Below are 72,089 nucleotides of genomic sequence, written 5' to 3'. Positions count from 1 at the left end.
TCTACATTTAACCAGTATATTTGCCCCATTTAATGTCTTTACTAATAATGGCAAAATATTATGACGAGTAACACAGTAACAATACTTACTGCCGCAGTTTTCCATAAGATTAGCTCTTTCCCTGAAAATCAATTTGAAGAAAAGATTTAATGTTCCGTAGAATAACAATATTTAGATTCTCAACATACGTACTTCAAAAGGACGATTATGACATTTACATATAATTGCATTTTGTGTTAAACCATTATCCATTTCTCGAAATAAATCAAACATTACTGACGGATCTGTCTTATACCAGGTACATATTTTATTATACCCTCTATGTTTTTTTTATTGTTTCAATTCACATTTAAACTCATAACCAAATGCTATTTATCGTTGATCGTAATGTAACTTCATGCTTGACTTTTAAAAAAAAATGTATTATAAAATGGGTATTGCATCTATTACAATTGCGCATCTCACCGTTGATTCCGCATGTCCTTTGCGGCGAATTCGTCCATGGCTTTTGAATTGCATTTAAACTTGTCTATAGCTTGTTTCTGTTCTTGACAATTTTTCTCACTCGTACTTAACATTGTTTTAAAAAATTGCAGTTCCTTTTCTTGCTCGGACAATTTGCTCCTCGTATCTGTCAAACTAACAAGAACAAATGATGTATAAACAACTAATGTTTTGAATAAAATACTGCATATATACGGTGCTGTCTCACAATTGCAGAATATTCTACAATCATTAAAAGAAAAACACACAAACGATAATGAAATAAGATAAACCTAGGATTTTTGTCTTTAGGATTTAGCGTATCTAATAGTTCGGTCGTATAAGTGCATACGGTCGCCTCGAACCAATGGAGTGACACGACTGTCTCCACAAGGGTTGAAAAATAACTGGTATATAACGTACCTACTCATTTATTATCCAAATGGTTTGAGTCAATAATACAAAATAGTTCTTATTTAAATACCGACTTAAGACAATGGTACAGGGAAATAGTTCCAACATATTTTAAATATGACCTTAAGTCAACCGCATTGCGTTTCAGACAGAACGAGTATATATAGTTGACTATTATTCATTATTTAATCAACATATTTATATAATAAATATAACCCGAGCAAGAACTAAACTTGAATCATGAATTATAATTTAGACTAACTTCGTAGACAAACTTGTAGGAGAACGTTTTAAGAGTTTCTAAGTGGATATCTGATCTGAGACTGGTTGGGAATCAATGACGATAGATATTCGGGTGTCATGCCTTTGCTTGTCTTATAAAAACGCCTATGTTTTTTCTTCTAAGTGCAAGGTTGTCCTATTTCAAATCATCCATAAGACCCTGCATGTTACACAGTTTTGTGGCACCGGTAACCTTCCTTGCTGTCTCGGTCTGAATTGCCTCGAGTTCACTCAAAGACCTTCCTTTTGTACCAATCATTCATAATTTACTTTTCGGTGAACAAAACAAGGAGATATTTCTGTGTGTGCATAGGTTTATATTCAGTTTAAGGAGGTTCGATGCTTGATCAGGTCTGTTTGGATAATCACGCATCTTTTTTAAGCATCTTGATCGGATAGGAATTTTATAAGTTTATTGAACAAAATAACTATTAGGAAAGGAATTTACATAAGTTTTTAGTAACTTATTTTCAATCTTTATTATTTGTGGTGTTGTAAAATAACTTATACATGTAAATTTAAAATAAATACTGTGTAAACTAAACAATTAAATTATTTGACGCGATACCATGATTGGATTGGTCAGTCTAAATCGTGTAACAGTTTGGAAATTCGGGTACAACAGGTATTGTAAAAGAACTCAATGGAATGGTGAATTTATTTTTAAAATGTACCTACATTTATTGTATGTGTTATAAAATAATAAAACTCGGTAAACCGTTCTTATGTTATTAGTATGACACAAATAGCCATGAATTCAAGCAACAAAATGCATTTAAACAAACTGTTACATAGCGTTAAACCTCACCATGCATGCACATATTACACTCTATTATTTAATACATACTTTTTTTCTTTGATGATCATTTCCTCCTTGAGTTTTTCGAGTACCTTCTGTAATCCGTCAACATTTTCTGAAAATCTTAAAAAAATAAAAAGGTGCTGCTGAATGCTGCATGTCCGCAAACTCGTTAATGAAATTAACAAAATTGAAATTTCAAATTGTTATTAATATCCTTACCCTTGAACTAAAAAATTCTTTGAAAACCATTATAGAATAAGACAATATCCTTACAAACAATTAAAATTGGATGAAATATTGTAAATAAATCTTAAATGACATAGGGCTCCTCCGTACATTTTAATGTGTATGTACTTAAAACAAGGGTCTTTATGAATGTTTTGTATATTGTTATAAAGTATTTAAAAGTCATCTGAACACAATATAAACGTCGTTGTCAAATACTGGTAATATTTAAATTTAAATATTGTGAACTTTGAACAGCAATTTTAGAACTTTTAAATAAAGTCGAATACGAAACGACTTTGATTTTTCAAAAAGACTTGCAGATGGAAATGATACCTATACATTTAAAAGGTTCTTTGCACATCATTATATGTGATATACGATATACCTTATTTCTGTTTCCTTTAATTTTGAAAATACAGCATTGACCTCTTTTTCCTTCTGTTGGCAGGTCTTTGCAAAGTCCACACAAACATCCTTCAGCGATTTTATTTCCCTTTTAACCTCATTTTGGTACAGCCTGCAAGTTATATTGTCCTTCTGTTAGATATAGAGGATAATTGTTTGTTTCAGAGTAAGGTCTTGATATATTTCACCGAGTGAGCATCAAAGGATTTATTAGACGAGTGGCGTAGTATTTGGTGCTCCCGAGGTGAACTATATTGCGATCTTGCAGAGAAAAACCCCACTTTTTTATTTTTATTGTATGCCAATAAATGATGTAAAATGACATTTAATGGTTGTTTTCAGAAAGGTGCGCCAAATTGAATGCGAATTTCTCCTCATCGGACATGTTGTCCTTGAAATAATGTTCCAATCTTGTGCAAGCTTTCGTTTGATTTGGAATTGACAGCGGAATTCAAATTTAAAACAGCGAACACTATCGAAATGAAATGTTATTTCCCGTTTGAAGAAGCATAAAATAAAATGTGGTGCAAGTTATAACGTGTATATAAACATATTTTTCTTGAAAATCTATGCAAATGATTCAACATGCTCTTTTGTTTAGGTGATTCCGATATATATATTTCTTGTTAAACATTCTATAGTATATAATGTTTTAGTCGATACTTTGGATTGTTACATTGGGTCAAATAACTTGTTAAGATATTGGTTATATTTGATTCTACCGTAAGCAAAAGTCTGTAGTTTGCATTTGCTTCTAATTTACACTGCCATTTATTTTACATCTATGATTTTCTGAATCAGCATGAATATGTTGTTGTTGTTTTTTTGCACAATAAATAACTGAGATTCAGATAGAAAACTTAACCCAAATCTCAAATATTGCTTGTTGTAAAATAACATAAATATAAGAATTGCATTTGTTCAGTCTGTGTTTATTTTCGTTTTGTTTTTTTTGTTCATTTGAAACACTTAACTTCAGCTATTATCAATTATTAAAATCCTCTTTTCAGCATATACTCTAGGCCATCATTTTTCCCTATTATAGGAGCTGTGACGGAATAAAATTCCGTTGCATTTGATAACTTATTTAGTGGATTCCAACTGTTCCATTCAGCAACCATAAGTGGCGGATGGCTATTGATATAAAAATGTTCAGTGAAAATAATATCAAATATCAATCATAAACATATGTACGCAAGTCTACATCCGACAACCAATGACAAATTCAAATACAACTTCATACTATTACGAATTTAATGTTTTTGTTTAAGATATTTCACATCCGGTTTAATAAGCCGATCGCGTTGTGTTGGTTTGTAGCACAACTTTAAAGTAATTGTATTTAAGTTGGAATTCTAAAATTAAATAAACTTACTCAAAATTATTTGTAAATTGTTTGTCCTCTTCATCAGCCATTGCGATTTCAGTTATCTAAAAATGAAAAACAATAAACTAGGAAGTAATTAACGCGGTCTTTAATTCGCTAAACAGCTGCTACTTTCGATTTCATTTAAGTGACTTAAGGTCAATAAGAAGGTTATAAGTAAAATATGTATGTCGGTATGCGCCCGTTATCATACAAAACAAACTTTTGTTTCTGCATGTGTAAAATGTACAATAATCTTTCAAACTTCAAAATCTATACGAAAATGAACGATAAGTCCAATCGTTTACCTTAATATGAATCCATTAACTTCAGGAGTCCTATTTTTCGTTCAAGTAGGTGTTTGGTTTATCAGTAAAGATAACCACTTGATTCAGTACACCGCCAATCTGTATCTTCATCAGGCAGGTGATAATACGAAATGATTTTATACGAAAACAACAATCGATATCATATCATATAACCATTGACTTCGTTTGAAGACGTTGAATTAACATTCCTTGTTGGAGTGTGTAAAATGTACAATAATCTTTCAAACTTCAAAATCTATACGAAAATGAACGATAAGTCCAATCGTTTACCTTAATATGAATCCATTAACTTCAGGAGTCCTATTTTTCGTTCAAGTAGGTGTTTGGTTTATCAGTAAAGATAACCACTTGATTCAGTACACCGCCAATCTGTATCTTCATCAGGCAGGTGATAATACGAAATGATTTTATACGAAAACAACAATCGATATCATATCATATAACCATTGACTTCGTTTGAAGACGTTGAATTAACATTCCTTGTTGGAGTGCGCTGATTTAACCTGTATCGAATCTAATTCCGTTATTGGAAGACACTATTGATAAGTAATGTTTTTTTTTTTTTATAAACGTTATTTATCACATGCTTGCCCTTGTTTTCCGTGTAATATACCCATTACGAATATATTTATCTTACACATGTGTACGATAACATATCAGATATTTCTATTGGCTAGACTAATCACAAAGGGACCTAGATATCCTTCCGCATTGTTTATAAACAAAATGGTTTAAACGCCAACAAATACTTACCTCAATGATGAAGCTGTAGACGTTGCGTACGATGTTGGCGTACATCGGGAATTTGTTATTTTTTTTGCAACTCAATGCGTCATGAAAATTGTTATAGAAATACGATTGTTGATATTCTTATATGACAAGAAAGGCAAAACTGTCGCCCAAATAGTAAATGGGATTGCATGTAGGTTGATTAATTAGTATAAATTTAATTCGACATATAACAATAGTAAGATGTAACATAATTTACCAATGCGCATTGTTTAGCGGCTTGGTAAATTAATAAAATTATTTTTTTCGGCCAAAAAAGAAGACTCGGTGACGTGACGTCAACTATATATGACGTAGTTTTAATCATATGCAGTTCAAGATTTCCGGTAAAAAACGGCAAGCGAAAGACATATCAAGTTGAAAAAGTAAGATTTTATGTTTTCCCGCGACCAGATTTGTTAAAACTTCTGTATTTTGTTTATCTATTGTATGTTTTCTATAATATTTATGTCGACAAAAAGTACATTAATTCTACCTTTTAATTAGTAAGTGTTTGTCCTATTTTGACTCTGATTTTAGAGTTTATTATATATATACTTTAATCTAGCCGCGAAGTCACACGTGTCAAAAAATGCCAAAAAATAAATTAACGAAGTTGTAACTTTCCGAAATATTTAAAGAAATATGCATTTGTTTATAAAGCTGCCACTGCAGTCTAAAAGTACATAAAATTGACTACAAATTGGTGTGCATTTGTCTTAAGTTAAATATAAACTGAATTTAACACTTGAAAATTGCAAAATCTAGCCGCGATGTCACAGCCTTTGATATTAATGTGATGTCGACGTTACGTTTGAAAACTCAATAATGTTTACGTATACGATTATATACGAACATTGCAATATAATTCACTCATAACTTATTTGTTTAGAATTAAATTAAAATGAATAATGTATAAATACTTTCATCTCCACTATTGAGATGAAGTTCTAAACTGGAGCAGAAAAAATAGCATACTATCGAAAAACACCTCAAGTAATCTATGCAACGTTAAAGCGGTTAAAAATGACGATAACGTCGTAGGACTTTCGGGAGACAAATGGCTAAAGAATCATAGTGCCAGAAAGCATCTTGTTCAAAATCTTTCTTAAAACAATGTTCCGCCAACCAGATAATGCAGATCACTAATCACAGAAATATCCAGTCAGTCAACAAATACAGCCACATTAGTGACAGACAACACGAGAACATTTACAACATCTCCATCTTGACAAACACCGGCAATATGCAATCAATGTCATTTGCTTGCGAGTTTAATCAGCTGTCGGTTACCAAAAAAACCCAAACACAAATACGAATCCTGCAGCACAGACTTCTCCTTACACATCCAATGACGGCTAAAACATCATGGTCTCTGGAAACATTCTTGGTGGAACTTTTTCAACATCAAAATCCATGCAGTACAGAGTAAGGCTTCTCTGTAATCATCTGCATGTTGTGAAACTCCATATACATTAAAAAAAACGCTGCAAAATCATTGAAGAAAGCGACAGCAAATAACATTAAATCCGTGCACACAGTAAAACTTGACAGACCGATGTAGGTCGCATAAACCGCGTAAATGCTTATACTCTTAGTGTGACGTCATCAAATTGTGTACTTATTGGGTTTTTTGGTTAAAATTGTTCGTTATTCATGTTGTTGGATATTGTACTACACATTTTATATTTGTGACTTGTTAAGCGATTTATCAGATTTAAAACTTGATAACTTTTAGCTATTTTTTGTCATTTTTATTTGGAACTATCTATATGGCGCATCGTTGACATTCCCCTCTGAGTAATTTGGCTGTCAAACAATGGGTTCAGAAAGTGGAACTAAATTGGTAAAAAAAACACCGTTTTAAGCATGTGATAAAAAAAGTTCACTCGTTGTCATTTCATACAAGATTTTATTAAACTCGTCCATGAAAGTTGTTAGTAAGCTCGCCAGAGGCTCGCTTACTAACACATTTTATCAACTCTTTTAATCAAATGACAACTCGTGTCAGATCCTATATGTATACTCGAAGACATTGTTCCAGTTAACCTCAATTATATTAAAACATAGATTAAAATAAAAAAAAGAATGAACAGGGCTATAATCAAATTTTCATGCTTTCAGAGTTTTACTTTTCGTTAATATTTTGTTAACAGCATTTGATACTCTATTTCTAGATAAAATATTTACTCTGTATTTATAAATAATTTTCTGCTTGATCGATATTGTACATAAAGATACACAATTATTTAAGAATCAGGCCCCAATTTATCGAAACTTCTTAAGCTTAACAGGCTTGGTTTATTATAATTATCAATATGTTTGTTTCTATCTAAAGCATAACAACTCTTAATAAGGTTAATATTACGCAAGTTATTGAAAGACATAAATAGTGCGCCTAGCTTAATCCTGTTATAATGGACTTAAGAAGTTTTTAGAAATTGGGGCCAGAAGACTAATTAGAAATGATTAATATGCCATATACATCTGAAATCTGACCTTTTATTCCGACTACATTGGCCTTATTAAAGTTATGTTTTATACTTGATGACATAAAAAAATAACAATCGATATATGCTTTTTTATTACAACACAACTACTGCGTCCTTGAAACAGCAAAATTATTTCACCACTCTCCCTCCTATCCTTTATAGAACGTCCTATTATTTTACAAGAAATGTGTATGGGAGTAAGTTACGGCCATTTAGTCACTGTGTTGCGAAACAATGTTCGAGTGTGATGACAATAAATCGGCAAACTGATTAGTTGAACCAGTTGCCTGACAACGTAAAGGAAAGCGGTAGAATGGAGACGCAGTCAACGTAGGAGAACGGCACGAAGTTCATTGCAAATGCTGACGTCATGGTAATCCTATTTTAATGGCGTAGATACTTGAAGCAAAGTTTTTTTTTCCGATTTAATCTCTTTTATAAAATGACTGCAAACGATACAAATGCTCACACAATAACGATTTAATGTTACGGACGAAGCTTACATTCTAGTGTGATTTCGCTTATTTGAACCAAGAACCTCAATTGTAAGGTAATCCTTACATAAGTACCTCAAACTTAAGAAGTTGTCGCTTGATATATGCCTGAAACAGTATTGTTCAGGTCACACCAAACAAATGTTTTGTTTCAGATTTACCGTTCGGATTTGTTTTTAAAATTGCCAAAATTACACCTTTTTAAGCGACAGCTAACAAAAATTCAAACAATTTATTCATGCGAAGATTTGTGCATCAAATAATGCCAAAAGGTCATAACTTGTTTAAATGTGTTAAATGAAACCGACTAGTTTTCATTTTTTCCCTCTAGTTACATTGGTTCTCGGCTAAAATACATCGATCACTAATTCAGAGTTTTGCGGTCCGCAGTCAGGGCGCTCCCAAAGCTATTGAAAATAACGTTCTTTTTCTTCAAAATCTTGTTAATATTCGAGCTTATTCTACCCTTTGATTTGTATGTGGTAAGAGATATTTTGTCTGTTAGTTGTTTCGTGGTACATGATGAAGGTGCTGATAACGTTTAGCCTCAACATTTGGGACAAAACATGGAGTAGATTTGTATTTAAGTGGACGATTACCATATTTATCACCTGGTTAGCACAAAATTATTTATTTCGTGAGTGACTTTCTTGTTATATGCCTATATTTAATGTAGTAATGCAGAAAAGCGCCATATTCTGACATCATTTCAGCAATTACTATGTTGAAATTGTGTACAAACAGTGTGCTTGCTAAAGTTCTGAATAGGACGTAGAAGTTGGCTGAAATTCCAAAACTGATGAACTATTTTAAGAGAGGTTTACTTTAGACGTACCAATCGCTTCGCACTCACCCGATATGGTTTTCAACTTTCGAGCGTGTCTTAAGGTCCGCATGCTGCAACTCATCTGATACACATTCCCTTAAGTCAGATATGCCCCGACAATGTGTAAGCTAATGAGGTAGTATTCTTTGACGGTAAGATGACCTTAAGGCATATTTAAATGATTGGGAAGGGTTACTCCATCCGTTCTAAATTATTAAAATTTAACTTTAACTTCGTGTCATTAAACATTGCATAAATAACCATTAATTTCGTTCGGAGATTTTTCAATAATCCCCATAGTTAAAGGAGTACAAAATAGGTTGATGTACAAAAAGATAATCTATGGTCATGTTCAACTGATTTGATTTTAATGATCAAAACAAAAAAGCATACGATTTAGGTACAAAGATAAACAAGCGAAATTTTGGCGCCTTTTTACCGGTTTATTTATGGCCACTAAACTATTTATTAATACAAGACATTTATGAAGGTTAACACTTTGTTTATTTATTTTTTTGCAACACATGTGAGACATATGAGCATGTTTTCATTGATTGTTTAGCAGTCAACTTTGTTTGGCAGATCATTTCAAAGGCTTTTTCAAAATACTGGGTAAACAAGAATATAAGAAAGATTGAATATATTGTACTTGGATATTATATTACTAATCCTTATTTTGTTTATTTAAACCTAATATTTGCCACTCTAGGTTATAGTATATATAAAGCATATTTCATCAGCGATAGTAGACGAGAACATGTCGATATTATGCATATCTTTAAAAATGAATTTTTCATTCTATTCTCATACTATAAAAAACATAAAGTCACAGACAGATGTTTGAATATTTTTGCAGAATATTTTGACATCATATAATGATTTAGTGCATTTCATGTATTATAACATTGTTGTTTTAGTGAATGTGTTGAATTAAATTTGAAAAAGAAAAAAAACAAAACACAAACACTTTGTTTATCAGTATGCCTATGTTATATGTTTCTTTTGTTTTAATGTTTTAAGATCAATTGATTTAAACATGAAAATGCATTGTAATTAAACAAATATTTTCAAAGTATATTATAATGTTATTAATTAGAGATTTCATAATCGCCTAGTTATTTGTCCGAGGTTAGCTATATTTGCCTGAGCCCGAAAGAGCAAAGGCAAATACAGCTGACCGAGGACAAATAACTGGGCCAATATGAAATCAACTAATTAATAAGTATTTTATTAATAAACTATTACCGTTTTGGTTAAAAACATTCTTATAACTAACTTTTGGTTTACTTTGAAGCCGTATTTTTTCCTTATTCATTTATTGTGTCTGCTGTTCTAGACTTGACTTTGCTGATTTTGACATGCATCCTTATAGTGACATTGCGAATACTTATGAATAAAACACTGTACATTGTAAGGAAGCATGTCTTTTCGTCTTAATTTTGTAAATCGTTTGCCAAAGTGTCAATTGTTTCACCTTCGTCGTCCATTTTGTCGGTGTAAAAAATCATAATAGTCGTAAAATCCTCCCACGGGTTAAATACAACTGTTATATCAAACCGTACAAAGTGGTGCAATCATTCAATAGGTTCAAGTATTCCAAATAAAGTTATAAGAAGCACAAAAATTTCAAAACAGTCGGAAAACGGAAAACAAAATGGCTACCTTTAAAACTAATTTCCAGCATATTTTTCATATTAGGCGAGTTTCAACAGCCAATGGAAATGGCCCATTTCTCAAATCCTATATTAGGCGAGTTTTGTAGCCAATCAAAACGGAGGAAACACATATTAGGCGTGTTTTGTTGATATTGGCCGAGTTTGATAGATATTGAGCGATTTCTGGCATATATACATTGTCTTCAATTGTCTGGTATTGATACCGCAATTGTCTCTGTATCTCGTCAAATACGTAATAGTTGATTAATAATATAATGTTATTAATTAGGTGATTTCATATTGGCCTAGTTATTTGTCCGAGGTTAGCTGTATTTGCCTGAGCTGCGCATACTTTTGAATAAAGCACTGTACATTGTAAGGAAGCTTGTCTTTTCGTCTTAATTTTATAAATCGTTTGCCAAAACGTCAAATGTTTCACCTTCGTCGTCCATTTTGTCGGTGTACAAAATCATAATAGTCGTAAAAGCCACCAACGGGTTAAATACAACTGTTATATCAAACCGTACAAAGTGGTTCAATCATTTAATAGGTTCAAGTATTCCAAAGAGGTTTATACGAAGCACAGAAATTTCAAAACAGACGGAAACGGAAAACAAAATGGCTACCTTTAAAACTAATTTCCAGCGTATTTCTCATAATAGGCGAGTTTCGACAGCCAATGAAAATGGCTCATTTCTCAAATCCTATATTAGGCGAGTTTTATAGCCAATCAAAGCGGAGGAAACTCATATTAGCCGAGTTTTGTTGATATTTGCCGAGTTTGGTTGATATAGAGCGAGTTCTGGCATATATTGTCTTCAATTGTATGGTATTGGTACCGCAATTGTCTCTGTATCTCGTCAAATACGTAATAGTTGATTAATAAAAACCGATAGTGTGCGCCTTTAAAGCGCGCCGATCTCTCATGTATTCGCATTGAATCTACTTCGATTACTGTACAAGTGTTTTGTTGTAAGTATAATTTATTCGATTAATAATGCTTTCGTCAATGCGTTTGAAAACCTCATATATTTTAAACCTTTAAGAAAAAGGGGATATACTCAAACTGGTAATTCTGTAACCTTTCCACATTGTTTTAGACATTTTCATTTTCAAGAACAATGTAAAGCTTTGAATAAGTAAATGCATTCGGAAAATTCACGTCGACTGACTACTGACCAATGTGAAAATAGTACGTGCATTTTGTGCTGTTTTTGCTAGTTCGACATACATAAGCATACACACAGCAATTTAAAACCAGAAAACTTACTAGGTTATAACCTAAATTTACAGGCAATGAGATCGCACAGTATACCGCTTACAAAAATTACAGTTTAACAGATACGATTTGCTTCCCCGCTTCCTGAAAGCATGTTCCATCGCAGTTATTTCGAAAATGCAAAGTAATTCCTTAAATTTAAAAAAGGCTCGCACTTTTACAGAAAAGCATATATTTTTCTCATAATCTATCCTCTCCTCCAATCCTTCTCAGAACGTTTTGACTAAACATCGTATCCACTTGATTTTAAAAATAAACTACGAAGGCTTGGTTTGAAATTAGGCTCTTTATTAACTACCTTCTAAAACAATTCTTGAATGTGATGACAAACTAACTGCAGATTTATCTGATGCACAAACTATAGGCTATCGATTTGATAATAAAAGCTGCCTGCCAAGATAAAGGACAAGGGTATAAAGATTAATAAGAAAATTGACACGATGCTTAAGACCTCAAGCTATAAATCGGTAGTTTAATGTTGTGAAGATTTTAGGCTTAGTTCGATTTATTCGGTAATTTTCTTTGACGATTTGTTTTCAAATGATTCGAATGTCACGGTATACGGTTGCATATGATTGCATCAGGGCCTTGATTTTAATATGGTGTGATGACGCTCATTTGAACCCTGACATACATCTATAACGTATTCCTCTTACTGCATCGCAAGCTTGAAGATTTTTTCGTAGGATAATTGACATATAAAGATTCGTTTAGTCCACATTAAACTTAAGCAACTAAAACCATTTTAGCAAACGTTTTTGTCTCGTTCCTATAATGCCTGCAATTGTTTTCAGCTACAAAATGCTTTTATCAGTTCAATTTGACAGGGAGTTTTCTTGGAAGCACACACTATATCCAATGTATGAAAACAAGCTTTTTCGGTTAGCTTGAAACTGCTTATTACGTTAAATCATGAACTGTTTAATACTGGCTGTCAGGGCCCATAGCATCGGCTAGGTATATGAGTAATACACATGTTACAATAAATAGTAACATTTTACTATATAAATTCGTTCCCGCAATAATGATTATCGTCTCCGCCCGTGAGATTATCACGGCACGTCAGGGCGATAATGGCATAATTGCCCGACGAAGACGAGAACGTGAAGACTGACGTCTGAATAAAAAAGGCCGCCGTATGGCAGGCAATAATTTAAATCTTTAAAGAGATTAAAATGGAACTATCAGTGCAAGAAGAAGTGAAAATTGTATAACCAATTAATGACACCTTCCTTGTTTCAGTAACGAGTACTACCCGAAACCGTACCGGATGTTAACATTCGATAAAGGTCATAAAGCAGTGAGAAAAGAAAATGTTTTGTTGAAACGTTTTGTTTTACTTTAAGAAATTAATTTTGAGAAATTATTCCAGCAGAATGGCTAGGGTCATTTAAGTCGAGATGCTTATGAAACTGCTCATAGGATCGACCCTAGCTGTGCCCACCTATTGATGAACAACAAAATCAGCCGATATTGAAGGCTTATTGAAAACACATACGAAAATGTTTGCTAATGTGATTTTCAGTCACTCGATATTTTTCACTGCTAATGCCATTCAAAACCATTTTGTTATTTTTCATTTTTAAACTACATGCCAATCATAAGACAAATATCCTTTATTACCTCACAAAATAATCTTTAAATTATTTGAAATCATTGACAAATAACAAAACATATGTATTATACAGGATAAGACATGGTTGACCATGGCTTTTGGTTGATAATTGCCCCAGTGGAAGGAATAATTGCCCGCCCAAAACCATGGTCAACCATGTATTATTCTATAATTAATCCATAGATGTCAATATTATATAGAGTCACCACTATCCAATTTTAACATCATTGTTAGTGTAGCTATCAGGTAACTTATTAATTAAAATTAATAATGATTTAAACAGGCATCGCTTGTACTTACAACTTATATTTAGTAAAATAGTCTAAGTGTTATAATCGGATCCTCACTCGCTTACATTTTTCACAAAGTGTTGTTAACAAATCACTTCAACAACACGAAATGAGGAATACTTGCCGTTTCGCAGGATCATGTTGATGTTCTCAGAAAATTTATATAACAACAACAGATACAGTTTAAGTCTAAGTATTGAAGAGATATTGCATAGGAATGAATTAATGTTTTTTTATATAAATTTACATAATTATGTTGATAAATTAGTCATGTCTGGAAAATGGTCGTAGATTGTTAAAAAATGTTTTTAACAATACTCAGTATGATATTTACGAAAGAGGTGTACGTAGTAAGTATGCTTCAAAGTCAATGCGAATAATACAGGTATATGAATGTATTTTTTTATCATATTTATACACATATTCTTGAATGTTATTTTATTTCGATAGAAAGAGCATAAAATACAATTTAACTTCTGGTTATATTTCATTATAAGGTCTCTTTTCAAACATATAATATAATGTGCAAAATGGTTTCTGACTAATATATAAAGACGAAAAGTCTCTGAATGTCCATTCAATTTCTCTTCCCTTGTGCAACACCTTTGCAAAGCATAGGTCCACCTTTAAATAAATATATAGGAGGCCAGACGATGTAATCTACGATGGGTCCCGTCTTTGTGTACGGCTTGTATACGTTCATGTCAAAACGCATGTTTTCCGTAACCTCCATGAAATCAACGTAAACGGGTGGGTTGTGCCAACGGGCAGTCCAGCAAAACAGAGAACATTTCGAGATGTAAGTACGTATTTCGTCGGTCTGGTTTGGACCCATCTCCTCGATTACAGCGTTACATATCGCCTATAGAGTTGAAATAATAAAAACAATCTTTATCATCATGAACATGTATTTGTTGATTTTACCTGTTTTTAAATGGTCATAGTGAATGAATAAAAATATATAATTATAACGCCGATCTATTGGTAGCGACAATCAATGTTGAGCAAAATGTAACAAGAGTTTTAATGTCATTAGAGCAAAATTTCCCCCTAGATTTACTATAAATATTGTGATGAATTCCATCAGTCATCGTAACCATCAACACACCTCAATAAGTATTATCCATGTTCGGATAAAATACGTTATTTAATAAATGTACATAAATCAATATTTATGCAAAAAGCTACAGAAATAGGCTCAAACCGACTATGTTGTTGAATAGCAAAAAGGCATAACTCTAGTAATACTAAGATTTATCTAACGATCAAATTTGTCCTAGATGCTATGATTACATACAATGTCACAAAGTTTAACTACATTTTGATGAATGATAATCATGTTCTTATCGTCACAAACAACTGTGAAATCAGTTTTAAGGTTTTATTGACGTCCGTTCAATTATTTTCCTGTTTGTTGATAAAGCGATTGTCAAGCTTTTTCTACATTCACTGGAACCAAAGATCCTGTTAATATGTTTAATCATGAATAAATGCAAAACTCTTAATTTACTGTCTAAATCAGTCAAGACTTTGTCGCCGAAGATCAGACGTCTTAACCTACTTAGGCGACATAAAAAATTGAGTACAATATCAACTCGGTATTGGGGTCGCATATAGGTATAAAGTCATAAGAATAGTTGATTCGAATGACAATAAATCATAGCAGTTTTCTCTGTTAAATTCATAATAGAAGGTATAAGCTTGAGGCCTCCCTCTTTGAAATATATAAGTACGTGAAACAAATACTTATGCGTTTAATATATAAAAAAGAATAGTAACTGTTGTTATCTCTAGTAAATGTTCTTGGTAGTACGACTCTTGCTTGGCAATAGTATATATTCAAAACACATTTCAAATATTAACCTCGATCACTTTTTCCGTCATGTCGTATTTTATTCTGTGTCTGATGTCCTCGATAATTAGCTTTTGCTCTGTAGGTAGCTCATCAAAATCAAATTGTATGACTTCACTTTTCTCCTCATACTCTATCTACAATACAATATTTTTATAGTAACAAAGATTATACCAATCAATATTTCCATTATCTAGACATAAACATTTGATAAGATTTTGTCCTTGTATATGTGTTGAGTTTATTTCTTTCTTACCTATGAAAAAACCTATAAACTCTTGTATATTATTAATACAATCCAATAATCCAAAAAAACTAATTTACAACATAAATTCACATGCATGAAAGTTAGAAATGAAATAAATAAGAATAAGTAGAAATGTATAATGACAAATGTAAAATAGATATAGTTAAGCTCGGCAGCAGTGGGAAGAATTTGTAATTTAACACTATAAACCCAACCGCATGATTATATCAATATCAATATTGTAGTGTAATTATTTATATTCTACAAGTTAAGTGAACGAGAAATTTGTTTTGTCGACAATTTTTCTTTATCGGGCCCACTGATAATGAGAAACGTTTATGGGGCTTATTGCACCAATCATTGGTTCCTTAATTGGTGATAATAACCAAATGTATACTAGTCAAAACCGAGAGCGTGCCTTTAAATACAAGCGCTGATCTTAAGACTGCGCTTAATAGCGTGTGTTTAAAACCGATAAACTGAAATAAGAACATATAATATAAAGTGTCAATATCGATAATTAGAAAATGGTTTCACTGTTTGGCTCATTGACTTTTTTCAGCTTCAGATGTCGGCTTAGAGAAACAAGCATTACACAAACAAACCACCAAAACAAACCAAACAATGTGCACGATGGTTTGTTAAACGTATTCAATTCGTTGGGGCGTTAAAGGAAATACTCTTTTTATAGTGAAAATGTGTTTCTAACGAAGGTTATTTTAGTTTTGAATGTACCCAATCTGTTTGACTTTTAGTTATTCAAACCTTCTGTTTGACAAAAGAAAGTATTCTATACTGAAGGACTTGAACATTTTTTATCAATGCTTTTTGTTTTTGTTTATATATAAATTATAAAGAGTCGGTAAAGGAACTGCAGCTTATAGTAAATTATATTGCAAGTTGTGTATGGTAACCTTTGCAGCCGACAAACTTTAATATAAAATAAATCTCCTGTGAGAGCTTTATCTTTGAAACGCCTCAAGAAACTATTGCATTACCAATAACGCTGTGTTTTGTCATTTATAATTTATGTCTCATATTAAACGGAAACACCGTATGTCTGTTATATCAGTTTATGACACCACCGGACTATCGCCAGAGGCTACAGCCATAGTGTCAGCTATAACCACAATAAATTGTAGGCCAGGCATGATGCGAGACAAAACCTGCTTTATCTTAAATTTGCGTCGGTGTTTACAACAAACGCACGCAAAATGTTTAAGAGTCCGAACACTTGACAATAAATAGTAGCGAGTACATAAGTACCATCGTAAGGGAAAGTCGTAGGCCAACATCGTCACATGGCGTATGCGCCTCACATGGTGAGAAATGTTTTATATGTATCAGGCATCAACTCACAGTCATGTATATTTGCTGCTGAAAAATATTGAAGCTTTACCTTCTCCATATAGCCTGTGTTTTTTTGTTCTGGGTTGACAGTTGATGTTTTTTTATCAACTTTTTCGTCTTTGCCTTCACCAAATTCGGAGTCGACTTCAGCCTGTAAATGGTTTTATTACAAAACGTTTCATCATGTCCTCACTCAATAAACAGTGTGAAAAAATAGCAGCTAATTATAAACGTAATTACCTTTTTATACATACGTCCAGTTGTTATTTATTAGTTCACCTTCGAGTAGTATACTTCTGTTAAACAGAGAGAATTGATAACTATGTGCTTGTACTATATATTATTTGGTTAAAAAATAAAAGTTTTGAAAAATAAAAGTTATATGTCATTTAATGGTTTTGCATCGAAATGGTCAATGCCTGAAACATCAGTATGTACTATAAAACTTACATGTGTTTCTAAAACACAAGTTGAAGATTCACGTTTATAACTTCATTGTGTTTCTTCTTCAAACATGACTAAATGCATATATGCATATGGAAACTACAGGAAGAAGCGCTGTAGCTAAATATTTATCAAATACCCTAAATATACACTGAACGAAAGAGGCACGGCATACATACAGCACGGACATACCATACATGCAAATAACTAAAATGTATTCACAAAAAATGTTTGTCTTTTATAAATAATTGAAAAACAAAACGATAATTATAGACAAATCAGAGCAATTATGAACTTACGGATATGTATAACATTTTGTATAAACAGAATAAATATCTTTCAGAGCTTAACGACCAGATACAGACAAAAAACAAGTCAGAGCAAAAGGTACCTACCTTAAATATAACCCTACCACGCATAAGTAAGTTTAAGGTTTGAAACTATTTGTTTAGTCATGTCTTTACTGGATGAATCTCCTACAATTACATGTTAGCTCTTTTTCGGTGCATACCTGTTCATGCTGTTCATTGTCTTTAATGACTGTGTTGTCATTAAACACGTCTGCTCCATCCCTTGTATCCTGTAGGATAATTTGAGCACATTTTGAAACACTGAGTGTACACACAAACACCAATGAATAATGGATTTGTTAAGTTGAAATCTTTACTGCAACATATGTAGACAATAATGTAAAATATAATATTAGGGTTAAAATTAAGAAAAAAATTCAATTCAACTATTAATGGTATGTGTAGGCAATTTAGCGATTAGACTGCTATACTAACGGTGCGCCGAAACGTACCAATGATATGTTCTCGCTTTGGGTCGCACTGATGTTTGCATTGTCTGTGGAAGCTTTTCCTTCCGTAGCTGTTTCATCGATCTGTTTATTACCGATTTTGGTTGGCTCTAAATGGTTGTTCCTATTCCCAATTTTGCTTGGACTTGGGTTTGTACCTTTATTTTCCTTAGAAAGATTTCCATTCGTAACTAGTGCATCGCCCTGTTCACCATCGTTTCTCTTCGATGTTGAGGGCTCATTCTTTCGAAACTTACCAGTTGCTAGAACATCTGCCGTGCATGCAGTGCTTTCTAGGTGTGTATCCACAAGTTTTAACCCACGTTCATCATATTTACGTTTTGGATCAGTTGGACATTTTCTTACTTTAACCCTGACAACCATTTGCGGTAGACCATCAGTAATTGCATCGGCATGTCGTTTGCTTACGTCTTCACAAATTGTATCAACATCCTGCAAGTCAAGATTAGTTTTGCAATGAAATAAACGGTACATTCGGTCGATATTGAATAAACAACGGAGCTATACAATGTAAAAAAAAAAAACTTACGTTCATATGATTTAGTCTTAAAACACGAAGTTAAAAGAAAGTATATATATTCGAAGAATATCGTTTTAAATATACCTCATAATGAAACATATGTATAGCTGTTTAAGTTTCTGGTCAGTATCTTTAGTAACGACAGTTTACTAAGTGGTAAATATAAAGTATTTACCTTCAATAAATTAAGCATGAAATTAATTTTATTTTTTTCTTCGTCATCCAAAACAGTCTCATATGCGTCGTTCCACTCGTCATCATATATCTCACTGAATACTTCTGCTTGTTTTGTTGGACGGTTTGGATCTCCCAAGTCAGCAATATTTGGGTTTCGATAAGTAGGATTTGTGTCAGCAATTCTGCTCAATCTGTAGGTGCAAATGAGGAACAAGAAAGAGGTTTATTTAAGTTATATTCGATTGCGTTATCTTTTTTTTAAAATCATTTCTAAGATTTTCTCCTCTCTTCAAGAAATATTAAAGATATATACTGGGTTTTTAAACTGCAAATTTTGTAAGCAGTTGTATTCATTATTTAGTCTCTGAAAATAAATTAAAAAGGCAATTTGTGTTGAAATGCGCACTCAGATCTTTCTTGTGCTGGTCTTTTCAAATTGAATTAATACAATAAACAAGAAGCCGCAGAGATAACGCCAACGCTCATCTGTGTTTCTTCGGTCTAACAGTGTGCATATTTGAATTAATTATAACGACAGTGTTGTGGGCCTTGCAGTATATGTGAGATTGTCTCTGGCAACACGTCTATCAAATTCAATGGGTTTTTCACTTGTGGACATGTTGAAATATTTCACATAATGATGACGGCACCAAAGAAACCAAGGCTATTACAATAACAATACTTTTCTTAACATATTGGTATATTACATCAACGTATTGATGTATGTGCTCAAACCTTAAAAAAAGATATTTTTTCTCTTTTTCAAGCTGATTCCGAGCTTCTTGAGAACCCTGGAGTTGTTTTGCAGAATTTTCATACTCCAAACTGTACCTCTGCGATTCAGCGTAATAGTGTTTTGCTTCTGCATCCTTTTGCTGGCAGGCAGACTTCATCAACTTATTTGCATTGTTAAGTTGTTGCTTGTCTGTCTGCAATTTGTTATTTTCTTTTTGTTGCCTTAAATGTAAAATAAAAACAAAAGTATGTATGTCATTAATTTACTTGATAATCCAACTAATATAATTATATAATATAAGTTAAGTCAATTAGTTTTCCGCACAATAATGTACAGTATTTATAAATGATTCCAAAAAGTTATGAATAATAAGACAGTAACATTATTCATTGCTGCAGTTTATCTTCAGTTATCATGAAGATAAGCTATTTTGCTAAAACTTAGTTTCAAGAAAAAGTACGTATAAAACAATATTAAGTATTTTTCAAGTTGTTGCTTGTCTGTCTGCATATTTTCTGTTTCCTTAAATATACAATAAAGACAAATAATTGTCTATCATAAATTTATTTGATAACTTAACCAATAAAATAATGTTAAATATCTTAATATTTTTCCCACATATAATGCCTTTATAAATTATCACAAAAAGTTATGAAGATTAACCCAGTAACAATACTTACTGCTGCAGCTTGTCCTGAAGATAAGCTATTGTGCTGAAAATTTGTTTCAAGAAAAAGTACTTATAATAACACTATCTTTTCAACAGACGTAAAGTAAAATAAGATGATTGACACATATTTTCATTTTCTTTTGTTTAAACACTTATCCATCTCACCAAATAAGTCAGACATTACTAGAATATCTATCATATACCAGGGTACGTAATTCGTGATGTTTTTCACTATATATATGGTTCAATCTAAATTTTAGCTCATAACCATGTGCTGATCGTCATGGTACGTCATGCTCAATACAAACGCACAACTCACCTTTGACTTTGTATGTCCTTTTCGGCCAATTCGTTCATGCCTTTCAACTCTTCTCTCATCTGGTTTATTAGGTATTTGTGTTCTTTACACTGTTTCTCACTGGTATTTAACATTGTTTTAAAAGCTTGCAGGTTCTTTTCAGCAACTGTCAATCTTACAAGAACAAATCAGATATAATACAGTTAATACTTTGAATAAAATAAGAGATATATACGGTGCTGTCTTATAATCAGTAAAATGATAATAAAATAAGTTAACCTAGGACATTTGTCTGCAGGATTTAGAGTATGAATAGTAACGGTCGTAAATGTGCATACGGTCGCCACGAACCAATGATTGTGACCCGACTTTTACCATAATAGTTGGCAAATAACTGGTATGCCATAGATACAAGTTCCAAAGAACACGATACTCTGGTAAGTATTTGAAATGCTGCTATCATTCAAAGTGTTTCATGTTCAAATGTCCATTCTTGTCACAGTCACCGCATACTGGTACAGTTTTTATCTTTTTCATTAAATCGTAAAAGTTTACTGACAAAAATGACCAAAGAAACAAGCTTGAAATAAAATAAAGTATTAATTTACTAACACGAAACATGTAGCAATAATTTAAAAAGGATACATAAAAATAAATAACGAATTAAAATTGTTCCATATTTAGGTACTCCGAGGACGAAAATGGTAGTCTTTGAATGTGCAGTTAATAAAGTACTTTTCACACAGATGAATAATATCTTAAAAAATACCCGTTATATAAACCAATTAGTCTTGAATCCTAGTATGCTGATGGAAAGTTTTGTAGTTGTGGTGCAAGTCTAACTAAAAAGATTTCAAAAATAGTGCCGAAAGTGTTCCGATTTAGATATTCACAAAGTATCCAAATGGTTTCAGGCAATAATATTTTTACACATTTCTTAAAGGCCGGCCACAATGCAAAAGTGGTTGGGGAAGATTAAAAACTAAAACGTTTAAAACATTCATGTTTTATTAGGTTTTGAGGAACGATCGATGTTGGGGGTGAAACATATATTGACATGTTTTCGGGAAGTAAGGAGTTAAACAAAAAGCCCCAAGGCATTGTTAATTGGGCAGTTCCGATAAATTAACTCATAAACTATTGTGTTGTATTAAAATATACTTATGTAAAAATTGCTCAACTCCTAATTACAGCTTTTCATGTTGCAAAATAACATGCATCATGTTTGTTAAATATTGAACTTTTAACATTATTTTTAAATTTTGGTCTTTCAATCGACTTTTACATCGATGCTTAATCAATAACCAACTCAACACAATAGAACAATGGGAATAGCCCTAATATCCTTAAAATATGACATTAAGCCAACCGTATCGCGTCTTGCTTTTGGGACAATACTTCTGTGAAAAACTACAGAAACAAGCTCAGGAGTAAAACTTTTAAACATAGACCCGGTTTAATGGCACTGTGTAAACGCCAAAGACATAAAACACAAAAACAAAAAATCACAAACAAGAAACATGAAACATGGTAGAACAGAACAAAACTCGACAATCAGCTCAGTGCATACATACTATATAAAAAACTAGGTATGTTTATCAAGAATTGTTAGGTACCGCCTTGGAACGGTCAGTAAAATGTCAATTTACTGGGGGTTTAAACCAGTTTACGAAAACAAACCTCACTCTTATCCCAACAATCCTAAATAAAGGAAAAAAAAAAACGTAAAGGGTAAATATAATCAAAGAATGCATAAACTTGAGCAAACTTAATAATAAATCGAATTATAATTTACTTATAGGTAAACCCAAAGTAGTTCAATGATTAGGGGTCCTAACTCCATCTGCACCTTCTGCAAAAAACACTTTTTAAAGATACGATGCAGTCATTGTTTGAAACTATGAGCATAGCACACAGTCTGCCTTAAGAATTTTAAAACTGTGTGACCATACAATTTCATAATAAAAAGCATCATTGTACTAAAACTGGGAACAAATAAAGAAAATATTATTAAAAATAAAAGCGACATATATTAGTTAATCTTTTCTTCAAAACAATTATTTATATATGTTTTATTATACACCTTTTAAAAATGAACCCATGTTAAATGATAAATACATCCCGAACAATAACTAAGCTCGACGTACATTTAATGTTTTGACTAACTTCGAAGAGAATATCTGACGAAACAACTTTAGAGTAAGTTATTTTCAGCTAAAACCTTTTCGGCCGTGTTTTCACTAGCGTTAGAAATTTAACGAACTTTATTGTGCATTATCTAAAAGCAGACTTTAAGTCTGTGCAATGCAGAAAAATGGAGGGATTTGTTCATTCCTCACTGACAGCGCTGCACTACACACATGATAAAACCAGAAAGATATCTTTCCATGGATCGTTTTCTAATTTCCGTTGCTCTAGTCATATATTACAAATTTAAATAGGCAGACACGATTACATTGATAGAGACTATAGGTTTTGACCTTATTGTTTTAAACAAAATGCCTATGTTGTAAGGGATGAATACCAGATATTATTACTCTGCCCATTATATGATGATGTTAGACAAACATACTTGTATGGCCAACTTGAACACTTTATTTAAATTGCAAATTATATAAAACTTCAATAGGCAAAGTGTGATATCTTTTGCAAATTTTGAATTTTTCATTTATGATTTTTATATATGCAGTTTTGTCAACGCGTTTGTGTAATTTTTTAATTAATGTATTTTTGGCCGGAAGCCTTGTACAATAATAAATATCATGTTGTGTTTTGCTACGTTGCGAAACTTGAGAGTAAAGAAGGGGCACGAATAGACGGAGAGTCGTATAAAGCGTTTGTTTACACGCATGCCAGAAAACCGAGGTATAAACTATAAGTTGCGAGTTACAAAAAATAGAACATATTGTTTGTCTAATGTGTTTTGTCCGCTACAAGCCTTCTTATTTCTTTCTGTAGTAGTTTAGTTTCGGCAGTCATTTTGAGAATATTTTATCTTAAAGGTTATTTATCCTAATACAAACCTGAGTGATAGACGGCCTACATGTCGTATGTAATATTGGAACAATCGTTTGCAAGTAAAATATGTTTTTATCTTGAAAACATATAGATATTGGCCTTGGGGCCATATTAGTAGCATGAATATAAAGGACAATGTTCTGTAGCGTTTAATACGCCAAAACGTGTATCATACGATGTTTGTGCTTCGCTCACAACTGGTTCATGGCAAAAACTTTTTCGATGGCAGATGCCATTGCCAATGGTTCCGGCCCATGAAATTTACTTCGAACTGCCAGTAAATCCAGCTTCGATACCTACAACCTTAATATTTCAAGTCATCGCATTAGCCAAACTATATCTGTAAACCATAAATTGTAAAAGACTATAATATCTGATTTCTTAATCTAATTACTTAAGTTATAACTTCATAACATGCTAAATTTTTGCTATTAATGAGGAACACTACTTTAAAATTAAATATCTTTTGTATTACTCCATCAGTTTACACGAAATTTTGATTTTTTGCCGACAAAGGCTTGAACGATATATTTAGTAGAGCTTCCGAATAAAAAGGCGAAGTAACACATGTTACATCATTGATAACATAACTTTACCGTCGTACGTGAGGTATGATGTCAGTTTTCAGTTAATTGTTTAATCTTGCACGGATACCATGATTAGATTCGTCAGTCTTAATCGTCGAACAGTTTGATAATTTGGGTACAGGATGCGCAGGTCTTGCGAAATAATACAACGGAATAGTCAATTTATTTTTTAAAATGTACATACTTACATTCTAATAAAATAATAAAACTCGGCAAAACGGTTCTAATATTATAAGTATGGCACAATTAGCCATGCATTCAAGCAACAGAATGCACTTAAACTAAATGTTGCATAGCGCATACTACAGTGTAAACCTCACCATGCATGTACATATAACACTCTATCATTTAATACATACTTATTTTCTTTGACGATCATTTCCGCCTTGAGTTTTTCAAGTTCCTTCTGTAATCCGTCAACATTTTCTGAAAAGCTTAAAAAAAGGTGCTGCTGAATGCTGCATGTCCTCATACTCGTTAATTAAATTTTGCAATTAGTTCGTAATATCCTTACCCTTCATTTATAAAATCATTTGAAAACAATTATAGAATAAGACATTATCCTTACAAGCAATTAAAACTGGATGAAATATTATAAAGAAATCATTAATGATATAGGGCTCCATACATTTGTATATGTTTGTACTTAAAACAAGGGTCTTCATAAATGTTTTGTATATTGTTATTAAGTATTTAAAAAGTCATCTGAACACAATAAAAACATCGTTGTCAAATTTTGGTTATATTTAAATTTAAATATTGTGAACTTTGAACACCAATTCTAGAATTTTTAAATCAAATCGAATACGAAACGACTTTGATTTCTCTAAAAGACTTTGAAATGATACCTATACATTTGAAAGGTCCTTTGCACATAATTATGTGTGATATAAGGATATACCTTATTTCCGTTTCCTTTAATTTTGAAAATACAGCAGTGACCTCTTTTTCCTTCTGTTGGCAACTCTTTGCAAAGTCCACACACACATCCTTCAGCGATTTTATTTCCCTTTTAACCTTCTCTTGGTACAAACTGCAATTTAATTTTACTCATGTTATATATAGAGAATAATTGTTTGTTTCAGAGTAAGGTCGTAATACATTTCACCGAGAAAACATTAAATGCTTTATTTTACGAGTGGCGTAGCATTTGGTGCTACCGATGTGAACACTATTGCGATCTTGCAGAGAAAACCCCCCACTTTTTTTCTTTTTATTGTATGCCCATAAATGATGTAAAATGACATCTAATGGTTGTTTTCAGAAAGGTGCGCCAAATTGAATGCGAATTTCTCGTCATTTCGGACATGTTGTCCTTAAAATAAAAATGCTTGTGCAAGCTGACGTTTGATTTGGAATTGACAGCAAAATTAAATTTTAAAACAGCGAAAACTATCAAATTTAATGTTATTTCAGTGTTAAAAGTGAAAAAGCCTAAACTGAATATTGTGCAGGGTAATACGTGTATATAAGCATTATTGTTCTTGAAAATCCATGCAAATGATTCAACATGCTCTTTTGTTTAGGTGATTCCGATATGACTTTTTTACGGGTTTTTCCGTGATTTCGCTGCCTGACCATCAGATGTTTTAACATTCTTTGTGAAAACATTTGATTCGAGTGTTTTATCTTGCCTTGACCGCTCATATTCGGTCAAAAGTGTCAAAACTGATGTTTGTTCAAGTCCTGGTCCAACAGGCAAGACATTTTCGCAAAACCTTATTCTGAATGTTCATGTAACAATGACACGTCCGACTTGCTACTAATCTTATAATCCGTCCTTTGCTCCTGTTGTGGCCCGTCAATTACGTTGGAAACAGAGGATTCCGATGTCTGTTCTTGTGGTGACCCATAAAACACGTTTAAAACGGACAATTCCGATATTTGGCGCCGTGGTGATTCACTAGACACATTAATAACGGGCGAATCCTGTGGTTTATTGACTTGAGCAACAGTGTGTGGTCCGTTATCTATCCATAAGACACGTTGGTAACAGCATTTTTCGACTCCTTTTGTTCTATATTTTCGTTTAACACGTTGGTAACAGAATATTTCGACTCCTGTTGTTCTATATTTTCGTTTAAACTCGACGAACTGTTTGTGAATCATATTGTGCGGTTACTCATTGCTCATCGTCATGTGTCAACTTATTAAGGTCTCATGTAATTTCCTGCATATTGCCGAGTATGGACATGGATTGGAAGTAACGTTACAAGTCGTCTCATTTGACTGTATTACACCATTCCTGCTGGGAATGCAATTCCTTGATAAGCATGTGTTGTTTACTAGTCCAACGCTTGATAATAGCAATAGTGTTCCGAAGTAACTAATACCTTCATATGGGAACGTAGGGCACTGTCAAATATGCGAAGATAGTATTTTAACAATTTGCACAAACAGGGACGTTTAAAAAGGGGGAGCTAAATGCGCTTGAGGCATTGAGGAAACGGTAATTTAAAAGAAGGCGATAACCGTTGATGTTAATCTCGTAGTCACGCACCATTATTTTCCGGACGTCTACAGCGTAAACGAAAACACTGTTCCAAAACCTAATACAACTCCATGAATTGAAAACAAAATTATTACGATTTCGTATATACATGTTGTCTAATATTCGAAAGTATCTGTTGTAATAGTCAATTCTTTGGTTTGTTATATTGGGTCAAGTTACTTGTTAAGATATTGGTTATATTTGGTTCTATGGTATGCAAAAATGTGTAGTTTGCATTTGCTACTTATTTACACTGTCATTTATTTTACATCTATTTCCGTTTTGTTTTTTTGTCCTTTGAATTACTAAACTTCAACTATTTTCATTTTAACATTATGTTTTCAAAATATACCGTAGGCCCGCAAATTTATTTTGTTTATATCATACGAGCTGTGACGGAAGTAAATTCCGATGCACTTGATAACTGATTTTGTGGACCTCAACAGTTCCATTCAGCAACGATAAGTGCCAGGTGGACATTGGTACCAATATTGTTCAGTGATAACAATAAGAAATATTTATCATAATTATGTATGGAAGTCTACATCCGACAACAAACGACAAATACAAATACAACCTCATAATTTTACCAATTTAATGTTTTTGTTTCAAGTAGTTTACCTCAGGTTTAATAAACAGAGCACGGTTTGCTGGTTTGAAGCACAGCTTTGTTGACGTTGTATTTAAGTTGGAATTGTAAAATATAATTAACTTACTCAAAATTATTTGTAACTTGTTTATCCTCTTCATCAGCCATTGCGAGTTCAGTTATCTGAAACTAAAAAACACTAAACTAGGAAGTAATATACGTGGTCTATATTTCGCTAAACTGCTGCTACTTTCGATTTCATTGTAGATATTAAAACAAATAAGAAGGTTTTTAGTGCAATGTGTTTATCCGTATACGCCCGTTATCATTTGAAACAATCTATTGATTTTGCATGTGCAAAATATACAATTATGTTTCAAAACTATATGAACTTCTATATGAAATTTAAGTGAATTTCCAATCGCTTACCTGATTAGTAATCCATTAACGTCAGTCCTATATTTTTGTACAAGTAAGTGATTGGCTTATCACTAAAGATTACCACTTGGTCCAGTACACCAAATTCAACGCTAATTTCAGATAGGTGACCATATTCTACAAAACCATTTACTCCGTTTGAGGACGTTCAATTAAACTTCCTGGTTAGAGCGCGCTCATTAACCTGTATTGGAATCGAATCTACTTTCGTTATTGGAAGACAAGATTGATCGGTAATGTTTTTGATAAAGCGTTATGTATAATGCACCAGTCAAGTGTGACCACGTCCCTAAGTCCGGGGAGTAGCGGGGACTTTGACTTCCTAGGTAAGGCCCATTCCCCGCTAATTTCGGCGCGAAATAAAACTACCGCATTCCATAGGCATTATGGGGCAACATGGAAGGTAAAAACACGGCCCATTTCCCCTGCTATATCCGGTATACCCTCGGACCTTTTACAATTGACTGGTGCATAATCGGTGACCTTTTTGTTCAAGACCTCATGCATTTTAAGAAATATATTTTAAGGCAACAAGGAAAAGGGATACATGTAATTAAATATTGATGTTTTCCATTTCTCTTTTTTTGTATATATTTTATTAACGTAATTTGATATTCTTTTTTATCAGCGAGATTATAAGTATCTTCCGTGGCCACCCGTGTAAGATAGGTTCATCCCGACCCGAGCGTAGGGTGTTTTTCGGAAACAAGGTTTACCGAGTTTCCTCAAAACACTCTGCGCGAGGGTCTCGATGGACCTATCTTACACGAGCGGCTATGGTAGATGCTTTTTCTCCCACCTCAGTTAATCAAAGTTAAGTAATAATGTATTTATTGCTGGAACTCTTTTGTGCGTAGTGAAAATTAATGCGTATGGATATGTGATAATTCGTGGTTGTCATGGACATGCGAGGAGTGATTCAGATTATGTTTTTAGTCAAATCGGTCTTTAAATAGTTCTGAGGAGAGTGAAGCATTATTTCTTGGAAGGTGCGTGAAAACTGTTTTTATGGTGAAGCAAGAAATGATTAATAAGCATTCTTAATATTGCTACGAAACAAGGTTTCTATGATGCTACAGACGACAGTTTTCAACAAGGAGGTAATTACAATGTGATGACCATTTAATAGGAGTTCCATACAGGCGTTTTATCTTTGCCCGTGGGTAAGATAGGAATTTCTAGCATGGTTAAATTGTTGGATCTACTTATCTGAGGTGGGAGAAAATCATGTCCTCTGTAATTCTTAAATATGTTTGCTTGATCGATAACAAAACATACATAATCATTTAAGTATTAGAACATTAGTTAAAACTGATTAATATTTTACATACAGGCGGCGAAATTTTTAAGTGTGACACTATTAAATCTTCATTATTTCGATTATTTCTTAATTTAAATCAACCCAATTTTGAACACAGATTAGGTATATCTTTTTCAATATATTACGCTATTTAGTATTGATTTATTTGGACAATTTATCTCATCAGATTGTTGAATAGCGAAACCCATTAAATGCACGAGGCAACAGGTCAGCGCACTGGCTATATACAGTACACCCATATGTTTATACGAAAAATAAAAATGGCGCGGATGTCAATGAAAGAGGGTAGCAATTAGATTCATTTTCGGGGGTACTTCATATACTGAGGATACGGAGGTGTGTTTATATTGTTTGAATTCACAAGTTAATGATTTGCTTTGAAATATCAAAATAATTGCTAAACAATTGCGTTATAACTGTATAACTACATGGCATAGATTTTAAGCATAATATACCACTGTGTACCGTTAACATAAGTGTGTCTCAGAGACAGCAAAATTATTTCGCTCATCTCCTTCCGTCCTTTACGGAATGTCCTATTATTGACAAAAAATAAGTCATGGAGCAAGTTTAGGCCATTAGGTTACTGTGTAGGGAAACAATGTTGGAGGGTAATGACAATCAATCTGCAAACTGACCGGTTGAACCAGTTGCCTGACAACGCAAGGGAACGCGGTAGAATGGAGACGCAATCAAGGTATAACACGATAACGAGGTTATATTTATCCTATTTTGAATTTTGAATAACCTTGATATTTTGAGCTTAGATCGACTTTCCGTTTGCTCTCTTTGATAAAATGTCTTTAAACAAAAATGTTCAGACACTAACTGTTTACGGTGAAGGACGAAGCTTACTGTAGGAAATTGATTAACTAGTGTGATAAGCTGATGTGAATCATGGCACTCAATGGTTAGGGGTTCCTTTAGTCAGAATCTTAAACTTAAGGAGTTTTTTTGCCCTCTCGTTTTAGTGGTTCTCGTCTAAAATACATCGAACACCAATTTTGAGTTTGGTTTTGCGGTCCGCAGACAGGGCGCTCCCACATATGTTATCGAGGATAACGCACTTTTATCTTTAAAACCTTGTTCATAGTTATCTAATTCTACCCATTGATGTGTATGTGGTAAATGGTGTTTTGCCAGTTAGTTGTTAAATGGTACATGGTGGATGAGCTGATAACGTATAGCCTCAGCCTATGTGAAAACATGTTGATAGTTTCAAAACTTGAAACATTTTCCATTTCGATTTTTGAAATAATTTTAATTTCACTAAAACATATATATATATATATATATATATATATATATATATATATATATATATATATATATATATATATATATATATGTTTTAGTGAAATTAAGATTATTTAAAAAATCGAAATGGAAAATGTTTCAAATCTACTACAGATATTAAGGTGACCATATATATATTAATCTAGGCATTATGGGGACCGCTGGATTAAGGCGACAAAAATTGGTCTCCTTAATATTTTCACTGAAAAATTTCAGTCCAGATTTGATGTATCAAATGTCAATAAAAATGTCCATTGACAGTAAGTTGATAAGCTTGAATGTTTATTTACGAGGTCATTTCATTGTTTTAAATCTTATTATCTTTTAATATTAAAAAAAATATTCTTAAACCTTTGTGTGTGTATATTTGTGTATCCATAAAAATAGCTATTAAGGCGACCAGGGAAAAAATCATAATTTTGGTCAAAAATAGCTATATACTAAGCATTTTTTATTTGTTTTACTTTATTTAAAGCCTATTGTATATTATCCCGAAGTCTCATTCCATAAAAAAACAGAAATAAGGAAATTCGATATTTCGTGTACCATCAGCATCCAAATTTTCAAGTATACAGAAATTTAACTTTCCGGAATATAACGGAAATTTTCGGGTATGTCCGTGGTACCATCTCCGTGCAATTATGCAGTATGGCGTTCATCTCTTACGGAAAGAGAATGGTAACTTGGTAAGTGTTTAAAATACATATTCAACGTTTTTTTCGTTTATTTTTATGACTTTTGTACAGTAGTATAAATCGTCCACCCTTTGGATGAAAAGCAAATGATTTATCCGGATTTTGTTCATCCGAAACTAAATCACTAGTATCAACATCCGGTGTAATTTTTGCTTGTATTTTGGAGAAACTCGATTGATTTCTAGCAAACTTGGTTTACCACTACATCGTCGCTTATTATTATTTGGTATGTTCCTATCTAAAAAGGGATTTGCTCCCTTAACATCTCAGATTTTAATAAATAAAAGACGAAATGATACAAATGCCTTACATTTTGTTTGTCAATGTCATGTCATTAGTCATAAAGTAAACCTGGGAGGAAAAGTGCGCCCGGTGTGGGGCTCGAACCCACGACCGCCGGAACACTAGCACGGCGCTCTAACCAACTGAGCTAACCGGGCGGCTGGTTCTTACCCACACACACTACACTCCTCCCCCCATTAACCTTTTAGGCCGACGGAGGCACTACTGCCGTTTACCGCTGCCACCAGTAAAGTAAACCTGGGAGGAAAAGTGCGCCCGGTGTGGGGCTCGAACCCACGACCGCCGGAACACTAGCACGGCGCTCTAACCAACTGAGCTAACCGGGCGGCTGGTTCTTACCCACACACACTACACTCCTCCCCCCATTAACCTTTTAGGCCGACGGAGGCACTACTGCCGTTTACCGCTGCCACCAGTAAAGTAAACCTGGGAGGAAAAGTGCGCCCGGTGTGGGGCTCGAACCCACGACCGCCGGAACACTAGCACGGCGCTCTAACCAACTGAGCTAACCGGGCGGCTGGTTCTTACCCACACACACTACAGTCATTCTCATCACCTTTGAATAGCAGAACAGAACGAACACTATCACCAATTCGTATTGTGGCTTTTTGCATGTGTCTTAAATTCTCATATTTGATTATAAATGCAACAATAAAATATTTCCCTTATTATGCCACAGTTATGCACCAGTCAATTGTAACCATGGCCCCCAGGCAGGTCTTGTTTATACCAGGGATAGCAGGGGAAATGGGCCATGTTTTTACGTTCCAGGTGGACCGGCAGTGCTGAGTGAATGCGGTGTTATTGTTTTTGCGCTGAAAACAGGGAATGGGCGTAACCTAGGATGTCCCCAGGGGCATTTGACGGGGATCTGGTCATTTCGTAACCTTACCATTTCGTAACTGCTGAATCTTGGTTATTTCGTAACCATTTTGTTAGTCAATTCGTAACCGTCAAGAAATCAATTGCTCATATGGTAACCACCATTTAACAAGGTGATAAATAGTACACTTAGCACCTCGTTAAGTTTATTGTTCGAACCTGGATGTATATGGCACAGCAACCAAGACACCAATTGGGAGACATTACTCAAATTCTCACTAGTAACAAGCCAATAATTTATGTTACTCAATAGTTATTAGATATATATATATCATGCTAAATTAGAAATGATTTGTTATACTACCAAAATATTTTAATTATTTTCTTACATTTTGCTTACTTATAAACAATAATTTAAGACTGATCGCGATGTATTTTTGAGTAAAATTATGTTTACATAAATGATCATTCTTGACCTATTTCATTGACTATATTTGTTTGAATTGTTTAAAACGAACAAAATTTTGTTCTGTTCTTTTCTCAATTGATCCATATTATGCATACTTTATATCCGAAACCGACAAAAAACAGTCTAAAATTATTAGTTATGGTACAGTGGAAACTCACTAAACCAGATCTCCACAAAACCGGAATCCTCGGGATACTGGAATTTTATCAGAGTCCCGGTTTTCCCCTTCTATTTTCAATGTAAAAAAATCCCTACAAAACCGGAACCCCGGAATTCCGGATACCGGACAAAAAATCGAGAAAATTTGTTAGTTGTCAACGTAATTTTACCTCACAAAACTGGACGTTATGTTCAAACATGTCAAAATAATTCTGTGCATTAGGAATTCGCGAATCACGTGTCACTAAATGTTTTGACAGCCGGTACGTCGTTAAATATTACACCTGTGATGTTGTGTTAACACGATAATCGATAATGATGATTGCGCTGTGGATTGACTGTCGCGCGATAATGAAATGATAATCAAACTTGTGAAAAGAAAATCGATTAAAACATTTATTTGTTTGTTGCAGAAAATAAAGAACTAGAAACGTTTTTTTAGTGATCATTTTGAAGGGTTGTTTTATCTAAAGACTTCTATGATTGAATCAAATTAGAGCGGTGCTTTAATTAAACTATCAAACATACTAAACAAGCATTAAATTACGAGAGTTGTTTTATTTCAAGACTTGGAAAAAAGATGGTAATAAAAACGCAGAAATGTTTAATTATGCTTATCACTTTTGCAAGTGCTTTAATCATGTCTCAACCTCCGTCTGAACGTCGGAGAATTGAACTGTCCCTAGAGGACAAAAGCCTTTAAAGGTTAACTCAGTTAATATATTGAGTAAACTTACTCTGTACATCGAATCCCCACTAAACCGGAATCCTCACTAAACCGGAAATTTTGCCAAGTCCGGACCTTGTCTGGTTTAGTGAGTTTCCAATGTATTAATTTCCAATAACAAGATACAAAATTAAACATATCGGCACATTTTTAATACAATAAGCATAAAAAAAGCGCATACTCTCATTCGGCAAACTCACTATATTTTACAATACTTCTATGCAATTTAAAAAAAATGAAATTCTAAAGTTATATGGTCTATATATTTTAAAAATATTGGCTTAAGGTCACAATTCCTCTCAATGGTAGAACATCTATAAATTAAAAAATATTACATTTAATATTCAGCCTACTTATAATATTTCCTTCGCAACATAAAAAAATAGCTAGTGTGAATGTTTCTATTTGTCATAGTTTCAGAGTTTATTGGCAAATCGCACTACACTATTAGGAATAAAGAAGGAATACAACTACTAGATTTAACTTTGTTTATGTTGTTATTTTTATGTTTGATACTTACAGTAAACTTATTTTGTAAATTCAAATGGTATTATATTAATTCCTCATAATTATAGGAGTCAACGGTTAAGATATGACCATTCGATTTCTTAACGGTTACGAATTGACTAACACAATGGTTACGAAATGACCAACAATGAGCGGTTACGAAATGACCATAATTCATTTGACAGGGCTTTTACCAGCTGTTTGTCTGTGCAGAGCGGGAATTTTACCTGGGATTGGCTGGACCGAAAGTCAAAGTCCCCGCTATTAGCAGGACCTTGGGGGCCCATGCTGCAATTGACTGTTGCATTATTTGGATTTTTTCTTAACTTTACGACATGCCCCCCTACAGTATTTTATAGTCAAGTTTAATAACATTTATTTACAGAAATTGTAAACAAGTAAAGTAAACTGTACTGAGCTTTTGAACAAACCTACATACTTATAAATCAAAATTGATATTTTAGGGTCTACACTGAATAAACCCAAAATGTTAGTTTTGATTTGCTAAATTCAAACAGTATTTAGTCTATCCACACAAAATTTACAGGATCATCAGATAACAAATATTCTAAAAATTCTCTGTTTGCCAAATAGGGAAGACAGGTGTAAGTGGGGTTAAAAGGTTGCTATCTGTGACCAAAAAATACTGTTCAAAATTGTGAGTATTCATTTATCTTTCATTCAGTAAAGAGCATGCAATGGCATAGTGGTTGGATTAGATAATCTGACAGCGGTGCTGGACGTCAGGAGTTCAAATATTGTTGTGAGTTCAATGTACCAAAAGAATACCTTTGGAATACACAATTATCTATAAAAATGGCAGAGCAAATTGCCCATATTGTAGTAATGTCTTAGATCCAGCTTGGATAACTTGGACACAGTAAGCGGTTCACACCAAGGGAAATTCTCAGATAAAACAGCGCTTATGAACTTGAACATTACATTTTTCATTGAGACAAAGAAAAAACATTGTTGCTGATCTTCTGAAAACAAATCTTGGATTTAAACTAATCACCAACAAAAATATATGCATTTTAATCACACAATGTAAACAACTGCGCCACAGATCTTATCTGTATGTTTAGGGTTTTTAAAATTTAGCAGTTAAATATAGATTAGCATACTGGTAGGTCTGGTTGGTAATGTCAGTGATTTCATCACTATTTCTATTAAAATATCAGTTTTTTCTTCAGAGCTTCTCACATTAATTTTGCACCATTTGTTTACCATTTGAATCATAAAAAGATAACGAACAAACACGGATGGAACATTTGAAAATACAATTCAGTTGGTTTCTATTTTCTTGCTCATTTTTGCTTGAAATTATTCTGCTTGAATGTGATTTTTGTTGCTTAAATTTGAACTTAACTCTTTGTGAATATTTAAGGAATGTAAGGGGTCAGATTTCAGAATCAAATCATTTGGGTAAATATTGGCAGAAAAACTGCTTTTAGATTTATACTGGTCATCAAAACCGGCACTGACAAAACATAAGATGTGTTTCATGTGCGGGAAAGAGGTTTAAAGGTGTCCGCCCACAACGAAATGCTTGGGGGTCACAGTACCCCTTCAAGTAGTTCTTGAAAAAAAAATGATTCTCTCAGGTAGCGTTTGATTTTGTGTACATTGTATCCTTGTATGTATTTTCAAGATTAGTGTACACATGATTTATATAAGGTTTGTACAATTTTAGTTTTATTTAAATTTTAAAATTTTGACATTTTTTTTAAGATTTGCCTGCCCCTGTCTAAACACTTAAATTCTTGGTCTTTGGACTATTGTCTGCAACTTCAAAACACACTTTGGAACAGGACACATTTTTCTGATATTTATCCAGTTTGACTGCAATATAAGTTGTATTTATCAATCAAGTAAAAAATGACATTTATATTTCCATAATTACCTGGTAGTTATTTGTTAATTTGTTTTAATTCATGGATAGGTTTATTGCGAGTGTCATGGAAAACTGGAACTTTTCAGTACACAACATGCAAACTGAGAATGAACTGTGTGTGCCGGCTTTGTGAACAAAAACGCAAGGCGGCTATGGTAAGTTGCGTCAAGATATCCTTGGGACCCACCCCCCCTGGACACGCAATACAATTCGTGTTTCGCTGATCTGTTGGCTGGGATCAGATCATCCATTTGGGGATTTAGATATGTTACCCCAGCCAACAGGCTGCATGTTTAATTTTACTCAATACTAAGCTTTGTTTTAGTGCGAACATCAACATGTTTATCTAATTGCAGTTGCTGCTTGGGATAATAAAGTTAAGTCAGCAACCGTCTACCAGACTGCAAGATTCATCTCTTCCAAAGGATGTCGTACCTTTCCAGGTGGGTGTGCATTGATTGATTGATTGATTGATTGTGAGTTTGTGTAAATGAATAACTGTGAAACCATAACCAAATGTTGGGCTGCAAAGGTGTGTATGTGCATGCTTCACATATTCTCCGTCCTGGTTGGCATACTGGACCGTCAGCAGACACTCTGCCATAAAATGTTAGAGAGTTTAAAGCTATTTCTTATTTTCCCGTGTAACTATATTGATGTTTGATTATCATTTTGATTGATGTTAAATTTACGCCGCCGTGTTACTGAGTAACAATTTGAAATTGGGCCAAAATCATCAAGCTAGAGCTTTGCATAATCTTTTTCAAACTTCTGCGAGATTTCTGCCCTTGACAATATTTGCTCGCAGCCCCCCTCAAAGTTGCACTTCGTTCAGTCTTTGAAAGCTTACGGATACACTTTTTTGTTAATTTGAGATCTTGATGTGGCAACTTCTAAGTAAATAGATGCTGAAAGTAACTAGATGCTCTGGGTGTTCACTGGGTGACAAAGGCTACCCAGTATTGGTTGTTTCTTTTCTGAAAAGATGTTTCTAGTGAATTGCCCAGTTGCAGTGGTTTTGATGCACAGAACCAGCATAGCTCCATGACAGATATATGTTTTCGTCATTGATTTCAGTACTGCTGTATTGGAGGCCTCACAATTTCTGTTTGGAAATGTCATCTGATACACTCATAACGGCGTATTTCTAGCATAGCTTTCATAAGAGCATGGCCATTCTCTGTCATTTTCAGATACACTGTGTTTTGTGTGGATAAGAAATGCAGAGTGGTACCACCAATCACCTAAGCCACCAGTCCCCTAACAGACAATAGGTTATGGGGACAGTTCCTGCAATTTACAGAAAAGCTCTCAATTGTAGCCCTACGAACTTCAGGTAAGCGATAAATCTGGACTTCAAGATATCTCTGTACTCACTGTAAGTTTATACTTCATTTGAACAAAACATAGGGCCGAATTCAGAACAATCACTCTCACTCACACTCAATGAGTTAATCCTCTGTAATCACTTAACGGTCGAGAAATTATCGAGTGAAAGGTATATCCGTATTCACAGGTGTGAGTGAGACTCAAGTGTTTTGCGTGAGTGGGACATTTGTGAGTGCTCGGCTAGGCCACTTGAACCGCCCTCGAGGATTGGTTGTGAATAGGAATTGAATGAGTATATGTGAAAAAAGTACATGGCAAGTAGAAAAGATGAAATATATCAAATATTTGGAACAAATAAGGGACATGCTCGTTCCCAGACAATATTTAAGAGACCGGGATAATCCATTGAAGTACATGTTCATTCAATAAAGTGGCCATCTATAAACAAAACAAATTCAAAAGGATGAGCCTATCATATATTTGTTTTGTTTCGCAATGATCTTGAACCCCCAGCAATGTTGATGTTTGCAATTCATCAATGGCTGCAAAGACAGGCAGCTAAAGGTACGTGAAGTTAGCATCCTAGCGGCATGAAGTTAGCGGCCTAGCGGCGTGAGGTTGGCGGACTAGCGGCCTAAATTTGTTATCTATTTCAAGGTTCAATGGTTTAAATGGGAAATATGATAAATCAATGTTTTTAGTCGTACATTAGCGGCCTTAAATTGTTTTCTACTTCAGAGCATTTTTATATGAGTTTTCTTCTAAAACAATGCTAAAATAAATGTTTTCCTAAGCAAAATACATCACGCTTGAGCGGTCTTGCGGCGTGAACTTGGCGGCCTGGTGGCCTAGCGGCCTGGTGGCCTAGCGGCCTAAAAATCCCCAAAACTCAATCCAGCAGCCCAGGAAAAGGGGGAAATGCTGATATTCGCTAAAGGATGTTGATTTATGAAAACGACATTTAATTTATCATTGTTTTAGAAAAGAACGCATATAAAATGCTTTGGAATAGGAAACAATTTTAGGCCGCTAGTCACAGGAGGCGGCTAGGCCGCCAGGCCGCTAACTTGACGCCGCTAGGCCATTTCATAGGGTGGTAAGGGAATTGATATGTATTTTCCAGCCTACATTCAGCTGGATTATTATTACTATTATTATTATTATTATTATTATTATTATTATTATTATTATTATTATTATTATTATCATTTTCATCATCATCATCAGCAGCAGCAGCACCACCACCACCACCAGCAGCACCACCAACACCAACGCCACCATATCATCATCAACATCATCATTATTATTATTATTATTATTATTATTATTATTATTATTATTATTATTATTATTATTATTATCGTCATCTTCATCCATTTTCCCCTACATTTCTTGAGTTGTTTTTCACTCCGAGGTGTTATTTCCCCATAAGAAGTAGATTCATTCGCTAATTCTATCCATCTGCTATTTTTTCAACTTCCATTTTTTCAACTTCCATATATTATTTTCAAACGCCCAAGACCGCTTTATGTAGAATACAAAAGCAAGATTATATATGAATACATATTTAAATTACGTGATACAATGGAAAACGGCTACATATTTAAAACAGCAACAACAACGACAACAAAAAACATGCATTTAAACGTATTTTGCGACAGTTATTTACAACCCAAAACGTTTATTTTTATTAACCAATTGTTTTAAAATGTAAATTTCAGTTTCAGAATAACACTTATTATCATTTGTTTGTTGCCATAACTAACAATAAGGTACTCAAATCTCAAATAAACATATGTTTACAATGTATAATGTAAACATCACCATAGTCAAACAGATAATCCAATATGATCATGTAAACATACGTGTATAATTATATACTGTATTGCTCACTTGATGAAGTGGAGTGTTAGCGAGGCGTGTGAATACGAACAGATCACTTGAGTGTCACTCCCCATATTCCACTCAAGTGATCATTTGAGTGTCCCTTACGGGAATGTGGTTGGAGTGTGAGTGAGAGTGGATGTTCTGAATTCGGCCCTTACAATTTCATCAACAAAATCCAGGTTTAGATCCCAGACCGAACTTTGTCTCCTTCATTAAACTTAATTTCAGATGTTCTATAAGCCACTTACATGTTCATTGATTATAAATGCGTTTTCCCAGATTTACACCCTCCTCTTGCAGATACTGCCGATGGTGAAGCTTGGGTGCACCGGGCCGGTTTTCCAGCCGTGTGGAATCAACATCTCCAGCTGAACTGGGGCCGGGAATTATATAAGACTCCTTAGCAGCATGGTGAGCTTTTGCGTATTTATTTCCAGACTCATATACCCGGCCAGACTTCTGCGTTTAAGCTTTCTTTTCGTCATTTTTTTAAATAACGTATCTCAAGTCTTTCAATGAAATCACAACTGTGACACCTTTGGAGACTAGATTTAAATTTAGGAACCATTATGTGTAGAAAGCCTTTTGGGTGATTTAAAATCAAATTAGTAAACAGGATTCTCATGGTTCATGATTTATAATTGGCCTTGTGGACCTTTCATTCTTTACTTTGGTAACAGCCGCCTAAGTATGTAAGAAGGGGGGGGGGGGTACAGATGTGATAGTAAACAGTGTTTAATAAGGTATATTTGTTTTTATTTTATCACCATTTTGAAGGTAATGATTGTGTTAAATCAGGATAAGTAACAAGTATAACACAAACACTGTTACATGTTCTTTATTTCAAATAAATCTATAAAATATCTCTGGAGATTTTAGTCTGATCTCCATTTCTCAGAAAATGTAGCTGTCTAAGTGCCTATTCCATCAATGAGTATCACTGTCTTTAAATTGCTGTTGCGGTACAGTTTAAATAGCAAAAGTTTTATGGCCCTGCTTGTTTGCAACTCCTCATTCATTTTTGTACAGCGAGAAAAGTAAGGGAATTCTAGAGATTTACTAGAATTATGGATTGTTTTTCTTGAGTTACACAGTACATAAGGAGGAATAAGTGTGTACACAGCTCCTCATTTTATTCCTGTTTATTATTTATATATGTAACATAGATGTGTACAAGACTTAGAAACATGACATAAAAGAGCTCACTTTGATAAATTTTCTCAAAAAAAGATATCTTGACTGTTAAAGTAAGAACTTTTACTGCATAGTAAGTAATGTCTTCTGCTCATCTTTATGACATCATTACATGGAATGGAAACTTCCCAAGATACATTTCCACATGGCGCAGCTCATTTATATATATTGCTGATGGATTGTTTAGAAAGGGACAGTTTTAATTGGACAAAATGTTTTAATCGCCATTTTACAGAGTGCCAGCCAGTCATTGCTGTTCTTTGCATTGCTGAGGAGGACAGTCCTGCCAACATAACAGTTTGTTCAATAACAGGTAAAAAACTGGTCTCACTTTACATTTTCAACCACTGCCAGATAATATAATCTTATATAATGATAACTCCTTCTTCACAACTGGTGTTAAATATATAATGATTAAACTAACAATAAAATGGAAATTATGCTCTTTAAACTCAGAACCATTATTGACTGTCAGATGCTACTGGTAAATGAACTGGTCTTGATGTCCTTTTCTTGAGATAATAACTATTTGCATATTACCCCGGTACTACTATTGTACATTCAATAGAAAATCGTCTTGTTTGTATCGTTAAATGGCTTTATAATGTTCCCCACTTCCTGATTCTTGAAAATTACATGAACAAATGACAATCCTACTACCATTTAAAGTTTGATTAAATTTCGGACAAATGTGTTTGTTTTAATTTGCCTTCTGCTTAAAGTAAGGGTATATATACTGGGCAAGAAGTGCTGAATTTCATCGTGAATGACAGTGATTATCCATAGTTTGAATTTGGTTCGGACATGTTTGACGGGAATTTAAAGACATTTTTTTGTCATCATTTTCGCATACATTGGTTCATTCCAAGATAAAAAATATTACCTTTTTCAAAATGTTCAATCTGTGAGAGTGCAGCTTTAATAGACCTGTAAAGACTTGTCGATGTGAAACTAAACTCTCAATCAAACTTTGGTAAAAGATCAAATGCGGGGCTCCGTGTGCGGCATAGACTGTGTTAATTTTTATTTAATATGATGAAGAGTTAGTTAAGTTATCTTTGTTAAAAGTCTTCATTTGAAGCAAAATATGTTTCAATACCCTGTATGAATTTTCTTCACTGGATATTGATTCATAAAAAACATTGCTCCAGGGTGCGGAGCTATTTTTTGCTATATGTCTATATGGAAAAATCTTCTCCTCAGAAGTCAACTTTGTTCCCCAATGTGCAAGGCACAATCGGTGAAAATAATTTCAATAAAAGTCACTGACTATTATTATTGTTATTATTATTAATAAACTTTTACTATTTCAGGAGACAAACAGAAACACAGAGGTGCTATACATTCTGATGGAAAAACAAAAGCATCTCCCATCATTTTGGCGTGGCTCAGATCAAGAGGAGAATTTTAAGAAAAGTAATAACTGAGCAACTAAGAACATGCAAGTTGCACTGGTTAGAGTGTAAGACCCATCTCCCTTCATAAGAATTGATAATCATCACTGTATTAAATCAAGAAATTGAAATGTAAGTGTCTTGTCTTTTGCAGTGTTTTTGAAATATAATATAATTTTAAAAAAACTAAATTATTATTTAATATGATTGTGAATGTGTGATGTTTTCTTCTGATCATTCACTCTCAAAAACCAGATACTAAAAACATATTTGTAGATTTTTCATTTTACTTGTAAATATAGTTTTAAGGTTGTATTTTAGGCAAAGCCTTTTATTCTGCTCAATACAAACTTAAATATTTGTAATTTTTAAACAAATACATTTTTTTCATGTTTTTGTAAGCCCATTATTAAGGGACTTTAAATATTTTCACCAGCTGCATTATAAAGTCAGACCAAAAGTGTTCAGTAAGTGTCCAAACAATAACTAAGTTAGAATCCTTTCTCAAATCAAGTGAGCGATAAAGGGCCATCTCTGTGTTTGTCTGACTAAAAAACAATAATCAATCTTTGAGTTAAATTGACAAATATTGTTGTAGAATGTTTTGTGAAGACATACAATTGGATTACTTTTGTGTCAATAGGATTAAGGTTTTTGCACATAAAAGTTATTTAGAATTGCATTTGGGTCAGTCGGTTCACGTTCAATATTACTTGCAGTATAAGTGGAAGCAGTGACTTAAAATTAATTACCAAACAGTTTCTGCTCAATTGCTTCGAGTTTACATACGAGTTATGAAACTTGGAATACTAGTTCTTGGTGGCATAAATGAAAGACCTTGTTTTGTCACATTGACTTGTAATCAAGCACTTACTTCCTCTAAATTCTCTTCAGGTGATGGTTGGGCACACACAAGAAGACATATATCACAGATGTCTAGCCATATGAGTAGATAGGAGTGTCACACTCTGCCAAACTAACTTCATCAGACGAGCAGAAAGCTTCTCAAGATCCCGCACTGCACACTAAGACATAGTCTTTGACTACAACAAGGTGATGAAAGTACAGAGAGGTCCAATTAAAATCAATTCTGTGCTGCTGTCATTTCTTCATTCTGGAAGTCGATGGACATGATTTATCATGGCATCAAGTGTGCAGTTTGCCGACTATCAGCAGTCTTGTTCACCAGCTGTGCAACTTAAGCTGGTAGCTTTATTGCTTGAAGCCACTGCATAAGAGGGGGAAGGTGCAGGCTCATCAAAAAGTCTCAAAAGTTGAAACTAGGAAAAGAAGTTTATCAAGAGTGTGAATCTATTTTGAAAACAATCGTTACAATCATTTGGTTTCCTTTGAAACTTGATACATACTATGAATTGAGATGCTAAAATAAAAAACCGCTATTCAAATATCAGAAAACTGCCTTTTTCATACTAAAGGGTAAATGATGTCGCCATTTTCTGTATGTATTTAAATAAGATATGTCTCCACAATTAATATTTTTAGGGAATTTTTCTCAACCTAATGAATGAGATTAAATTGTACAGCATTATATGAGCTTAATATGTGTTTTCTCATTCTTTAAAATTGGTGAAAAATTGTCAGAAGATAATTAGATCAGTATCCATTACTGCAATCGTACAATCAAATATACAGGGACAAGCCCACTGGGCATATAATATAATTAAACCCTGTTTAGGGGCACGAGGCAAACAGAGTTACTTTCAAACGTTAAAGCTGCACTCTCACACTTTGGATGTTTTGACAACCTTTTTCATTTTATGTCTTGGATTGGAACCATCCAATTTTTGCGAAAAATTAAATCCCAGATTTTTCTATTTAAGTTAAAACATTGATGTTTTTTATGCACTTTTCTTAAACCGTTAGTAACATTAATTTTCGAACGGAAATATGAAATCTGCGATCTGATCTTTTGTCAGCAATCTTTTATCATTGGTTTGCAGATAATTACGCAAACACTTGCTCATTCGAAGACAAAAAAAGTTGTGGAAACGGTATACATGTATCTGTGAGAGTGCAGCTCTAAATGTTTAATTGCTTGATTTTACTACTGTATTAGAAATTACAGGGGTTGGGGCATATTTTAAGTGTTTTTATACCCCCAAAACAAAGTTTGGGGGGGTATACTGGAATCGGGTTGTCCGTCCGTCTGTCCGTCTGTCCGTCCGTTTTTTTTTTGTCCGGGATTCATCTTTGTCGTTATTGAACAAATCTTTTTCAAACTTTCAAATATTAATGACCATGATGTAAACCTGTGCCTCCGTGGATTTGGTCAGAGTCGCATGATCCTGAGTGGAGTTGTGGCCCCTTAATGAGTTAAATTGGGCAAAATTAGCTTTGTCCAGGATTCTTCTTTGAAGCTATTGAGCAAATCTTTTTCAAACTTTCAAATATTAATGGCCATGATGTAAACCTTTGCCTCCATGAATTTGGTGGGAGTCACATGATCCTGAGTGGAGTTGTGGCCCCTTAATGAGTTAAATTGGGTAAAATTAGTTTTGTTCGTCCTACTCCTTCTTCATTTTTGAATGAATCTTTTTCAACCTTTTAGCCATGGTGAGAACATTTGCCCCTGTGATTGTGGTTGGAATCACATGATCATGTCTCCAATTATGGCCCCTGAATAAGTTAAAATAGGCAAAAATTATACAGCTTTGTCTAGTTGTTACTAAAAATAGAAAAACGGTTTCCGGACGATAACTCATGAAAGGCTAGACAGATTTGAACAATTTTTGGTACACAGGTGTAACATCAGAAGATACAGGTCAAGTTCGATATTGGGGCTGGTGGGGCCAAGGTCAAGGTCATTGTTACTAAAAATAGAAAAACAGTTTTCGGACAATAACTCATGAAAGGCTAGACAGATTTGAACAATTTTTGGTACACAGGTGTAACATCAGAAGATACAGTTTGGTACACAGGTGTAACATCAGAAGATATAGGTCAAGTTCGATATTGGGGCTGGTGGGGCCAAGGTCAAGGTCACTGTTACTAAAAATAGAAAAACGGTTTCCGGACGATAACTCATGAAAGGCCTGACAGATTTGAACAATTTTTGGTACACAGGTGTAACATCAGAAGATACAGCTCAAGTTCGATATTGGGGCTGGTGGGGCCAAAGTCAAGGTCACTGTTACTAAAAATAGAAAAAACGGTTTCCGGATGATAAATCATGAAAGGCTTACAGATTTGAACAATTTTTGGTACACAGGTGTAACATTAGAAGATACAGGTCAAGTTTGATATTAGGGCTGGTTGGGCCAAGGTCAAGGTCACGGTTACTAAAAATAGAAAAACGGTTTCCGGACGATAACTCATGAAAGGCTAGACAGATTTGAACAATTTTTGGTACACAGGTGTAACATCAGAAGATACAGGTCAAGTTTGATATCGGGGCTGCTGGGGCCAAGGTCAAGGTCGCTGTTACTAAAAATAGAAAAACAGTTTCCGGACGATAACTCATGAAAGGCTAGTTTTTCTTGTCAGCAGTGTAACTTCTAAATTACTCAACATATTTAAATAAAACAGTACATGCATGATAAAAGAAGATGCAGTTTGCAGTAACCTTGGAGTTATGGCCTCTTTTCAAAGGAATGGTTTGCCATTCCTGTGTCCAGGCGGCATTTGGGGGTATTCGTCACTACTGTGACAGCTCTAGTTATTGCTTGTTTTTGATTCATACAGTCATACTTTATTCTTCAGGGCACGAATTACAAATAGACAAAACTGGAAAATGGTCATATCAAAAGGTCAAAGATAATGCAAGTTGAACAATCATATTGTTCATGGCTTGTATTTTTGGTATATTTTGTTGCATATGCTATAGAAAAGTTGAAAGTTAAAAATAAATTCATAGTTGAAATGATGGCTTTGAATGGTATTGTCAGATGAGAAACGGCACTATTAAGAAATAGGTATAATGGTACTTTATTTATTTTAATCAATTTTAGATATTATGAAAATTATTATATTATTTAGTACATGAGACCTTTTAAACAGTTATTGACAATATAACAATGTGTATATGAAGCTTTAGATCAACACTTACAGCTGCACTCTTACAGATTGTCAGTTTAGACACAAAATTGTCTCAAAATCGGCTGATTTGGCTATCATTCCTTTAATTCAGTCATATTAGATAATTCACAATAGAACCAATCAAAAATGTTCGGTATCACTGCCGAAAAGTTAATTTACATTAAATTGTTCATAATGCTTTTAGTCATTGTTCGTAATGCTTTTAGTTATAAAACATCATTTTTTTTAACATAAATATGATGAACTGCAATCTGATCTTTTTTTAGCAGTCTTATATCACTTAAAATTGGGTCTAGACATTTCTGCAAAAAATACTCCATTTATAGATAAACAATAAAAGAGTACCGGTAGTCAAAACGAGCAATCGGTGAGATTGCAGCTTTAAATACACCTTTTAAGACCGCTGTAAAATTCCAATGGTTTGCCTAAATCTTTAAAGCTAGCATACTGTTTAATTGACAACCATACTTATTGTTTAAAGTGTCATGATATCTTTGTACAATGTTTTTATATAATACATTAAAGAAGTCAAAACAAATTTGTTTATCTTGTAATTTGTTATCTATTATTTAAATGACTCAGACAAAAATGGGAACGTCAGTGCTAGTTCTTTTACTATTAACATCCCATGAAGTTTCTATTGGTGTAGCAGCAAGGAGGTGTTACATTAAGGATGCATCATTTAAACCAAATTATACATTCATATGCACATCATACAGGCGTGTAGCCGCCTATACGTGAATACGCGGCTGAATCCACATGATTCTGACAAAAAAAATCATGCACATCGGAACGCCCAGAATGCACTAGATTGCACCATGGTTTTCAAAATTTTCTGAGGGGGCACGCCCCTGAACCCCCCAGCACATTTATGAATTCACATGAATAGAGGGGTAGCTACGCCCCTGACATAATTGAAACCACAGTGTAGCTAAACAACACTTGTATGTTTATCATACGCAGTGATCTCCCATGGAAATGCAATCGTCAAAGAATCTGAAGGGGCTGTTTATATGGACTAGATTTGAAATGCACCAAGTGTTTAAAAAAGTTGATTTCAGTCACGAAGAGAATCAACCATACCCCACACTTGTTGGAGTAAGATGAAATGTCCACTTTCCGCGAGAAAGAAAGTACATTGAAAATGTTCATTTGATTCAATTGACTTTATCTTTTTATAAATATGTTGCAATACATAAAATACGTTATTTGTTATAATTGTTTACCCATGTTGAATTTTATTTGGCAAATTTATAAGAGATTTAAATATTAAGAAACTCGGCCGCTAAAGAGTATATGATTATGAAATACTTTTTTTAAATCTTTCGAACTTGAGTTTTTGAGTGAATATAAGCGAAGCGTTAAGTGTTTTGAAAATGCATCTTTTACTTGGATTTTATAGATTGTTATTACGAAATAAAGTATGGCGAATCAAACGAAGTGTTAAAGCCAAGCTATTGATGGCTGAAACCCTTCAATAAATGTTGATATGTGCTAAAATATAGTCTTTGAAGTCCAAAATTTTGAAATTCGTTACTAACCCGATTCAACAAAAGGCTGTTGCACAATCAGTTGATTGACATAATCACGTGATAAACCAATAACTTTCATTAAGGTTAAAATATTCAACACCTTAGTATGAGTCCCTGTGGGCGAGTGGATAAGCGATCCGTTTTTTATTCTATGTGTTATCTGCACCCCCATGTGCTTGCTCCCAACTTGAACAAGATTAATTTTTAATACTTTAATCAGTTTTTTAAAAATGCAATTGAAGTATAAAAGAAAATCAACCTGGTTACTATTATTTCTGCAATTTCAGTACCAAGGAGTAAAATAAATATGCATGTAAGTGTGTTCAGATGAATTACGAGGAAAAATGTGTTTGGTGCCAAAACATGAGAGAGTCTCTTTAAACGGAAAAGTTTTGGCAGTTACTCAGTCAGTCAGATGATGATAAATATAATGCATAGCATCATCTCTCTGGAGTACGAGAACGTTGTATACAGAGTATGTTTTTACTGAACATGCGTCTGTTTATTTTGATGCCATAAAAGGTTTAAACTGTTTAAAGGAACTATAACATTATGAAACAACCAATCTGATTACAGATATCAGTGGCAGATCCAGGAATTGACTTAAGAAGGGGTACGTGAAACTCATTGGCTTAATCTTTCCACATCAGCCCCTCCCTCAGAACAGAAATTGAATGGCTTAAAATGTTGGACCGGGGTGGGGGTTAGACTCCCCTAATTTATAGTCCGAAATAGTGCATTTTTATCTTAATATTGTATTTTTTCCCAATATTGACTGAGAACGTATTATCAACGGACGATTCAAAGGGGTGGGGGACGGCGCGCGCGCTGGGACCGATCCCCCCCCCCTGAATCTGCAATTGGGTACATGCATTAAAACCGTCTCCGTAGCCTATTGGTTAAGGCGTTCTATACCCTTCATTCAATTGACTTAATACTTCACATAATTGTTCAGGACCATCAGCCAATGAGGTTACATAACTCCATAATACAAGTTATGGCCCCTGATTGACTTAGGTTAAAATTTTAGGCAAGTAAAAATTAAGGGGAAGTTGGAATTTAATATAAAAAACTTCCATGGGTCACAATGAACCCAATGAACAATGTTCTTTAATCATTAGCTAACTGTTCAAGCGTTAACAGACACATTCCTGTGCAGACGAAACTTTTATTGTTTTTACAAGCACCGAACTTGTATTCAGCATTTACAGTTTCTATATAATTCAACTGAAAGTTCTATTTAACCATAATATATCAAATATTAAGTCACCATTCACTAGCGGATTGAGAAGGGGGCGCAATCGGCGTGCGCTGCCTTTAATATCGCCCAAGTTTACTTTTTGTGTCAATATATGCGAAGAAAATAGATACGCACATAATGCATCATTTCCGACTACAAATTGTTAAAAATTTCTTGATTGAGTAACCCTAAATCCTCCTGCAAACGCCCCTTAGTAACACCCCCTTCTAACGACATTTCCTTGATCCGCCCCTGGCCATTATATTTTTTGTTTATCAAACGGTACACATACCAAGTGACTGAAACTGAATTTCATTTAATGAATGAGATGGTCTGTAAAAGATTTCTGATGAATATCCTATGAAATTTGCAGTCCTCCCGTTTCGACAGGTCATTGTTTGTGGATTTATTACACACAATTATATAAAAATACTATTACAAAATTGTCTCTTAAGGTTACGGGAGCCTTCACTGTCAAAAGTAAGATATATATAATTTGTCCCCCTAATGCCATAAAATATGGATGGTCCCCTTAATGCCTCAAAAATAATATAATATATACACTGGTCTCCATAAACCCTTCGACATATATACCTGTCCCCTTAAAACCTGCAACATACTTACAAATTATTAAGGAGACCGCAAATTACGTATATTTTTTGTTAATTAATTTAAGAAGCCAAAATCTTGTACACATAATAAATGATCATTTCAATACTAAATTATCAACAAAAAAGCAAAATAAAGTATAAAACAAAAAATATACAAATTGTCTCCTTAATGCCGTAAAATACATACGGTCACCTTAATGCCCTAAGTATATATATATATATATATATATATATATATATATATATATATATATATATATATATATATATATATATATATATATATATATATATATATATATATATATATACTTCTTGAAAGCATACTAGCCCACTTTTTTGCCCGTACCAGTTATTCGCCTCATGCAAATCCCTTGATTTACGTTGATATCACCGGAAATTACTTAGAATATTGACAATAAGTAGACTAACTTCAAGTGAGTAATAACAGAACAAACCATCACTCATCCAGTAAGTGCCTTTATCAATACGCATTTAACTAGGTCATACCAGGGATAGAGAATTGTACGAATAAGGGATATCTACCACCTGGATGACATGTAAGAGCAAGATGGAAAGCGGAGAGAAGGGGGAAATATAGCTGGAAATGTTATAAAAAAACATAAGTTGTGATGACAACAGTGAAAATACTTATTCACCTGAAGTCCTTAGGTAATTAATTTGACGTAAATAATACAAGTCTAGTTACTTTATGAAGGGTATATCGTATATTGATGCCCATATTGAACTAAAACAATAAGTTAAACTTACTCTTCGGACATTTGCCTTTAAATAAGATCTCCGATCTGAGTGTACACTGTACAGCTATGCAGTTATAGAGGTAAGATAAAAGAAATGAACAAAACATCTCGTCTTTTAGTGTGTGTTTTTTTCAAATGATATTAATGTAATTATTACAATGCATTAAATAAGAATAAGAGTTATGTTATATTTAATAGCCCATTAATATAATTTAACCAGGATGTTTCCAGTTTGTATATAACAATGGTGACCATGCATTTCAAATGGATTTGAACATATATGTTATATAACTTTTTAAAACGTATCACTCTTTTTGTTTATAATATATTTCAAATCCGATTCGGTTTAATTAACAAATACATTATATATGCATATTGTTTGTATGTATTAATGAAACAATGATATTATCTACTCGAAAAGTGTCAACCCTAAATGGTCCTGAGCCAGTAAACAAATTCACAGAAAATAGCCCCTATTGTGACACCAGTGCAATTAACAGAAGATACACAGCAGGGAATTATCATGCCGAACATTCCTTAAACTAGGCCTTTAAATAAATGGTAAAGTGTCTTTAAATATAATCCTGGGCGAACAAAGCTGTTTACAGTTGTGATTGAAGTCTGCACCCAATGTCTGTTAAAACGTTAGTTATTTTTGATGTTCGTTGTTAACGTGAATAAGTCATTATACTGATACTCGTGTACCAACCACTGAATAACGAGATTGCATAAAAACATGTTAGTGTAAAGAAGGGAAATCACAAATTTGTAAATCTGTAAATAAAATAAGCTGCATGTAAAGTATACTAATTCAGTGTGCTTGATAAATGCAAAAAGGTTGTTGCAATTCATAAACGGAAAATAAGGAGTTTTTTTATCACTGTTAACAGTCAATTATAGTTATCGATCTTCGGCCAAATAAAGATGGAAACGCAAAATAAAATGAACTTGGCATTAACTTATTTTCATGGTAAATTGACACCTCTATGATAGTGTCATTATGTTCGGCATCACGCCACAAACTAGATATGTCAGTATCAAAGGCGAATATATATTGTGAATAATGCGGAAGACTTGAAGTGCAAACGATGGAATGTTGTAGTGTAATTTGAAGGTTTAAAGAGAAACTGGTATTTAAAATTAATACATACACCTTTACAGCGGACATATATTTTGAGAAATAAACCCTTTACTACTTATATAAATGATCATGGGAAATATTAAAAACTGATAACAAGATTGTTACCGTGTATTTAATAGCTGAAAACTAACAAATATTAAATGACTGGTGGGTCCTAAAAGATTAACAGTGATCAACTATCGTCTCATAAGGTAAAAATACCGTGTTTTCTGGACTTTTTTCAAATTCAACACGGTATCCTTCATAAGAAACATTGTTTTCGATATTTATTCATCATTTTCGGTAAATAAAAACAATTGTTGCAATTGTGGTACATCTTATTTGGAAGTAAGAGTGTATCTTTAACATTTATATAATATTAATTTATTTGAGAAGTGCAGGGCAAACATAAAAGTATTGATCTACGACATTTTTATATCATTGATAAAATATTATAAACATAATTCAAAAATTGAGCGCATTCACCAAGTCACAATCATTTCAATTACTTTACGAAATTCTGGATAAGTAATAGTATTTGGAGCGGTTGTCAATGTTACTTTATCGGACTGATCGTACGAGGCTAAACGTTTGAGCATTATTAACCTGAGGTTTAATCTTTAGAATGATGATGATTGTATAAGCATTGGACTCAACATTTTGGCATGTGACTAAACCATTGAGCAAGGGTCTATGAAATTTTCAGCATGTCCTATAACTTTGGCCCGGTGCTGAACCATTTAGCATGGGCTGAAACATTCAGCATGGTTGCTTAAAGTTTAAGCACTAGGCATAAAACATTCAGCATTGGGATTAAACATTGGGCATGAGGTTTATACATTCAGCATTGGGATTAAACATTCAGCATGGGGCTTAAACATTCAGCATGGAGCTTAAACATTCAGCATTGGGCTTAAACATTCAGCATGGGGCTTAAACATTCAGCATGGAGCTTAAACATTCAGCATTGGGCTTAGAAATTCAGCATTGGGCTTAAACATTCAGCATGGGGCTTAAACATTCGGCATGGGGCGTAAACATGCAGCCTGAAGCGCAAACATTCAGCATGGGGCGTAAACATTTAGCTTGAGGATTAAACATTCAGCATGGGGCTTTGATATTCAGCATTGGGCTTTAACATTCAGCATGGGGCTTAACTAGTCAGCATGGGACGTAAACATTCAGCATGGGTATTAAATATTCAGCATGGGGCTTAAACATTCAACATGGGGATTAGATATTCAGATGTGGCTTAAACATTCAGAATTGGGCTTAAACATTCAGCATGTGGCTTAAACATTCAGAATTGGGCGTAAACATTCAGCATGGGGCTTAAACATTCAGCATTGGGCTTAACCATTCAGCATGGGGCTTAAGCATTCAGCATTAAACTTAAACATTCGACATGGGGGTTTAAACATTCAGCATGGGGCTTAAACATTCAGCATTCGGCTTAAACATTTAGCATTGGGTTTAAAAAGTCAGCATTGGGTTTAAACATTCAGTGTTCGGCTAAGCCACTCATCATGAGGCGTCAGGTTTCAGCATTTGGGATACAACACCCAGCTTGTGATTCAAGCAATCGGCATGGGGCTTAAATATTTAGCATGGGGCTGAAGCATTCAGCATCGGGCTGAAACCTTTTTCATGGGTCGGAACCATTCAGCATAGGCTTAAACCATCAGCATTGAGCTGAAACATTCAGTCTGGGGCATAAACACTCAGCATGGGGCTAAACATTCAGCATGGAGAATTAAACATTCATCATTGGGCTTAAACATTCAGCATTGGGCTTAAACATTCAGAACTGGGCTTAAACATTTAGCATGTGGCTTTAACATTCAGCATGGGTCTTATACATCCAAATTAGGCTTGAACATTCAGCATGGGGCTTAAACATTCAGCCTTGGGCTTAAACATTTCGCATCGGGCTAAAACATTCAACATGTGGCATTAAACATTCAGCATGTGGCTTTGACATTCAGCATTGGGCTTAAACATTCAGCATGGAGCTTAAACATTCAGCATGGGGCTTAAACATTCAGCATTGGGCTTAAACATTCAGCATTGGGCTTAAACATTCAGCATTGGGTTTAAACATTCAGTGTTGGGCTGAAACAGTCAGCATGAGGCGTCAGATTTCAATATTTGGGATATAACACTCAGTTTGCGATTGAAGCAATCAGCATGGGGCTAAAATATTTAGCGTGAGGCTGAAACATTCAGCATCGGGCTGAAACATTTTTCATGGGTCTGAACGACTTAACATGGGGCTAAATATTCAGCATGAGGCGTTAAGGTTCAGCATTGGGATAAAACACTCAGCATGAGGCTTAAAGCCTTGGGTCAAAACACTCAGCATGGGGCTCAATATTTATCATAGAGCTGAAACACTCAACATCGGGCTGAAACTTTTTTCATTGGTCTGAATCATTCAGCATTTAGCATGAGGCTGAAACGTTCAGCATGCCGCAAAAACATTCAGCAAGGAGTCGGTTTGTTTTGCATGGGGCTACACTAATTAGCATGGGTCGAGACATTTAGCATTTGGCTGAAAGTTTTAGCATTGGGCTGAAACATTTAGCTTGGGGGTAAAACATTAAGCATGGGGCTAAAACATTTAGCATGGAGCTGAAACGTTTAGCTTTGGGCTGAATCATTAAGCATGGGGTTAGCCATGTCCAAACCAGCGTTTGTCTGAATATTGATCTATTTACTTAGAAGCCATATATTTCCGTATGGTTTATCAGTCTGACGCCTCATGCAGCAATTACCACTCTGTTCAGTACACCATAGACAACGTTTATCTCTATCTACTTCCGGCAGATACATTAACAAAGATTAAAATACAACCTACATTTTCAGCCAATGAAATTGCAGATAGGCAGTCATTAAAAACTATGCTTAATCATAAAGAATTTCACCTTTTGTGAGTGTTTAAGGTTCGCGTACTGCCACTTATCCGATACACATTCCCTCCGTCAGACTTTGCGTTGACAATGTGTAAGCCAACGAGGTAGTTTTTTTTTGACAGTAAGATGACCTAAAGAAATATTTATATGATTGAGAAGGGCCACTCCATCCGTTCTGATTCATTAAAATGTAACTTCGTGTCATTAAACTTTCACATAAATAAACATTAACTTCGTTCGAAGATATTTCAATAATCTTCCTGGTTAAAGGAGTACAATATAGGTTGATGTAAAAAGATAATCTATGGTCATGTTTAACTGATTTGGTTTTAATGATCAAAACAAAAAGCATATGATTTAGGTACAAATAAAAATAAAAATAAAAGCGATATTTGGCGCATTTTAACCGGAAAATTTATGGCCACGTAGCTATTAATGAAAAAAATGACATTTATGAAGGTTAATAATTTGTTTATCAGTATACCTTTATTATATGTTTTTTTATAGTGTTCATGTTTAAAGATCAAATGAGTTAAACATGAAAATGCATTAAAATTAAACAAATACTTTCAAAGTATATCAACCGATATTGTGCGCCTTAAAAGCGCGCCGATCTATCATGTATTCGCATATAATCTACTTTCGTTGTTGGACAATAGTTTTGTTGCGAGTATAATTGATTCGATTAATAATGAATTCGTAAATGTGTTTTGCATTTTGTTTGAAATTTTATTTCAGAAAACCTCACATAATTATCTTAATCCTTTAAGAAATAGGGTATATCCTCAAACTTGTTATTCATTCACATTTCCACATTTTGTAGAAATTTTCATTTTCAAGAACAATGTAATACTTTGAATGCATTCGGAAAATACACGTCGACTTACAATCTGTTTGACTAATCTGAAAATAATACGTGCATTTTGAACTGTTTTTTGCTAGTTCGACAAGTATACACACAGCAATTTTAAACCAGAAAACTTACTAGGTTATAACCTAAATTTACAGGCAATGAGATCGCACAGTATACCGCTTACAAAAATTACAGTTTAACAGATACGATTTGCTTCCCCGCTTCCTGAAAGCATGTTCCAATCGAAGTTATTTCGAACATGTATAGTAATTCCTTAAATTTAAAAAAAGGCTCGCACTTTTACAGAAAAGCATATATTTTTCTCATAATCTCCTCCAACCCTTCTCAGAACGTTTTGACTTGGTTTGAAATTAGGCTCTTTGTTAACTACTTCTAAAACAATTCTTGAATGTAATGACAAACTAACTGCAGATTTATCTGATGCACAAATTATAGGTTTTCGATTTGATAATAAAAGCTGTCTGCCAAGATAAAGGACAAGGGTATAAAGATTAATAATAAAATTGACACGATTCTTAAGACCTCAATCTATAAATCGGTATTTAAATGTTTTGAAGATTTTAAGTTTAGTTCGATTTAATCTTTCATTCTCTTTGACGATTTTTTTTTCAAATGATTCGAATGTCACGGTATACGGTTGCATATGATTGCATTCAGGCCTTGATTTTAATATGGTGTGATGACGCTCATTTGAACCCTGACATACATCTATAACGTATTCCTCTTACTGCATCACCAGCTGGAAGATTTTTTCGTAGGATAATTGACTTATAAAGATTCGTTTAGTCCACATTAAACTTAAGCAACCAAAATATTTTTAGCAAACGTTTTTGTCTCGTTCCTATAATGCCTGCAACTGTTTTCAACCACAAAATGCAATGAAATATTGAAGTTGATGATGACAGTACAGATAAAATAATAATAAGTGGTTTTATCAATTTAATTTGACAGGGAGTTTTCTTGGAAGCACACACTCTATCCAATGTATGCAAATATGCTATGCTATTTCGGTTAGTTTGAAACTGCCCTAGCATCGGCCTTTTTGTTCATATTTTATTTATAGGATCATACGTGGTTGACCATGGCTTTTGGTTGATAATTGTCCCAGTGGAAGGAATATATGACCAAATAATACCATGGTCAACCATGTATTATTCTATAATTAATCCATAGATGGCAATATTATATAGTGTGACCACTCGCCAAATATCCAAATATAGCATAACTGTTAGTGTAACTATCAAGTAACTTATTAATTTAAACTGATTATGATTTAGACAGGCATCGCTTTCACTTACAAACTATATTAAATAAAATAGTTTAAGTGTTATAATTGGACCGTTACTCACTTACATTTTTCACAAAGTGTTGTTAACAGAATCACTTCATCAACCCGAAATGAGAATGTTTGCAGTTTCGCAGGATCATGTTCATGTTCTCAGAAATTTTATGTAACGACAACAGATACAGTTTAAGTAAAGGTATTTAAGAGTTTTTGCAAAGGAATGAATTAAATGCTTTTTATATCAATTACATAATTATGTAGATAAATTTGTCATGTCTGAAAAATGGTCGTAGATTGTTAGTTTTTTTTAACAATACTCTGTATGATATTTACGAAAGAGATGTTAGTAGTATTAAGTATGCTTCAAACTCCATGTGAATAACACAGGTATATGAATGAATGTAATTTTCTACTATATTTTTACACATATTCTTAATTGTTATTTTATTTCGATAGAAAGAGCACAAAATACAATTTAACTTATGGTTAGATTTCATTATTAGGTCCCTTTTCAAACATATAATACAATGTGCAAAATGGTTTCTGACTAATATATAAAAAACAAGTCTCTGAATGTCCATTTAAGTCTTCTTCCCTTGTGCAACACCTTTGGAAAGCATAGGTCCACCTTTATGTAGATAAATTGGAGGCCAGACAATGTAATCTACGAGGGGTCCTGCCTTTGTGTACGGCTTGTATACGCTCATGTCAAAACGCATGTTTTCTGTAACCTCCATGAAGTCGACGTATATGGGTGGGTTGTGCGAACGGGCAGTCCAGCAAAACAGTGAACATTTCGAGATGTAATTACGTATTTCGTCTGCTTGGTTTGAACCCATCTCCTTGAGCACAACGTTACATATTGCCTATTGAGTTACAATAATAAATACTTTTGTTATTTGTGTCACTATAAACATGTATTTCTGTATTACACCTGTTATTATTTAAGACAAAGTATATCAACAAAATTCATTATAAAGAATGGAAATATATTGGTAGCGACCATCAATGTCGAGCAAAATGTAACACGAATGTGAAAAGGGCAAACCTGTCGCTTTAGGTTCATGATTCATAAGGTGGTCTTAATGTCTCTGAATATAAACGTGTGATTAAAAACTTCATCCATGATCTGATTATTAACTGTATTAATTTGTTTAATGCACGTGAAATAAATTCAACTGACATGTTGCAATGTCAAAGGGGCGTAACTCTAGTTAAATTGGCGAGATTTATCTGACGATCAAACTTTCCTGGACGTTGTGATTACATACACTGTCATCAAGTTTTATTATTATTCTGCGAACAAAAAATATGTTATAGTTTTCACAAATAAGAAAAAAATCAGTTTTAACGTTTAATTATCATAGCTTTATTTAAAGCTGCACTCTCACAGATATACCATTTTTACAACTTTTTTTTTTTTGTCTTGGAAAGAGCAAATGTTTGCGTAAATATCTGCAAACAAATGATATAAGATTGCTGACAAAAAATCAGATCATAGATTTTCATATTCCCGTTTGAAAATTAATAATTTATGGCTTAAACCGTTAGTAACGGTTTAGAAAAAATGCATAAAACATCAATTTTTGAACTTAAGTATAAAATTCTGCGATCTAATTTTGTCAGCAGTCTTATAGAACTGGTTTCCATGGTTTTTGCAAAAAATAGCTCGTTCCAAGACAAAAAATAAAAAAGTTGTCATAACCTTCAATCTGTGAGATTGCAGCTTTAATACGGTGATTGTTTCCAATGTCAAGCTTGCCTTGACTGTCAGTGGAATCAAAATTCCGAGTGAATAATAGACTCTTTAGTAACTGTCTTAATCAGTTAAGATGTTGTCGTCGACGCCGTCCAATTAAACCTATTAAGTCGGCAAAATCAAGTTAGCCTCCGTTATTAAATCGATATGTAAATCGAATATAGGAACAAAGTAATATTTCTCTCATCCAAAATGCCTACTTTGGATTCCTTCATTTGAATACATTTTTCGTGCCCTTTAAAATCGTTCACCAACGTATAACTGTAGTAATGGTTTTGAGGAAGAAAAACATTTGTATAAGATCATAGCAGTTTTTCTCTGTCAAATTACCAAGAAGAGGTATAAACTTGAAACATCCCTGTTTTAAATATATTAGTACATGGAAATCATATTGAAGTGCTTAACATATAAATAAGAATAATTACTGTTGTTATCTCTTAAATATGCTCTTGGTAATACGAATCGTAACACTATTACTTGGCAATAGATCATAGCCACCAGGGGCGTATCTTGACGAATATATATGTGTAGGCCACATTTTAGGGGGCCCGCGGGGCATGCTTCCCACCCCAAGGAAATTTTGCTTAGCTAGGTGATTGTAGATGCGTTTTGGCGTATATTTCGTTGTTGTAAAAAAACATTAAAGAGAGCAACAATATCATTATGTTTTACCTTAAATCAATTTTGTACGTATATTAGCTAAAGAAGACCGGCCAAAGAAGTAAAACATTGAACATTTTATTTATTAAATTTCACTCAATATTAATGCATTTTGTTACCACGCGGTCAGCATCTATGATCATGCTCTTGTGGCTGTGCATTTGGGCCAAGGATGACAACGGTCGCTTTTCATTGTCGTTCGCAGGAAGTTTTTTTATTCGTTTCATTCCACTTAACGACCTTTAACAAAGAGGCTGATGTAGGTGGCATAGTAAGAAGAACCTCGAATATTGTAAATATGCTAGGGTACAGGTCTTGTTGGTCTGTTTCGTGGTATCTCGTAATCAAGATAAACTTGCGGCTGCGATGCTCCATCTCACATTCCATTCTGTTTTAAATGTGTCAAATGTTTTGTGGCGATCAGGGGCCTTAGCAGCATACATTGTTGGCAGCATGTAATCCTTTCCAGTTTTGAAGGCAATGCATGTTGTGCACTGTATCTGTCTTTGAAGACATTGAACAAGGTTATTCTGAAGTAGTCAGATGGTGTCTGCACCTCAGGATTTGCTCTGGTTTGCTGTCGACGAACTCTTCTTGGCATTGATGGTTGAATGTCGAAGCCTGAGCTTATATCTGTTACTTTCATGTACAGTCCATTCTACACATCAGGTTTCAAGAGCGTGGACCACTTTGGGGAACGCATTTTGGAACGTTTCGAGTGCGCCCGCATGTCTGAACCATCGTGTCTCACATAACGAGCGAAGCTTAATGCGCCGATTCATTTCCTCTTTCGTTGCGACTTCTTTAGAAAGCTCGTCCTGGAACGCTGCTAGACGATTTGCTGAAAACTTGAACAAGAATCCAATGTCCCGAACTGGGTCCATCATAGTTCGGACACTCGGATGGAAACTGGTACTGGAGGCATGATTGCCAAGTTCCTTCTAGCATTGTTGTTTGGTATCTTCATTTATTGAAGTCAAAGTGAAACTATCGAAAAGAGGATACGTAGGAGTATGTTCGGCAATATTGGCGCCAAACCGTTTACAATTTCAAATAATATAGCGCCCGTAGACTTTAACCAAGCCGATTGGAAATGTTTAATGTACTGCGTAAACGCGCAGACTACTGGTATGCAACTTCCGATTAATTATATACGAAACATTAACGTCGCGCGAAAATGTACATTAGATCGAAGGAAAACGATATATTTGAAATACCAGGTTTCCTATATATTAAAGCGCATTTGTCGGAATTTCATATTAAGCTCCTCACCCTCCATTGCCTTCAGTTTTTATTGCAGATTTGGCATTTTTATTTTTTCGGTTTTTCTGAAAAATGTGTCGGCCGCGGCCTACACGGCCTATAGGAAGCTACGCCCCTGGCCACATTAGATTCAAATACTTACCTTTATCACTTGATCCGCCAAGTCGGATTGAATCCCGCGTCTGATGTCCTCGATAAACTGCTTTTGTGCTGTAGGTAGCTCATCAAATTGAAATTGTATGATTTCACTTCTCTCTTCATACTCTACCTACAAACCAGCCTTTTTTTAGTAACAAAACAATATCCCAACAAGCATTTCTATAATATTAAAAACATGAACAATTATTAAAATTTTGTGCTGGTACATATGAATAGTTCATTGGTTCTAACTCAGTACGGGTCTCAAAAGTTGTTGTGATGAAGGAACTTTATAAAACTATTTTACGAAATTCATTAACAAGCATAAAGGCTAGAAATAAAATAAATTACAAATTGTCGAATAACAACACTGAAAGAGAAAATTAATAAAATTGAGTACGGCGGCAGGATTTCATATTTCAGTTCTTCATGATTTTAAGCATTTTATTTGTCGAAATGTTTCGCTTTCAGAAAAAATGTTTACTAGGAAGCATTTAGGTAGAATGATGCTTCTCTCCAGGCTTTACCTTCTCTATATAGTGTGCGTCTTTTTGTTCTGTGTTGAAAGTTGTGGTATCTGGATCAACTTCCTCGTCTTTGCGTTCACCAAGTTCAGAGTCCACCTCTGCCTATACATGTTTAAAAAAAAGCGTTTCATCCTGTCAGTACACTAACTCAATAAACAGTGTGCAAAAATAACAGCTAATTAGCAACATAAGTAGTTTTGGTAAGTACTTACGGTAAACATTCCTCTACCTACGACTAGTATTGATACCTCTAAAATTATTTGCTCATAATGCATATAGTAAACCATTATTAGCAATGAAATATATAATTTGAAATATATATATAATCCTGTTTTAAAACATTAAAATATATAATTTATCAACTAATGATTATGCATCAAAATGTTCAAGGCCTGCAACATCAGAGTGTACCATTCCGATATTGCTTGCATGTGTTTCTAAAACGCAGGTTGAAGCATGTGTTAAAATTTATTTGTGTTTCTTCATCAAATGAATACTCAATTGGAAACTACAGGAAGAAGCGCCAGTAACCAAACCCTTTTTATAGTTACACGGCGTATACCTGATATACACTGATCGAGAGACACACACAACAAAAACACAACACGGAGAGACCAAATATGCAAATAACCAAACTATCTTCACAGGCAAATGCTTGGTCCACCGGTTTCTCAAGTATAACCATAGCACGCATGAGTGAATTTAAGGTTTAAAACTATTCGTTTAGTCAGGGGGGGTTTACTATATGAAACTCATAAAACTACAAGTTACCTCTTTTTCGGTGTGTTCCTGTTCATTCCGTCCATTGTCTTGAATTACTTTACTATTGCTGGTACTTTCAATTTTTGAAGGAAGGTTTTGGTAAGTATCGGTTTCGTCGGTCTGTTTACCATCGGTTTTATTTGATGTTGATGAATCATTATCGCCAGGCTCTAACCGTTTCTCATGAAACCCATTCTCGCCTTGGGTATGGTTAATATTTGCATTGATTGTGGGAGCTGTTTTTTGATTAGCTCTTTCATCAGTTGTTTTTGAATCAGTTGTCTCCATTTTGCCAGGCTTTAACTGGTTGTCCTTGTTCCCATTCTCGCTTTGACTTTGGTTGGTACTTTTATTTTCTTTAGCAAGATTTTCGTGCGAAGCTTGGGCATCGCCCTGTTCACCAGTTTTTTTATTCGGTGTGGATGGATCATTATTACAATGCTTTATCGGTTTATTGACATCTGAAGGGTCTCCAAACTTACCAGTTGCTAGAACATCTTTCGTGCATGCAGGGTTTTCAATGTGTGTATCAACAAGTTTCAACGCACGTTCGTCAAATTTAAGTGTTGGGTAAGTTCGAGCTTTTCTCACTTTAAACCTGACAACCATTTTTGTAAGACCATCTGTTATTGCATCGGCATGTCGTTTTGCTACGTTTTCACAAATTATATCAACATCCTGCAAGACAAGAGCAGTTTTGCGATGCAAACACGATACATTCGGTCGACATTGAATAACTACCGAGCTACACTATCTAGTAAAAACAAAAACTTTGGCTAGCATGATTCTTATAACACACACTTTAAAGATCAATTATATTAAATATCATTTCAAAAAAACGACATAATTAAACATATTTATAATTGTTTGAGATTCTTGTTAGCTTTTTTTTATTTACAATAAAGTAGTAAATATAAAAAATTAACCTTTAAAATCTTAAGCATGAATTGAATTTTATTCTTTTCTTCGTCATCCTTCACTGTCTCATATGCGTCGGTCCAATCGTTATCATATATCTCACTGAACACTTCTGCAAGTTTTGATGGACGGTTTAGATCTCCCAAGCCAGCAATGTTTGCTCTGTTATAGGTAAGGCTTATGCCAGAAATTTTGCTCAATCTGTTGGTGCAAATGAGGATTAAGTAAAAGGTAATTTTTAAAGCTATACTCATATTGCGTTTTCTATTTTTGCAATCATCAATAAGATGTTTTCCTATCTTATAGTTATATAATGGATGTATACTGTGTGTGTGTGGGGGGGGGTTAATATGCACAATTATTCAGCAGTTGTATTCATGTTTTAGTCTCGGGAGATAATTCCAAAAGGCATTTTGCGTTGAAATGAACAAACGCTATTTTTATTGTGTTGAACTTTTCAGATTGAAAGAATAAAATAAGAAAGAGCACCGCGGATAGAATAATTACGGTCCGCTGTTGTTGTGTTTTCGGACATACTATTTGCTAATCGCTATTTATATTCACGACAGTGTTGTGGGCCTTGCTGTTATGTGCTTTTGTCTCTGACAAAACGTGTTTCAAATTCAATCGATTTTGCCTTTGTTGTCATGTTTAAAGATTTAACACAACGGTGTAATGTATAAGACTTTTATTAATATATAACATACATCATATATTTACCCTAACATATAATGTCTAAATTCTAAAATGCTATGAGCAGTAACACAGTAACCTACTTACCGCTGCATTTCAGCCTTCAGTTTGGCTATCTCGCTGAAAATTAATTTTAAGTAAAGTTCAATGTTACGTAGAATAACACAATCAGTTTTTATCAAAGTTCTTTAACACTTAAACAGTTGTACATATTTGCAATATGGTAAATTTGTTTTGTGTTAAACCATTATCATCCTATCCAAATAAGTTCCTGCAGTATATATTATACATCGGGGAACATATTTCATGCTTCGTTCTACTTCCTGTTTAATGCAACCATATTTTATTAATTGCTTGAATCCTCTTACTTTAACTCATAACACCGTGATGTTCGTGATCGTTATTGCACTCTTGGCTTGACTTTTTAAATAAACATAATATACAATGTTTTAGCATAACCAATAACGCACAGCTCACCATTGATTTTGTATGTCCTTCTCGGCCACTCTGGTCATTCCTTCCAATTTGTCATTATTCCTGGCTATAGTTTGTTCGTGTTCTTTACACTTGTCTTCACTCGTATTATAATTCTTTTTTAAAAGTTGCAGTTCATTATTTTGCTTGGACAACTCGCTTTCTTTATCCGCCAAACTAACAAGAACAAATGAGGTCTGACACAATTCATGCTTTGAAAAGATACACAGTATATGTATATGTAAGATGCTGCCTCACTACTGCAAAAGAATCGACAATCCGAAAAACTAGTAATCAATAATACTTTTGTTTTAGACTTTAAGATAACCATTGGTAAAATGCAGTTTAACACAAAACAAAACGTTTGATCGCCTTTAACTACAAAGGTAAATTTAGAAAATATCTAGTAGATAATCATTACCAACGTTTTTTTTCTAGTCAAAACGCTAAGGCCTTCTGATTTCAAACAAGTAGATTTTGCAGGTGTTTATTTTTCAATCAAAACAAAACTTAAATCAATAGAATATTGGAAATGGCTCCAATAAACATTAAATATTTACACCTCAACTTTCATTCTTTAAATGAACTGCCTTTCGGCAATTGCGGTTATCATTTGATGAACAACGCAACATCTTCGGATATTTTCGGATCGCAATTCATCACATAACAATATTACATAAAAATTGTTCATCTTGTTATTGTTGTGTTGTCTCAGGAAGTCCCGTAAAATGTAAATCAACATTTTAGAAAGTGTTTATTTATGATGTGTTTAATGTATTTCTGTCATAAGTGTTTCAATTTAACGTTTAATAATGATTTCAAGTTGTTTATCTTTTCCCGCGTTATTGTGACATCATTTAATAAACTGTTTCCGGTTACAGTCGGGTGGTTTCATTTACAGAATGTGTAAGAACGTATTACGGACATGAAATGAAGTATTGTTTTAACATTTCTTTAACGAAATAATGAACTATTGGTGTACATATAAATAATTAATTGCGGGTGTGATTACATTATCGAGGATATGAACGCAATTCGGTTTCGACACACCCCACACAGCTCAATTGCGTTCATACCCCGATAATGACAACAAACCGGCAAATTCATTCCTTGATTATTACATAAAGCAGACCTTATTTCATCAATGGTTTCAGAAAAATTGATTGTTTATATATGTAATACTATTCAACTAGTTTGTTTTAATTTGTTCATTATCAATATTCAACGATGTAAGAGCAAGCTTAACGACAGGATTAAGGTTAAGACTAGCTTGGTAGATGGTATTTAACGACACCGGTTGAGTGTGAATACTTTTAATCTGGAAACCTCTTCGCAGTTATTACGACAAGATTTGGTCTAAAGATTAATGAAATGGAGATGCGCGTAGAGAACTAGACTTCGTTTAAAGCAATTTTTGAAACGTATGACGGACAACCACGGTACAAACCATTTAGTTACATGTTACAAATAAGGGTACATACTGTTTGTCTAATTTGTCTTTTTCCGCTTCCAGCATTCGCCTATCAATCAGAAGTGTTTTAGTTTCGGATGTCAGTCTGAAAAAAAGGTTTATTTCTCAATAGAAATCAAAGTGATAGTCAAACAACATTTGTTTTTGATACAAGCTGCAAGGAAACTATGTATGTATCTTTAACGCAAAGGTGCTGCAACCGTACTTTTAAAAATGCCGAAAACTATGTTTCGTATGAAGGACACCAAGTTTAGTTTGAAAGAACACGGCTTTTCTATGAGACAAGAAGAACACTGTAAACCTTTTAGCACCCACCAATCATTTAAGTTGTTTGTGTGTTAAGCTATCTAATACACGTTTACAATCGTATTTTTCAGTTATTGTCTGTAATTCATATTTACCATAAATGTATTATTTAGTAAGTAGTTGAATCTTCATCACTCAATATTTATGATTGTGTTACACGTGTATGTATTGATGTAGAACAAGAGTGTCATTTTAATCAACTATGAAAAGGCCTTTGTGCCAAGTTATTATATAAATGTAAACACCAATATCAGGTCGCCGTTAGTACCTAGAATTTATTACCTAATATTATAATATTTCAACATAGATCCACATAGTAAGTACATCACAATTTATAATATATACTTACAATGAGCAATGCAACTCCTGTTACAAAATAACACATAACGGCTAATACGTGTAAAGAAAAAGATTAATTATAATTAAAAAAAGACAAAATATGAAAGCATAAATCGTTGCTTTACTGCCAGAGTGTTTTACTACAAAATTGTACTAAACAATTAAGGCTGGTAATGCATTAAGTAATCTTTAATATCAGTCTTCTAAAGAAAAATGAATAAATACAATTATATTTACCATTAACAGTCACATATTTGTTTTAAAAAAATGTTAATAAATATCATAATGTAGATGAATTAAATTGCCATGATCTACTCAGGTCATCCAAATGTTTTTATTATAGGGTCACTATTTGGATTATTCGTAAAATGTCAATTATATGCTATTTCAGTATTGCTTAATCGTTTTGTTCAAAGCGTATTTTTAACTCCTGCTTATGTGCGACCTTAACAATGAACTTTTTAATGTCTTTTTTATTGATTTGTTTCATCATCGTCCTGAACAAATCTCGAAAAATATCTTAGATTTTAATATCATTGTTAATACTTCGTCAATGTTTAAAAAGTATTTATATTGTGTAGGTAAAGGCTTGACCAATGAAGGGTTTTGAATATGATGAAGAATTTAAACATGCTGCATTCTTTACTAGTATAACACAATCTTTTGATGTATCCTCTTACAAGATATTGCTGTCAGTTTTTGTAAAAAATTGTTTCACGTGACGTTGATATCATTATTATTCTGGTCAGTCTAGAACATTCTGGACAGTTTGGAACAGCAGCTTTAGTGAAAGAAGACACAGTATACTGAATTTATTTCTTAAAATTATATATTACTGTTCTAAGTTTGACATTAAATGATAAACTCTGACAAACGATTCCACACTTAGAACAGATTTTATATCATGCGACTAAATGTATTTGAACTGAGGGATTGCGTTTCGCTGCATTGCAGGATTAAACCCACTTACATCCATACTCTACATTATTATACATACTTTATTTCTATATTGGTCAATTCCGCCTTTAGTGTTTCATGCTCCTTCCGCAATCTGTCTACTTCTGCAGCTAATCTTAAATTAAAATGGTTTTGGACGTGATTGTCTGTTCTCATATACCTAGATTATATTTCAAGTTTATTTTAAATTCGACACCCGTTTATTAACATTCCTTTGAAAGCAATTATATAACTAAAAAACACTTGCAACCAAATTGAATGTGAAACAAAACTATGAAGATAAGTGCATGACATGGTGGTCTCTCACATTAAATAAGGTTTGTATCTGAAAAAAGGACTTATCAATGTTTTGAATATTCCGAAGCCATTCTAACGAGGTTATTAAATACTGAATAGAAATGATATTTAATAATAAAATAGGCTAAATGTGACTGAAGTTAAAACTGCATTACAAATTCTAAATGATGCCAGTAAATATGAGAAATTCTACTTCAGAATTGAATAACCTTGTCATTTGACATTTGATCTTAGTTTGTTTTAACCCTTGCATCAGATAACTTGGATACCATGATTAAATTAGTCCGTCTAAACATTAAATGTCCTATGCGCCCTTTAAAAGTAGTGAACGAACACAATGAAACAGTGAATATATTTCTTAAATGTTCGTATTTAGTGTTTTGAGCTTAATTAGACCATAAGGCTCGGACAAAATATTCAGTTGCTGTAAATATGACAGAAAAACACTCTTAGAACAAACTTGAATGCAAGAGACAAACGGACCTGAACTTGAATGTTGCATATTGCATATTACAGGGTTAATATCATAATGCATGCAAAGGTCATGCTCCATAGTATAATACATACTTCCTTTCGTTATCAATCATTTCCGCCTGGAGCCTTCCAAATTCCTTCTGTAATCTTTCTTCTTCATCTGCAAAACTTGATAAAGGAAAAAGTGAATGACATGTTGTCGCATACATTATAGAGAGTATGAGTCAAAAAAGTCTTAATCAATGTTTTGAACATTCCGAAACACTGCCAACAGGGTTATTTAATATTCCACCAAAAGTATATGGAATACTAATTATAATATTGAATGAACATTTTTTTAAATGATGATGTAATGACAATATAGTACTTAACACGTAAAACAATGTGAAGGAAATTATGTTCCGAAACATGTGAGCATTTATTCGTTATTCTGTAGTTCAAAAGACATCGAATCATGATTTTGTCGGGTTTATGTATTGGTGACCTTTGAATAGCGATTTTTGTCCGTTTTCACTGATCGCAAGATATGATTCAAATTGAATATAAATTAACTTTAATGTTCGAATCTCCCTCGTAGATGAAAATGATAACTAAATATAGAGATGGTTCTTTTCAGATAACAATGTGAGCAATGAAGTAAAGCACACAACGACACCATGGCTATGCCAATTAAGAAACCGGACAAATCATTGAAAATCCTTTATATATAATTTGATTTGTATGTTGTTGTTTCACCATATCAATATCATAAGGTGTTTGTATTGTTGGAGTTTTTCTACCTGATAAGCCTTTTGCTGTCGTGGTCTTTAAGCATCTTGGAATAGTTTGTGTACGTTCTCGTGTTGTTTTCAGTCAGTTTTCTCAGCCTTGTTAACTCCTGCTTCATCTCACTTATTGACCCTGGGGCTACTTCAAACCTGTGTTGCAATAACAACTGACTTTACAAACTTGATCCACATTATAAAAGGATTCCTCACAATCAACATTAACAAAACAAGTTGACATTTTTTATGCAAGGCTTAAGCTCCATAATACTGTCAACATCATTTGGTTGAATTCTTATATCAAAATTAACTTACCCGACAGTGTTTTGATCAATAATAACAGTAACTTTGTCTTCTAGCACAGAAACCCTCCCACGTTCAAAGACACAGCGTAATTCATACTCTCTAACCTCTTCTTGTAAGGTATGATACATGTTGTCTTCGTCCTTGTGTCTATAATATATGATTATTCACATAGATTGGTACCTGTCGTAACATTAGCTGAATAACATTCGAAATCAACTTTCTGAAAAGCCAACCGAGCTATTTTCAGAGCTACGTTTGTTGCCATTGAATGCATTAATTTAACAAAAAGTTAAACCCAAAGAAACCGTAGGGAGGTATTATTATAAAAAATGAATTTATTGTAACGTTTTTGTTCTATTGATTGGAGGTGTTCATACAACAAAAGTATCGTGATAAAACCCGGATGTTTCTGTAATGTTGTTATACCATCATATATATATATATATATATATATATATATATATATATATATATATATATATATATATATATATATATATATTACTCTTTTAGCTGACCAAATGCTGTCATTATAAATTGAATATTACAGGTAATTATCAGAAACACTAAAACACCTTTCTTTAAAGGTAATATTTTTACTTAAGCTCTAATTGCCTGACTTAATTCATTATGGCTAAACCAAAAATTCCTTCGCAACCTTTAATATCACAAACGTGTTTTAAAAATTAGTAGGGGATGGATTGTCAGTATGCACTTTTTAAGTAGTTACATGTTCTGTGCATAGTTATGGTTAGAATCAGTTTTTTTCTAGGGCTTTTGGAATACAGACTGGAGTAAGTAATAAAGGCAAACTATTTAATTTAATGCTTTAGTTAAGGGGCTTTTAGACAACTGGTCATATTATAAACGATTTTTGGGATTTTTTACAATATACTTATACTTATAAACATATACTTATACAATAAAGCCGAAATACTGAACACATCAAATGACTTTAAAACGTTTGAAAAATGTACTCCACAAAAGGTAAATTTCAACCAAATTTTTATTTAATTCGACCCAGAATTCTTAAAGTTTACGTACCGCCGGCGTTTTTTTTTATTTTCAAACAGCGCTCAACGAAATTTGAATTTTAATGTTGGATGGCGCATTTAACAACTGAATCATGCTATAACAAAAACTAGAAGGTATACTCATTTCATTTATTTGGTTTAGAAATCATAATGAAGTTATCAACACACCAGTTAGCATCCAACGATATACACATATTTCAGTCCAGATTGCAGTACTATCGATCTAGCAAATGTTGTATCATCCCTGCCATTATAGTTACAGATGAAATGTGTTTGAGAATTTTGCCTATATATGATTGTTTATGACCTAGCAGGTAGCGAAGGACGACAAACATTAAAAGGTACATAATGCTTAACTTGAGCACTATGGAACAATTTCAAATGTATATATGTCCGAGCATTCAGGCCAAAAAGACAACAGAACGCTATATGGCCACATGTCGAGCTCTTTGAAAGAGCCTTTCAACAGTACTCATTTTGACATTCAACCTCTAAGTGGGACTTTGATCTTGGTGGTACAGATCTTGGGCTTGTGTGTGACATGCTGTCTCATCTTGGTGAGATTTCAAGGCAAGGTTTTTGAAATTCTTGAAATTCATGGTCAAAATACAGCCCGGACAAGGATCATTTAAACATTTGACCACTAAAAGCGACCTTGATGTTTGAGTTGCAGACCTAGGTCTTTTTAAATCTTATAATAAAATGGCAAGGTACAGACCGGACTAGGATCGTTTCAACCTTCAAACTCTTAGCTTAACTTTGCTCTTTGAGGTATAGACATCGGGCATTTTGTTTGAAAATCCTAACTGAAGCACATTCGCAAGGACGCACGCACATCCACGGAACCGCCATTGTGACAACTATGTCTCGCTCACCTTAAGCGGGATCAACAAATATCTTGTAAAAAGTAACTTAAAAAATGCAACTATTTTCCCACAAATTATGTTAATAACGTGAATACAATTTACCTTTTCGTTCCTTTTTCTAATTTTGCAAATGAATCAGTAATCATTTTTTCCTTTTTCTGGCAAAACTTTTCAAAGTCCACAAATAGATCCCTCAGCGATGCTACTTCTCTTTTTACCCTGTCTTGGTAATTTCTGAAATACAAGTTTACTCCTGTTTAATTATGTGGTTAGGGAGTGCCAATAATCGCTAATTTCATTTCCATTTTAACGGTCTCTATGAAACTCTATAAAGAAACCCAAGGCATAATGACTTATTTGATTCATTTCGAAAGATATTTCTAATAAAATAATATAAACTATATTGTTATGTAAAGAATATGTTTTTGAACATGCGTCTATAATTGTCGCCTTGCTTGTTATTAAAATCCTACTTGTTCTAATAAACTTGTATCATTCTATTAACACATTTTCTTTCATCATAACTTGCATAAGAGACTTTGGTTTCTTTCAAAAACGGTTCATCACTTTTGCTTATGCAGTAATGTTTCAAATATTTAGCCGCCATTCTGCACAACGTATATAGTACAAAAAGTCACCTTATGGGCATTTTCAACTTTGTCAACACTCGTATCTGCGACGACTTCCGAACAATAAATTTTCAAGTTAATGGTAAATCATAATTTGCCAATACGAAACACAGTTCTTTGCTTAGTTACCAGATGTTTTCTTAAAGCCACGTAATACGGCAATAGAAATACCAGTAACTTATAATCTGTTTGGATGCGAGGTAAAAGAGCGAATTTCAAAAAAAGTCTTTTTACTATTTGATTTGACTCCCACAATAAAACGAAACACGTTTAAAAATTATATAAAATTGCAGCTATTGAGCCCTTATCATAGAATTCATCTGAACATATTTGTCTTTATTCTTTTGGTGGTAACTTGTGACAAAACTGAAAATTTAGACCAGGAAAATAATGAAAGGCTTACTCCAAATGCCTTTTGCATGTTATTAATCAATTGATTGTAGTCTCAAAACGGTCCTTACAAATATAATATTTTCTCATAAAGAATCTAAATATGTATGACAACGAAAAAAACGGTGTTTTATCGCAAACAATGCAAAATAGGCCTTTGTATTTCTAAACTATTCTTCTCTTTCAAGTGACGATGAAATACTTTTTGCTTTGCAAACTTAATACATTTTTTAATTATTTTAAATGAAAATAAACTTGATAAGTTATATAACAACTCTGCAAAACGTATGACGTTTTAAAGCAGTGCTTTGTTCATCAAAATTGTGTTCTTATATGTGATTGAATACTGAGTGTTTGTTTTAAAGCTGTTAAGCTTGTTCTATTTACATTACGAAGGGCAAGCAAAGCGAACGCAATTATAGGTATATATCGACGCAATGGCTTTGCACCTTATTTCAACAGACAAATGGAAATAGGTCCTGAGTAATTGGTCCGGTATATTCACAGCACACCAGCCTATAATCAGTGCGTTGTTGACACTACAACACATTTTATAAACTGGTCGCATTTTAACAAAAAACTTGAAATAATGAACATTCGTTGACATACACATAATTTCATATTGTTTCTAGTAATGATATCATAATCTTACGAAGGCTCGAAAATGTTCTTCTTAACCTCTGACGGTTTTAGAAATGCTTTATAGGGT

General features: G+C 33.7%; 2 protein-coding genes, 2 long non-coding RNA genes and 3 other non-coding genes across 8 annotated transcripts in view; 1 reads left to right on the top strand and 6 right to left on the bottom strand.

Moving 5' to 3' along the window:
• Positions 1–13,407: 13,407 nt before the first annotated feature.
• LOC128226875 (myosin-2 heavy chain-like) lies at positions 13,408–28,103 on the bottom strand. 2 transcript variants are annotated; one of them, XM_052936972.1, is made up of 13 exons: positions 27,957–28,103; positions 27,655–27,726; positions 25,349–25,480; positions 24,807–24,881; positions 20,864–21,016; positions 20,555–20,587; positions 19,874–20,095; positions 19,137–19,329; positions 18,424–18,873; positions 18,133–18,201; positions 17,227–17,328; positions 15,592–15,717; positions 13,408–14,590 (listed from the first exon to the last, which is right to left on the bottom strand). In XM_052936972.1, the coding sequence occupies exons 2-13, from the start codon at positions 27,693–27,695 to the stop codon at positions 14,306–14,308; spliced, it is 1,881 nt and encodes a 626-aa protein (XP_052792932.1). In that variant the 5' UTR covers positions 27,696–27,726; positions 27,957–28,103; the 3' UTR covers positions 13,408–14,305. The 2 variants fall into 2 exon arrangements, with proteins under 2 accessions (XP_052792932.1, XP_052792930.1); XM_052936970.1 differs by having other exon boundaries at positions 13,410–14,590; positions 27,655–27,716.
• A 3,540-nt stretch (positions 28,104–31,643) lies between these two features.
• Positions 31,644–31,717, bottom strand: Trnat-agu (transfer RNA threonine (anticodon AGU)). Its single transcript has one exon. It is a non-coding gene; the product is annotated as a tRNA-Thr (tRNA).
• A 115-nt stretch (positions 31,718–31,832) lies between these two features.
• Positions 31,833–31,906, bottom strand: Trnat-agu (transfer RNA threonine (anticodon AGU)). Its single transcript has one exon. It is a non-coding gene; the product is annotated as a tRNA-Thr (tRNA).
• A 115-nt stretch (positions 31,907–32,021) lies between these two features.
• Positions 32,022–32,095, bottom strand: Trnat-agu (transfer RNA threonine (anticodon AGU)). The gene has a single exon. It is a non-coding gene; the product is annotated as a tRNA-Thr (tRNA).
• A 5,340-nt stretch (positions 32,096–37,435) lies between these two features.
• Positions 37,436–41,980, top strand: LOC128228981 (uncharacterized). The gene is made up of 4 exons (XR_008260015.1): positions 37,436–37,494; positions 39,675–39,785; positions 40,804–40,881; positions 41,882–41,980. It is a non-coding gene; the product is annotated as an uncharacterized LOC128228981 (long non-coding RNA).
• A 14,331-nt stretch (positions 41,981–56,311) lies between these two features.
• LOC128225587 (uncharacterized) lies at positions 56,312–60,804 on the bottom strand. Its single transcript, XR_008259659.1, has 3 exons — positions 60,701–60,804; positions 60,178–60,303; positions 56,312–57,219 (listed from the first exon to the last, which is right to left on the bottom strand). It is a non-coding gene; the product is annotated as an uncharacterized LOC128225587 (long non-coding RNA).
• Positions 60,805–61,441: 637 nt separating this feature from the next.
• The window catches only part of LOC128225798 (uncharacterized), an 11,503-nt gene continuing 855 nt past the window's right edge, over positions 61,442–72,089 (bottom strand). Inside the window, exons 2-11 of the mRNA XM_052935696.1 lie at positions 70,464–70,595; positions 68,471–68,608; positions 68,171–68,308; positions 67,485–67,559; positions 66,661–66,735; positions 65,029–65,103; positions 63,551–63,724; positions 63,161–63,193; positions 62,389–62,581; positions 61,442–62,140 (exon numbers count right to left, since the gene is read on the bottom strand). Of these exons, the coding sequence (XP_052791656.1) occupies positions 61,442–62,140; positions 62,389–62,581; positions 63,161–63,193; positions 63,551–63,724; positions 65,029–65,103; positions 66,661–66,735; positions 67,485–67,559; positions 68,171–68,308; positions 68,471–68,608; positions 70,464–70,507 (1,644 nt within the window). The 5' untranslated portion in view covers positions 70,508–70,595. The remainder of the gene's footprint in view (positions 62,141–62,388; positions 62,582–63,160; positions 63,194–63,550; positions 63,725–65,028; positions 65,104–66,660; positions 66,736–67,484; positions 67,560–68,170; positions 68,309–68,470; positions 68,609–70,463; positions 70,596–72,089) is intronic.

The sequence above is a fragment of the Mya arenaria genome, chromosome 3 (assembly GCF_026914265.1).
Source record: "Mya arenaria isolate MELC-2E11 chromosome 3, ASM2691426v1".
In the NCBI taxonomy this organism is placed as follows: Eukaryota; Metazoa; Mollusca; class Bivalvia; order Myida; family Myidae; genus Mya; species Mya arenaria.
This window is presented reverse-complemented; position numbering and strand designations above follow the sequence as displayed.

What these genes read in the sequence shown, in the direction of transcription:
- LOC128226875 (XM_052936972.1), bottom strand. Translation starts at nt 27,695, where the DNA reads ATGGCTGATGAAGAGGATAAACAAGTTACAAATAATTTTGA. An exon ending in TCATGCTTAATTTATTGAAG is followed by an intron (nt 18,874 to 19,136) that starts GTAAATACTTTA and finishes CTTGACTTGCAG; the next exon opens with GATGTTGATACAATTTGTGA. An exon ending in ACAATGAACAGCATGAACAG is followed by an intron (nt 17,329 to 18,132) that starts GTATGCACCGAA and finishes AACCATTTACAG; the next exon opens with GCTGAAGTCGACTCCGAATT.